Below are 72,089 nucleotides of genomic sequence, written 5' to 3'. Positions count from 1 at the left end.
GCGTAAATATCATTTTAATTCGTCAATGAAAAAGTTTCACTTCATGTAAGAAAGGAGCCACTTAGGCTACAGTTTGATTACTACATTAAAAAGATAAGAAAAATCATATCATGTTAACTCATTCTATTTTTTGTCATTAACGTGTAGGCTACTAACAAGAAAAAAAATAGTAGGGTATACCCAGCAGTGCCGGTCTTAGGGTATTTCGGGTCCTGTGCGGAATATGCTTTGCGGGCCCCAATGACAGGTATTCAGTACCTTGGCATCCAATTCAGTAGCGTAGCTAGGTATTTTGAATGGGGAGGGGGATTTTGACGGCCGGAGGGCGAAGCCTGACGGCGTGTTCGTCGAAAGTGACACCCAGTGGCAGGGGTTTGGGGGCTCCTCTAGAAAAATTTGAAAAATTGCTTTGAATTTGGTGCATTCTAATTGGATGTTCAACAAAAATACCGGTAGCTTACTTGCTTGTGAATCGAATTGAAGTTTTTTCATTGGAAATGACAAAAACTACTGCATTTTCTGATAGGAACCGTAGGCTACATCACAGTACACTACAATCGCTAATTTTCTGAGTAAATTGCGGGCCCCTTAACTTGCGGGCCCTGTGCAATCGCACGATTTGCACACCCCAAAAACCGGCACTGTACCCAGTAAACAATTTTCCTTGGCCCAACGTTGGCTGACGGTTGTTCGGGTGGCTGAGGTAGTGTATAGTTTTGCCAACTTTTGAAATATCTTAATTGAAGATATCTTCGAAGAATTGTTTAAGTTTGCTTCATGGTATTCCCTTTACAATTGTAATGTGACAATGAAAATGCAAAAAAACTTAGAATTAGGAAGTCGTTCTTTCCAATGTTGGTGTGCAGTTGAACAGAACGTTGGGCAACGTCATTAGTTGCGGGCGAGCTACGGTAACCTCTCAATTTTTTTACGTTGGCCCAAAGATTTTAAAATAAGTTGGCCCAGCTGCGACGAATGGTGCAAGATACGTTGGGTCAACAGAGGAGCACTATTTTACCAACTGTCACACTCCGTTGGGCCGCGGTACAATGTTTGCTGGGTAGGCTATACTAGCTACAATAAGCAATATCGCCTTGCAACTCGTCAGTGAAAGGGAGAAGGTGGAAAAATCTCGAGTTGTTTCAACTTTAGTTTGTTTTTATTTCGGACCATCACATCAAAAATACAGCACATGCCAAATATAGCACAAGCCCAGAATAAATCAGAAGCGATGAACACACCTGAATAGTTGTCCGTGTAGTTGGCTACATGTCTGCAGCTAGCACGGCCACAAAACATGATAGGATTTCATTGCTAAGTTTACTATTGTCACCAATTGTATGAGAGGTAAGTATTGATCTCTAGTTGTTGGATTTCGAAATATACAAAACAAAGATCATTGCGAGTTGCTTCAAGGAAGAGCCTATGACAATATGACATGCACCCACTATTGGCATCATATTATATCAACCAGCATTATGTCATTTCCATCACTCATCGAGTTACCTTCTTATCAGGGTAATCCGCTCTTATTTCACCTGCAGTCTCTACAGCAAATTGGTTGCCTCCCAAGAATACGATCTCTGGTGCTTTCTTCATCTGAAACGTTTGATCAGCTGCTTTATTGTGTCACAACGACCACAAACTTAAAAGCTAATGTGTTCAATGATCAAGGTAAATGTATGACAAAGTCCAAGCAAAAAATAATCGTGTTGGATCTACATAGGCTACTGTAATTTGTTAACACGATAATTTGTTACTTCATCGTACATTTACCTTGAACATTGAATTTCTAGGGTTTGGTTCGTTGATTGGGTTTCTCTCTTGCATCGGCTTGGCTGGGCGTGAAGTTGTGCTCAAATACGTTAAATTGCTTACCCCATTGTTTTTGTATACCACTGTGTTCAATTTATAAGTGGAGACGATAAATTCCTATTTTCATAAAAAAGACTCATCACTTGACAGCAAGGCCGTTGAGGATAATTTGGGCCCGGTAACAATGAGATTCTCGGGTCCCAAATCAAGACAATTTTAAGGAAAATGCATTATATCCAAAAAAATACTCGGTGTTGCCGTTTGGAAAGGTTACGGCCCCTAAAATCATCTCGGGCCTGTCCAAAAGTAAGCCACCTCCCTGCTGACTTCTTGGCAGTAGCTGTCTCGACAACTTTTTACATCGAAATAGCGATGACTCCTGCGATGTGGTTATTTGTTACTTGCAATTGGTTTATTGGCAAATCGCGGAAGCTCTTCACAAAAGCACATTGATGACGTAACTTACCGTACGGTAGCCTACTTATACTCTCTTACAGTTTTTTTTTAAGGTTTGGTTTGGGTGACCGCTAAGTAGTTTTAAGAGACCGCAAGTGTTTCATTTAAATACCAAAAAATAGCCATATTTGCTTAAACGAATTAATTATTTATTAGCCTATTGGCAGTGCACACTGCACAATCACAGAACAAATTTTTCAGGTTCTATCTCATGCAACAAAACAATCAAACAAAGTGTGCTTGTTGGCTTCTGCTTGTTATGTTTCCACACGTAAAAACTGATCATTATGCGCCATAAATCAGAAATAAACATTGACGAGTATCGAAGGTGCACTTCTTTTGTGAATAACTCTTTGATTCAGCTGTTAGCTGTACCTCCACTTATTCTTTTTTCTGGACGTGAACTATTGATCGTAGGCTATATTCGTATTATCGACAAGACATAGCGAGAAACAACCATTACTTTTCTACTGTAGTTGCAGGTCCAAATTTTGGGAAACCGCTGGAGAAATTTGGGGAACCGTTTCGGTCCCCCAAAACACCTTAAAAAAAACACTGATCTCTTATACAGGGTGGTCCACAAAAATGTAACATATTTTGTTTATCTGTCATTTCCATAAAAATTAATTCTACCTCTTGATTTTCAGGTTAGTTATAGAGTACAGCTATAAGTTTTATGTGTAGCAGCAGCCTATGGAGTCGGGATATCAATTTTCAGTGGCTAAGCAGACAAAAATCACTGAACATTTTCGTCGACTTTCCTGGAAGGAAAACACCGTCTCGGAATACAATCAAACGCTTGTGGGAGAAGTTCAGAGACACTGGCAGTGTGACTAACAACAATAAAAACCATAGTGGTCCACCTTCCATCGCAAGAACCCCCGAAAAAGTTCACAATGTTCGAACTCGTGTGGAGAAGTCTCCATGGAAATCCACCAGAAGACTTTCTCAGGAAGTGGGGATTTCAAGATCTTCTGTCAATAGAATTATTTATGCTGACTTGCAACTTTTCCCATACAAAATTCAGCTTCTTCAGACTCAAAGTCAAGCCAACAAGGATGAACGATTTGAATTTGGTCATCAAATCAGTGAACGGATTGAGAACAATCCCGGTCTTTTGGATGTGCTTCTCTTTAACGACGAGGCCCACTTCCATTTGAGTGGCCATGTGAACAAACAAAATATGAGATTTTGGGCAGAAGCACAGCCTCATGCGCATGTGCAAGCACCCTTGAGTGTAACAAAAGTCACAGTTTGGTGTGCAATAGGACGTAATGGCATTTTTGGTCCCTACTTTTTTGAGGACGACGAGGGATGCCAGGTGACTGTTAACACTGAACGTTACATCAAATTGCTTAGACGACAATTCATTCCAGCAGTAAGGAGGAGAAGAGGGACCGACTTGAATACAGCTGTATTCCAGCAAGACGGTGCCCCACCGCATTGTTCCAATCGTACCCTTGAGTATCTGCATCAGTACTTTCCTGGGGATCGATTGATTTCAAGGAGGACCAACAACCCCTGGCCGCCATATTCACCTGATCTTAACCCTCCTGACTACTTCCTCTGGGGATATCTAAAGGATAGAGTCTACCAGGACAATCCTGATACCATTGACAGACTGAAGGAAAACATTAGAAGAGAAATTAGAAGAATTCCAAGGGACATGTTAGGGAGAAATGGACAATTTCAATGTGAGAGTGGCAGCGATGATTCAGCAGCGAGGAGCATGTGGATCGAACATATTATCAAATATTGACATAACTCAGAAACCGGTTTGTTTTTTCAAAAGTACTTTTGAGGGCAAAAACTTATAGCTATGAGCCTATGATCCATCTCCGGCTGAAAGGATTTTGAAAAATCTTCAGATTTGTAGAAATTATGAACAAACGAAATGTGTCACATTTTTGTTGACCACCCTGTATACTATCTCTGTATACTCTCTATACAACTATATATAAAGCTTTGGTAGAGAGTTTGCTTTGTTGAACCATAGAGAAATAAAACATAGTAACTTTAGCGGGTTTAGCATACTTCATTTCACACAAAATATAACATAATTAAATAAAATAAACTCAAACGTTTTCGACACGTACGTGACTTAATTTTGTATCTTACGCCTATCTTACGATTTTTCATTTTATGTATTGCAGGGTTAATTCCTGATGAGGACACACGTAGGCTACGTGTCAAAAACGTTTGAGTTTATTTTATTTAATTATGTTATATTTTGTGTGAAATAAAGTATGCTAAACCCGCTAAAGTTACTATGTTTTATTTCTCTATGGTTCAACAACTATAAATACTATACAACTCTCTATATACTTACAGTATATAGGCCTACTACTTGTAGCCTACTACCGGTACTTATACTCTCAGTTTGTTCAAAATTAAGTCGCATTTTGTTTTCATAATTGCTACTTCAACATTGAAGTTACCTCTTCAGTGAATGCTTTATACAAGCTCTCCGCCTCCAGTATGGACTTTCCCGGTTGCGCATGATTTAATCGTCGAGGAAAAGAGGTGGATTGATCAAGAGCAATGACCAGGTAGTCATAACGAACCTGCAAGGAAGCACAAAGCTTTTGATTACTTCACATAGTTTCATCTATTCCTTCACAAAGTGAATCCTTGCGTCTGACACGATGTCGCTCTTTCGAGTCTATACGTGGTTGACGCTTTCAAAGCTATTAAAGATGAGTTAGATTTTCAAACAGATATCGATTGCAATGGCGGGACAGCAAACAAGATCCTTTGTTTTTTTATTATAATGACGATTTAACGTCTACAGACATTTTATTAATAAAAGACGGATTTTTCCAATTAAGAAATACTTGCTAGCCTATAGCCTACACTTCAAAAAGCCGCAAACAATCAGAAACATGTTTTTAACAATTTGAAATCTCAAACCTTTTTTCCATTGTTCAAAACCACTGTTCTTTTCTTGGTGTTGATTTCTGTTGCAATTTCTCTGACGAAGTTTTTCACAAAATCTCCGTATGGAATAAATGTTTTCTTTAGAAACTCTACAAAAATAAAAATCAACGAACTGGCATTTTGCAAGCACACCATGAAGATATTAGATGTGTTGTGTTGGGCTGACCACTGCAGTTGGTTGAAAACATCATTTTTTATTTGTTAAATTAGCCATACCAGAAAATATTTGTTCATAGGACAAATAATATTAGGTCGTATTTTGTATTTTTGCTTCCTCACTCATAAGAAAAAATTTTGATAACAAAGAGGCATTTCGCTAGAAACTCACCATGCGTCAGGCCAAGTTGCTTTTTTCACACACAACTGAAACATAGCAGTAAATACTCGCGCATAGCGATGCAAATGATACGTGAAATTGTGACGGTTTGAAAGCTAAGTTCTGTAGCGAGCGAGTTGTTATGGTCGTTTACAAACGTACCTGGTTCAACAATGCATCTTGATATCGCTATATGATGAACCATCGATTCATCTGGCTCGATCAAAGTGACCTCACAGAAACCTTCCTTCTGTAGGAGATGGGTGAGGTAGGCACCCCCGTATCCTCCCCCGATAACAAGCACCCGACTAACTGTCGGCTTTGAAGCGCCACAACCCATAAATAACCTAATATCTATTCCCTGGCACCCAGATGACAACTAAACACCCATACCTGACCTAATGATATTGGTTGGAACTGGAAACCGCGAGACGTGTTTCCATTGTCAACTCGTTTCATTGTTATGAGATTACAATGATGACGTTACTACAATGCGTATTGTGAGGCAACAACGGGGTTAGGTTTCGTTGTTGTTTCAGTCGAGTTCTTGCGTCACTTAGGTGACGATCTTGAAGAAACCTCCTGCAGCCTGTTAATGTAAAGTAACAATAGAAACCCACACATTATTTCATCAGTGATTCCAAATCAAAGTAGCTACACTCATCGTGCTTTCTTGCACCAAATGTTAAATCTGATAGAAATAACTTTATTTGCCAATCAGATTCTGTTACAGTACAAACTAAAGAACAAGCTTGCAATATCATATAGCCTACCGGTAGCCTACAAATAATTTACAAATGTAGAGAAACACGTAAGTAGGCTACGCTCAGTGTTGAACGGTTCAATTGGCCAGGAGCAGCGAAAGACTTGGTGGCAATTGACTAGTAGACCGTATGGTCGTCTCCTTGTCTCCCTGTGGGTATGGGAACTTGTGTAACTTTTGCATTGTATATGTTACTTGCACATTTCAAACATATACCTATGTTCCTGTTACTGACAAATAAAACATTGATTGATTGAAACACCATTCGGTGGCTTAACTGGAATCAACCACTTGAATACTTTAATCATGGAAGCAATACAAATAGGCTACAAGTAGCTACAATAGTGTCCATATTCAGGGTGGAGTAAGGCTATTTTGCATCCCAGGTAAGCTTCAATAATTGTTTCGCTGCATTATGTGTGTTCATAGCGATAAGCTTATTAAAGGCAAAACTGAAAACTCTCGAATATTCGCACGGAATTTTATTAAAATTTTCTAAATATAAATCGAAACTTGATTGAGCTTGAGAACATACGGAGACTCTATTATTATAATTGAAGGGCCTAATGCAAAAGGGAGGTATGTCAACTTTTACCAAATTTGAGTTAAGCACGTCAGGAAGTTCATGAGCCTGCTGCGCGTCTTCTGCAAAAAGGCCGTATGTGTATCTGTTACGGCCAATCTCTGTACAAATCAAACGTCATATATAAACCGTTCAGGTCTACTGAATCTTACGCCATGGAAATTCCTAAAACATGAGCAGAGATTGCACCATCGTTCGTAAGACTTGTATCACACTTGTTGAGAATTACTTCACAATGCATATGGATTATTGCGTCACATAACTGCGTACGTGAGTTTGAGATATTGCCATGTATTCTGATCATTCGTAAAATTGTTGCTTGAAGTTAGTCGCAAATTTAACTGTTTCGCTTAGTGCTGCTAGCTGGACAAAATTTCCGTCTTTTATCTAAGTAGTTTGGATTGTAGTGACAAGTTTTTAGTGGCCTCATGAGAAATGTAGGAGATAGGCGAAGGAAAAAGGGGATATGTCACATAATTTTTTTTATCATCTTAGCGCAAAAAGGAGATATGTTTGACATATATCCTTACTGCAAGCAACAGATTGCAACAATTGTACATAAGTAACCAGTGTTGTACGCGTCATTGAAATAATTTGACGGCGTCAGCGTCAGCGCGAATTGCCTAAAAACTTTACGGCGTAAAGGACTGCGTAAGCTCTTAAAAAAATTGACGGCGTCAGCGCTAATTTCTAGCGCTATTTTTGCCAGCGTCTCATAAAACGCAAATATTTCAACCAAGTTCAGGCTAACAATAGCTATAAATAAAGAGCAGGTGTTATGTTTTGAGACTGTATTGTAAATAGCTGCTCAGCCTATTAGTTATTTCCTTGCAGAAAAACAAGCATTTCAAAACGTTTGTCTGACAATCTGCTGCGTTTGGGACGCTTATTCAGGGTAGGGATTGTAGATCACAGGGATGCGAAACTTCATCCGCTTTTGGCTTATCCGCAACACTAGAAGAGTTACGTTTTTTTGTAATTTACGAAATATTTTACTTTTTACGGGTTATATAAGAAGAGTGAAGTTGGTTTTAAAGTAATTTAAGGTTTTTAGTTGAAAGCAAGCCAGCAGTAAAGCGTAAAAAAAATGTCAAATTGGCAATTGACCCTTCTAATGTTGAAGGAACAACGGAGTTGCGCGTCCCGTAATGTACCGTCCCTAATTCAGGGGCGCCAAAGCGATTTTTGACTGGAGAGACAGGAGTATGAAATAAGGGCACTTTTGTTGTTGAAAGGCCAATTTTTTTTTAAGTTTTAAGATAAGATATATAGCGATAATGCTCATCTATCAGCTCATTATCGAGTAATGATACAAGTATCCGCTATACAAAGAACAATGGCACGGAAAGGCATCATGCTATTTTATAATCATGTAATATATAACTTACTGTGATGGAGAATTTTGTGTCGTGAATATTATTTTGAGACAAAAATAGAACATTATAATTAGGCTAAAAGCGAATAGCATAAATTGTTATATTGCAAAGTGTGCAGTAGCTTAGTATGACCTTAAAAGGGCACCATTGCCCCCTCTTCCCTCCCCATCCACAGAAATTTGAGGGCAGGGGGCATCCGCTCCCCCTGCTCCACCCCCGGTTCCGGCGCCCCTGCGCATATTGTCCTTTCCAAGTGAAAATACATACGTTCCACACAAGCGCTGGTTGGTATTGGTGTGTTGTATTTTAAAAACAAGTTGAAAACGTTTAGTCGGAAAGGTATCACTGTTCCAAGCGTGCTGTGATAGTTTAGCATGTAGGCTATAAATCTTTTAACGAGGTCCACTGCACCAATATCGCTCTTTTCAGGGGCATATAGCTCTTGAAATAAAGTATATTCAACGTCCGCGATGCCATTCATGGATTTTTCGCTTTCTGTCTCTGATCCCTCGTTCTCAATACATGGGTGATCACCATTTGGCGAACTTCTTCCGCATGTATTCCAGGGAGCCATTCCAACCAACGCAAAAACTGGTAATTCGGATGAGTCGCGCTGGCCAGAATACATTGTGAAACTCTTATTGTGAAACGAGATTTTCCATGAAAACAAAAAATGACGCTTAGCGCTTGACGCTTAAAATCGGCAAAATAGTTGACGGCGCTATCACTTCCGTCAACTGAAAAATAAATTGACGGCGCTAGCCTCAGCGTCAACAAAAAGTTGACGCCGTCAGTTTGACGGCGTCAACGTACAACAACCTGCAAACCTTAGCTTATCCAAGCAAAGCGTTCACGAAATGATTTGTTTTTTATTGGAAACACTATCTCGTGTTCAATGAAGTGTTGCAAGCAGCTCATTTTTCAGCACGTGAGTTTATAGGCTCTTGATAGAAGTGATTTCTGGAAACAAGATAGTCCAAGGGATTGTATGGAATGAATAGGGCATTTGGATATCTATACGCTTGACCAGGGGTCACCAACCTTTTTTGCATGCGGGCCACTTTGGCACTAAGGAGAGCTGTGGCGGGCCGCACTATTAAAATGTTAGGTAGGTTAACTCTTATGCTAAAAAAGAACGCATTTCGTACCCAGTATCCAGCGTTACATGTTGTTAATATTTATGTTAGAATACCGCATCAACAAAATTAATCGAACAATGCTACTGCCAGGCCAAGCTCCTTTTACAACACTTTTGACTTTTTTTTAACAATGCCTAATAAACGAGGCCACTTGTTTTGTGCACTTATAGCGAGGCGAGCGGTTTCATCAGAATATTCATCGCCAAGCAAGAGTGGTGTTGTCACTTCGCTTCACAAAAGATATCTTGCAATTACCAATTTTAGTAAACAAGGAAATGTTTGACACATTGCAATACAGGCAACAATAGTGACCTACAAACATATCAGCGAAAAATAGGCTCCAATAACAGGGAAAAAGAAACCAGGCACCATGAAACAAATGCTTGTAGAAATCACCGAAAAATCGTAATTCTATCGTAATTCATGAACAGTCTTCCCTTTAAAAAAGCAATGAGTTGGTTTTTCATTCTTTTTGTGAGAGTCTATAAAACCGTCTTTCTTTTGTTATAGACAACTGTCACTTGCGATGCTTATCAGCGTGGCAAGAATTTGTTGATTAAAAACATTTTGCAGCTACTGTACTTGCTTCGGCAGTAGATATACTAAAATTGGAACGATGCAGAAAAGATTAGCATGGCCTCTGCGCAAGGAAGACACGCGAAATCATGAAGCGTTCTATATTTCTTTAAAAAAAGAAAAAAAAACATTTTGCAGTACTAAGCTAAATAGTTCAGTTCAGTTCAGTTGTTTTTATTTCTGACCATCATATCAAAACAATACACGTCAACATAGCAAAGGTCGAGAGAAAGGTAGAAGCGACAAAACGCGAACGTTAAAAACGTGCTTGTGACCGAAGTAAGTTATTGAGTTGAAAAAAAAATTTGGCACGGTCGCAACACCTTCAGAAAAATTTAAGATATAAGAAAATAAAAAAAAGAAAATGTTAATAAACAAAAAAAAACAAATAAATTTAGGCTATAGCTTTATTAGCCCACATAACTTTAGCTGATATATTTAAGATTTGTATGGACAGTTGCTATGAAGATCGGCCATGGTGCGTTATCAAGAGTGCTGATGGTCTTAAGGGGAACACGTCTTGATGCGTTTAGCTCATAGCAAGAAGAGCAAGGCAGGCAAAGAAAACCCCACAAAGAAATCCTACCACGGGCAAAGCCATTTCAAGCGCAACGCACCATAGGCCTTGCACGACTCACAAAATAGATAGGCTATAACTTGACGACACTGAAAACAATGACGAAAACAAATAAAACAAACTAGCAAAAACAACATCATCATCTTTCGGAAATTCAATTATACCCAGGGAAGTTATGTCTTGAAGATATCAAGCGTGCTTTGATAAAAGTTGCGTTGATAAAGCGATAATTTTAAACCCCAGTCAGCTAAACTCGTCACTTCCACACTGATCCAACGTTAGCAAACGTTGAATTAATGCAAAAACGACAGGCATCGCTAGCTGGGAAGTAGTAGTGGCATGTCACAGTAATATGATAAATTTGGGTTACCGTGTATATGTTTTACACGTTAAACCATAACAAAAGTGATAAAGAAATCCAATTTGGCATGTTAGAAAAATAGATAAATAATCAGACAATAGCATGACGATCCAGTCCAAGATATTGATATAAAAAACAACTGGTTGGAGCACATGGCCACCGCTTCACCGAAAGATGGCGATTGGTCGAAGAGGATGGAGAAACTTCTGAAGACTCTGTAGAACTTCTGTGGACAAAAAACACAAGAACCAGAAGGCCAGTAGGAGTACTTACAACCTTACTATTTTGCTAATGAATCTACACACATTGGCCTATCATTTCTGGGCAAAAAAAATAATATTAGTATGTTTGGTGCATGTAATACTTAGATAGGATCATTTTAAGAAAGATTTAGCTTGTTCATTTTTAATTTAAAGCCTTTTACAGTTTTGCATTCATTTCTTATAGTAGGGGGAAGCTTGTTCCAAACTGTTGGCCCCATGTACCGTATTGATTGTTTGCAAGTGTTAATTCTACAATATAGGCTATCGGAATATAAGGAGAATTACTTCTTGTTGTTAGGCTACTTGATTGTTTACACATAATTATATCATTGAATGTTGTGGGAAGTAGCCTTTTTGAATATTTAAACATGAAAGTTGCAATCTCTGTAGTTTTCATGTGGTTAATTGATTTTAAATTGTTGAGTTCCATTACACCTTTTACGCTTTCTCTGCGGTCAATGTTAAATACAGTACGAAGAAAGTTATTGCATGTACGTTGTAGCTTTTGCAATGTAGTTTTGTTTTCATGACACCATGTTGAGATACAATATAATATCTGACTCTCAACTAGAGAATGGTAAATGGAGAGAAGTGTTTGTTTGTTTAGGAAAGGCTTAATTTTTTTTGTCACGCAAAGTGTTGATCTTATTTTTTGAAGCAAGATTTCCATATGAGATTTCCATGACAAATGCTCGTTTACAATTATTCCCAGAAACTTTATTGAGGCAACTTGTTCTATGTTGTTTTTTCGAATATTTAAGGGTGGGTGGCTTGATAGTGTCTTGCTTCCTTGACTTGAAAATAATACATGTTTGGTTTTGGTGACATTTAGAGACAATCGATTTGTTGATAGCCATTGATCTATGCATACAAGCTCTTGATTTGCAATATCATATACAGCAGAAACGGTTTTATTTTTATATATAATGGTGGTGTCATCTGCAAACATAATTGCAGTTCCGTGTTGAAGGCAGTTAGGAAAGTCATTTACATAAATCAGGAATAGAAGAGGGCCTAAGATAGACCCTTGTGGGACACCCAAAGATATGTTGTTAATGTTAGAAGATAGTGTGCCATTGAAAACAACTCTTTGTTTTCTATTACTCAGGTAACTCATGAACCAATCATAGGCCACGCCTCTTATTCCGAAATGATATAATTTAGCTAGCAATATTTTATGGTCGATGGTGTCAAATGCTTTAGATAAATCAAGAAAGATTCCTAATGCAAGATGGTTGTCGTTTAGTATACTGGTGATACTTTCGATTAGCATTGAAGCAGCATGGCTTGTGGAATGATTTTTTCTGAAACCGAATTGATTGTTATAGAAAAATTTATGTCTAATTAAAAACGAGTATAATCTGTTGTACATGATTCTTTCTAATATCTTTGAAAACACAGGTAGTAGGCTGACTGGTCTGTAGTTGTTTGAATCTTTGCAGCTACCCTTTTTAAAGATAGGTATCACCTTCCCCAACTTAAATGTATTTATGAATTTTCCACTCGTTAAGGATAAGTTAAATATATGAGTTAAAGCATGCAGTATATTGTTTGGGGTTGACTTTACAACTATGGATGGTATTTCATCGATGCCACTGCTAGTTTTTGCTGGCATAGCATGAATAATATTTTTAATTTCATTCAAAGTAGTTTGATAAATATAAATTGTCTCAGAGCATGGAGAATCGAGATATGTTGAAAATATTGTATTTGATTTGGGAATTTTTTTTGTAAGGGAATGGGCAGCACAGGAAAAGTGATCATTGAAGTGATTTGCAATAGTTAATCTGTCAATGACTGTACTATCATTTATTTTGATGCCATGGTTAGTCTTAGACTGGGATTTACCTAATAGATTGTTGATTGTTTGCCAAGTAGCTTTCAAATTAAACTTTTGCTTTTCAAATTTAGATTTATAAAATTCCTTCTTTTTTTGTTGAACTGTATGGAAGTATAAGTTTCTTGCAGAGGTGTAGTTCTTTTTGGAGTGAATAGTTTTATTTGCTATGTACTTTTTAAACAAACGCTCTTTTCTTCGTAATAGATGTAGTAGTTCTCTATCAAACCAAGAATTATTCTTTTTTAAAGGTGTTTTTTGTAAAGGAAAATGCTTATTAAATTGACTAGTATATTCTCCTATGAATGACTCATAAGCTTCATCAGCATCAGTTTGATTTAAGCAACAAGTGATGTCCATATTTTCCAGAGCATTTGAGAAATTTTGTATGTTTGAGAGATTAAATGATCTGGTATATTGATGACATGTAACTGAGGGTTTTCCAATATTTGTACAATGCATAACTGGAAAGTGGTCCGAGATGGCATTAATTAGAATTCCACACCGACTTTCATTACCTGTTTGCACATTGGACCATATTTGATCTAAGACTGTTGCACTGGTGTCAGTTATTCTAGTAGGTTTATTAATTAGTGGGTAAAAAGAATTTGAGAACATCAAGTCTGTAAAATTGCCTACATTGATGTTTTCATAATCCAATAAATTATAATTAAAATCTCCCATTATGTAGCATTGTTTTGATGTACCTATGTTATTCATGCACTCACTAAGCAGATCAAGAAATTCCAAATTTGACTTAGCATCCAATGCAGGTGCTCGATAGATGCTACCACAGGTCACTTGTTTACCACCAACAAAAATATCAATAAAAATAGACTCAAATACTTTTTCTTTCATAATGGTTAGGTCATCACGCTTGGTATACATAATATCACTTTTTAAGTATATTCCTACTCCTCCACCGCGACTGTTAATTCGAGCATTTGATATGAATGTATAGCCCGGTAGGTTTAAGTAAGGACCTTTTGAATTAGGCTGAACCCATGTTTCAACTACAGAAATTAAATCAGGACTGATATTTATAGACATCAACAGGGCCTCAAGTTTGGTGAAATTTTTTACATTAACAATAGACCGAGCATTGATACATAATGAAGTGAACACTGGCCCCAGTGAGCAGTCCATTTTTAGTTTATTGACAGTTGTTGAGTCCACATATGTTTCAGATATATTAGGCATAAGAAGGTCATCTATGTCATTGTTGCTTGTGTAAGATGTGCTAGCAAACATATCATTCAGATAGTCAGGCTTGAAGGTAAGATTTGATACACTGTGGCTTCCAACCAGTGTAGCTAATTCGGTGTTAGATAGATGGACAAAAGGGGGAATCCAGTCACTGCACAAGGTACATGTCCAATTTTGTGTGTCATGATAATTTGCACTTTTTTTACAACATTTAACATGAACTTCAATGGGACAAGTTAAACATTTAATAAATTTTTGATTTTTTCTGATTGTTTTCATGCAATAGTTACATTTTGGTTTTAATAACATGTATTATATAAACGTAGAATTGAAAAACAAAAAGGTAGGCTATGTATGAAATAGGGTTGGTTAAAAGCTAAGCTAAGGTTTAAGAGAATGGATAAAGTAAAAAGGTTCCTGAGTTTTTTTTTTTTGTTGTCGGTAATAATATATCATGTGATATGGTTTGTTTAGCTTCAAAAGGATAAATGAAAACTGCATAATGTTACAGCCTAACAAAATAAGTTAAGCTGTTAGGTTTAAAATTTTTATGCCTTATGGTTTAAAATTTTTGGAATATCTGAAAAATCATCTATCACTTGCCTTTTGTTATTCCAGAAGCACCACACTATTCCTTTGGATGTCCAGACGTCCTTGAAACCAAAAGCATCTCTCGCTTGACGAAGTAATGACAGACATCGTTTGGTCAAGGACTCTGTAATCGATAGTTTAGGACCATCATCAGTTTTTAACTTGCTTTTTGAATAAAAAATTTCATCCCTTGTCATCCCTCTAACAAATTTAATAATTATTGGTTTGTTTAGTTTTTTAGATGGCAGGGGGTGGCATGCATCTATGTCCCTCAAAGTAAGGCAGTTAGTTGGTTTAACTACTTGATTAATTTTGTTTACCACATATTCAGAGTAATCAACATTACTTCCCTTGTTTGGGCTGTCAGTACATCCATGAAGTATGAGGCAATTGCTTCGCCCATACTGCTCCAAGTCATCCAGCTTGCGCTCTGTCCTGTATACAGAGTATACAGACTTAAATATTTTCATAATAGGCTACAATCAGAAAAAGTCTTTAAATTTATATATAATATTTTGCCAATTTATTATAAATTGAGTTGGGACACCGACCTATTTTGCCAACAAAAACTTGCATAAAGAGAACACTGATCGTGAAACACAATAACGGTGAAGCGCACACTAGTGTTATTTACATGACATTTGCAAACTTAAAATAAGCAACCCTATGCTCGACATTTTCGAAATCCGAAAACAGACGTTTTAATCAACCACTGGGACAGTGTGGCTGGACATCGCATTGGAATAGCTTTAAGCAACCCCCACCTAGAACTATAATTTGCTTGGTCGGTCGGTGGAATCGTATGCAAAGCGAAAATATGCTTCCCGAAAAGTATTTTTTGCCTTCGTGCTCTTTAACTCCTCAAGAAAAGTATTTTTGGTTATACTTGTAGCCTACGCTGATACCTTTCGCGGGCCGCAGCTATACAGCGTGGCGGGCCGCATCCGCCCCCCCATTTGGTGACCCCTGCCCTAGACTTACGCCCCATTTTATAAATGTACTCCATCAGAAAATGCAAAAGCAAAAAAAAAACACGAAGGCGGAAAAGAAACCCAGTGTCATGGATTAGAAACATCAAAAAGAGGGGCACAATGCTGGGGAGGGGAAGCAAAAGTGTGAAGATCAGCCTTGCCATGAAAAATGTACGTTGAAGTGCTCCTCAAAGATCGATTCTCAGGCAAGGCACCATCTTTTCACAGACTTTTATTCAAAAAGTTATGATGCACAGCAGCACATTCTATTTGGATGCATGGAAAACTTCGTTCCTCGACATAAAAAAGGAGAAGTAAAGCATCATGCGATGTCATTCCGATACAAGGTTAAAGTAGCTACGAATGAAAATAACCATATGAAAGAAGCATACGTGTGCAAAAGAACCTTGACTAAAATTTATGTGCTTAACGATAGGAGAATAGATTTTATCAATGCTCAAATAAAAAAAGGGAAGTGTAAGTCCGAAACCTGATGGAAGAGGAAAGCATGCACACAGATGAAATAGAATCCCAGAAGCAGTAGAGGATAATGTTAAAAATCATATAGCATCATTTCCAACTGACGAATCACACTACAGTCGAATGCAAAACCCATTTCGAAAATATTTACCGCTTCATTTGAACATAACCAGGATGTTCCAGGAATACCTTGATAACTTACCGAAAAAAGAAAACGATGGCATGTTCGTTAAAGAAGGATATTACAGGCATATCTTCAATGCAGAATTTAATCTAGGCTTCGGATCTCCAAAATCAGATAGCCTACCTACAGCACCTGTGATAATTTTGATGGAAAAGATCTGGAACAACAAAAAGTGCGTGTAAAAAATGCAGCAGAAGAAATGAAAACGGACAGAGAGGAAGCAAGAACCAATCCCGAAATCGTTTCTATAAGTTTTGACCTACAACAAGCAATGCCTCTCCCAAAAATATCTATATCTGTTGCATTTTATTTGAGACAACTTTGGATGTAATACAATTTTGGTAAAGAGGTCACTTTGTTCAACCACAGACATATACAACCAAGCAACCACACGGCATTTAACATAATCCATTAAAATTGAACATAAACTATAAGCTACAAACGTTTTCGGCCATACACACGTTAGCCCTTATCAAGTAACAAAAAAATAACTGCTTATCATATCTACAATGAAAATGAATAACTGATCTAAACACTGAAATTGAAAAATGAAATGCATAAAATGAAACGGCAGAGCATAAGAGAAAGGCACATCACATGGCGTTTAAATTACGCGAGGCAAAGACGCATCAAGAAAAGACGTTGCGTAAATAAGAAGCGCCTGAGGCAAACAACTGTGTATTGAGTGCTGACAAACAACTGCTAACAAACTGCTAATAAAATCATACAATCCTCGCCTCAATACACAGTTGTTGTCTTTGCCTCGCGTAATTTAAACGCCATGTGATGTGCCTTTCTCTTATGCTCTGCCGTTTCATTTTGCATTTCATTTTTCAATTTCAGTGTTTAGATCAGTTATTCATTTTCATTGTAGATATGATAAGCAGTTATTTTTTTGTTACTTGATAAGGGCTAACGTGTGTATGGCCGAAAACGTTTGTAGCTTATAGTTTATGTTCAATTTTAATGGATTATGTTAAATGCCGTGTGGTTGCTTGGTTGTATATGACCTTGGATGTATAACTTCGGAGTTCATTTGATCCAAAAAATGATGATTCGAGTAATGTGGAAGAAAACGGATTCGTGCACTCTTGGGTAGAGAATGAAGGAGGCAGAGGGTCAAACGAGATCATCTCATCTCTCTATGCTTTTATGTTAGAAGCTGAGGTACACGGTGACACGCTAATAGCTTGGTCGGACTCCTGTGGAGGTCAGAACAAAAACAATGTGATGGTTTTCTGGCACTTTCTTGTTCAAACGGGGAGATTCAAAAAAGTTTTTCAAAAATTTCCGATTGTTGGGCTTAGCTACATGGACTGCGACAGAGACTTTGGTCTCATTGAGAAGCAGCTAAGAAAAGATCAGCACATGTAATTGCCAGAGCATTATGGAACTGCCAAACGGGACACAAAACATCAAAACAAATTATGTGTCTATGACATGGCAAACAGTTTTTATGACATTAAACTTCTGCTTGAACAACTTGGACTACTTAAAAGGAGCAATAACACCTGTAAGGAAGAATTCTCCATTCAGAAAGTTAGTGTGATGTTTATCAAGGAATTCGGCACAACTTGCTGTAAAAACAATTTTGAGGATGAAGAATGGAAAGCTCTGGATATTAAGCATAAATAAGAAATAGCTAATTTCAACATTGATTCCCTTAGGTTGCACCAAAGCTACTCACGTAGAACTTCCAGTAAAAAGTTTGCAGATATCCAGAAGCAAATGCCTTTTGTTCTTCACCAACATCATTGGTTTTACCAGCGTCTCGTACAACGTGATGCAGAAAAACATGAAGAGTAGGATGGCCGTAAAAGATCCAAACAACTCAAACGAACTTTTCTAAAACAGCCTGGGCAAGAAATATATTGTCTCTTTGCTCTGTTCTTGAGTGTGACATATCTCCTCTTAATGTGAATAAATTGTTGTGCAAAAAGGTGGTATGTCATTTCTTGCGCAAAATAAACACACTTAACTTGTTTTCAAACAACAATAAACTGTACTGGCACACTTCAACGACCATTAGGGACTGACACATAACCATGAAATTTGGTATAATGCCAAGAAACAAGCAAGGTAGGCTACAACGATATACTTTAACCTTCATTTTCTCAAAAGTGCGATATTTGACATAGGCTATCTCGTTTCTGCTCTAGGCCTTTCAGTTGTAAAATAGTGCAACCGTAAGCTCTGCACTTTACGTTGACTCTGTATTTTATATAGCAGGCTACTTTGTAACTTTTCTAACTTATTTGAATAAAAACTTTTCAAAAACCCAGGGAGGGTGAAACAGCCCGTTGCTAATAGATATATTAAAATATCTTTATTTTCTAATGGGATTGGCACCGATCTAATTTTCGCGTCGATGTGATCGGTAGGACAGTGGTACAACTAAACGGAAGGGAAAAGGTTCAAATCTACCATTCAAGTTTTGTATCGTAGTTATGATAGGAGTTTTATTTGGCGCAACAAAACATGACATCGTAGCTCTAGAGGCGATGACGACAACATATTCACACTTCTTCGCCATGCAGTTAAGCACAAAGATCATAAACAGTTTTTCGATAATTTCTTACATCACTTCCGGTGTGACGACAGAAGCTATAAAACATTAAAACAAAACGAACACAAAGTTCTCAAACATAGAGTGTTGTTGGAGAAAGATTTACAGGAAAAGCAAACAGGTGGAAGATTCGACGATGTAAACGTGTGAACCAAATAAACAACAAAACGCCACTGATTTCAGTTGAACGGATCGTACATGAAGACTGAAGAGGAGATTTTTGATACAAAAGCAGGGGAAGGTAAACGAACATATACAGAATCAAATGGAGTAACATGTGGCGACCTCTGATAGGAAAAAAGTCAAAGGAGAAGAAAACTACCGGTAACATATAAATGGTATTAAAGTCGCACAAACCGAACAAAAATAATCACAAAGCAAAACAATATTGTCCGGACTTCTCCAACTTCGCTCGTAATGAAATGACAAACCAGATCATTTAACTTTGATGCGTCTTGATGGTTTGTCGGGCTATTCAACGCGAGTCCAAACAACTGCGGGTCATGAGATCAGCACTGGAAGCTTCTCTTCGTCTGGATGTCATCGAGGACTTGTTGCAGCTCTTCATCTTCGAACCTTCCATCCAAACTAGGAACAAGAGCTTTCGCTTCCTCCGCAGTTTCCGGACACAAGTTGGCGAGAGAGGCTAGTTCAAATTTGTGGAGTTTCTTCTGTATGAGCGTACTTCGGACGCTGGTAATCGTCTCACGGTTCTTGAAACGGCTGAAGCGTTGTGTGTAGTTGAGCGTCTTCATGAAAACCTAAACAAGCAAGCAGTAAAGTAAAAACGATGGCTCTACACATTACGTTTATAGCATAAAGCTAAACAGTCTATGGTCACATAACAAGAATGAAGATTGAAGTCACGGCGTGTGGTCAGCTTGGGAAGGTCACGCTAGGGGGCGCTACATACGACTTCTACGTGTACACAACACAATCGGATCAGGCTGGATTAGGAGACAAAGTGCTCACAATTTCTTTTTCGGTACCCAACACTTGCATTTAACACAGTGAATGAAACTTCTCTTCACTGATTGAACTCTCACTTACTGAACATTGACGTCAATGCTTTATTTGGAGATTTTATTCTAGTTCTCATCACCTTAGTTTTATTTACAATTACCTTTGTTTTCTACTGCAACTTTGATATCCAAAATAATAGTTAATGGCTTGATTCATAATAATGCGATAACGTTTAGCCATAAAGCAAGTTAACAAACCTGTTGCAATTTCAAATTTACAGCCTTTACACAGGTGGTTCCCAAACTTTCTGAGTGCAACCCAATTATTTGAGTTTGGTAAAACTCACAACACAAACACAGCACTCATTCACAACACGCAGACAAGAGACGAGACAGACAAGAGACATGTAATGACATTTACTCAGTATATTTTATAGACAATAAAAAATTTTCAACCTATGGCTGGCATGGACAAAATACAGACAACCAAATGTTGTTGAGTTTAGTACGAAACAATGTAATTCTGGCTTTTAAAAACACTCAGTCATCAGTCAAAATACTTGGAAATTTGTTATTGTTATCAGTAATAATCATATATGCATTTTGCAATGTAGATTTTGTTTGTTTTTGGTAAATTTAGTCAGTTTTTGACATTACACTATTACAGTGGCTTATTGGCTTTTACTCCACAGATCTATTTTCTAAACAATTCAGCTCCAAAACAGTTACAAATCAAGTTATATTGACTGGCGAGTGGCAACCTTACAATGACCAACTGAAAAAGATGACTTAAACTCATGATGAAATAATTCAATTTAATAAACCAATACAAGCATGAAAACCCAGTATTCTTTTAAATTCATAAAAAAAGAACACAAAACACAGAGAAATGCAGTCTTTTCACCTGCAACGTCACAGGAACATTGAAACTTACAAAACTCAGGCTACACATTAACTGAGCCACACAAACCTCTGACAATTCTTGTTCATCGTCAGCATTTTCGTTTTGTGATTTGCGATGTTCAAGCAACATGTGAACTTCAGAATTGAGTAAAGTTTCTGCATTTTCAAACTCCAATGGAAATTGCAGTTGAGAAGTATCTTCTTCCTGTTCATTTAAAACAGCAGACAAAGCTTTTGTGGAACTAGCACTCATTATAAAACTTTAGTATGTATGCTGAAAAATAAGACCAGATCAACTAAATTATTCATTAGCCTACTATACAAATATCAATTCTTTGTCATTATTATTTAAAGCTGGATGTCAACATTAAGAATTGAATTGTTTTCAAATGATTAAATCATCGACAAATTCAATGCCATATTATTTATTTTGTTTGATTCTGAGTGGGTATGTAACTCAGCCATCACAGCTAGCTGGAGTTTTGCTTGTATTGTTACCGTACCACCTGGTCTCGAACTAGCACTGACAGAATGATGTCTCACCCGTCGTTTTGTTCAGTCACATGCAAGTGCCTGGCACTCAGGGTTGGCCAAGGAGGTTTCCCCCACTTTAGTTTTACCCGGGTAAAACCCTGGGGGAAACTGGGAAAAGCCTTTTGGGGGAAACTGGGAAAAACTTGAGTTGTTAAAATTTGCAAATGTGAATGAAATAATGATTAATCCTCATAGTTAATGTTTATTACCATCATATTTTAAATGAACCTATAAGATTTCCTGTGTTCATCCTAAAAAAAAAGAAAAATACTGTGATTTACTAATATCTAATAATAGATAGGTCCAATCATTAGTTTACATAGATGAACAATGAACATACCAGTATGTTATCAAGTCAGATGCTCCCCTGTGCCTAACGTGCAGTCAGCGACCAAAATTGTAAACATTGAACAACAAAAGCCAAAGAAAGAAAAGATTAAGAGCCGGTATAATCTTAGTCATTGATAACATGTCAACAGTCTTCATTCTCCACATTGAACAGCTCTTCATCTGGGGTTTCAGATTCTTTCCATCCAAAGTGTTTATAAACATGCACTAATTTGGCAACCCTCTCATTGCCCAGTCTATTTCTTTGCTTTGTGTGGATTAAAGCCATGCTACTGAACAAGGGTTCTATTCCAGCACTGGATGGTAGACATGATGATATTGCCATCATCAATAAACAAAACTTCTATACTGGCTCATTGTTTGCAACTTTTCTTATGTGTTGCCAATATTTAAGTGGTGACAATTTTTTCATTGATTTGATAAAAAAGATGTTTGGAAAAATAGATGTACCGGTATCCTTAGTTTCATATCCTGCCAGTACGAGAATGAAATTGTCATCTTTTTCAAAAACAAAGTTGCGTGCAGTTTCTTGTTCATCTGCAGACAAAGTCATATATTTTTGAAACTGATCAACATTTTCTCCTTCATTTTTCTTCTCACTTTTCTCCTTCCATGAGAGTAGCACACTAGACATGATTTTTGAGGCTTTTCTTTTTTTTCTGTGAGAGGAAGCCTTTTAGGAAAGTGTTTACCACTGAGGGACTCGGACTGGGAAGGCTATGTGGACGACATCTACTGCTTTCCGACAAGTGCTCGAAGATATCAGTTGGTTTGCAAGCTGCAATTTAAACTGAAGCACTTAGTCACAACACTGACTGGCATGGTCTTTGGGCTGGAGGTAGACCATCTGAATTCAATAAGAAATTACAATTGGTAGCTTCGTACTGCCAGCAGACAGTGAGTCAGTACGCATTGAGAGAGTGTCAAAAGAAAAACCTGAAATATCACTCTTTGATGATCCGGAGCTTTATCTATTTTATCTAAGTATTGATGCAATTCAGATGGAAAATGTCATGAGATAACAGATAAACAGCTGGCTAGTCATTATATTGCATACGAAACTCCACAAACAACACATTTAGAAGTCTTGAGGGTTTCCCCCAGTTTTACCTGGTTTCCCCCAGGGGAAACTGGGAAAAACCTCCCAGAGGTTTTACCCAACCAACCCTGCTGGCACTGCATGTGACTCCACTGGAGAGAAAAGTTATATAGCAAACAACTCTGTCAGAAGAAGTTTTATCTTCAAGTTATAAAATGACAGTTTTTGCAATAAATAACACATGGTATGTATCTAAGAACAGTATTTCTTTTCCGTATGTCACTTGACCATAGCCATAGCATCACGCACACTCTTGCTCTATCGTTGAACTTGGTCAAGTCTTGTGTTGAGTATTTTACTTTTAGATCAGGGTATGTAAGCGAATGCAGCTTTGGTTCAGCATGAGGTCAATCCTCTTGGCATGTGCCAAGCATTCTTATACCGGGCAGTCATATTGCGTAACCGAATAGTTTAAGGCTACAGCAGTCAACTTTATTGAAGCTGAAAAGACACCCCATCAGAGTTTCTGTAAAATATTATTTCGAGCAGCCCCCTTAGCTTTTTTGATGTGGAATTTATACAGTGAAGAATACTTGGTTCACAACATAAAGTTCTACCACAGCAATCTGCTAAAGGAAAAATACCGATTTCAGATAAAGCTTATTGAATACAAAACTAACCACCCTTATAATAAATTCAAAACAATTTAGCCTATATGCACAGCCTGTTTCAACCTTTTTAGATCTCTCCCGCATGATAGTGGCCTTAGAGTAGAGAAGCTAAATCAGGGGTGCACAACCTTTTTGCTATTGCCGGCCGCATTCCGATTAATTCTATAAAGCACGGCCGCCAGTGAGTTTTAAATGATTTTTTTTTTCAATTTGCGTTATCTAAGAGAAGAATTTATTCGTTAATATTTACTAAACTTATCATACTTAGGCTATACCTAATAGTACCATGAAATATCAAACATTTTGAAATGAATTTATTCAATAAAAGTCTGCGACATTGCAACTCCCTTGATTTTGCATACGAGCACCGGTTAAGACACCAGTCTCAGTTAGCCTGATTTGTTCGGTACTCGTTTTTGTAGGTACTTCATTCGTGAAAAGGCAGACTCACACTTTTCTTCAAATTTTCGACACAGATTTTCCTCGACTCGCCTTCCAAGTTTGCATAATGGTGTGACATATGACGACAAAAATGCTGTTTTGCATTATTTCGTTTAACAGTTTTAACCACTTGACTGCGTATTAGACACATCATAGTATGCGCTGCCGTCTCCATCATGAAATAACCCAACTCCCATTTGGAATTGAATACCCTTTTCTCCTCTGCTAGTGTTGTTTTTCTTTTTAAGGACATAATGCAATGTAGGCAGTGCCGGTCTTAGGGTAATTCGGGCCCTGTGCGGAATATGCTTTGCGGGCCCTAATGACAATGATCCAATTCAGTAGCGTAGCTAGGTATTTGAAAGGGAAGGGGTTTTGACGGCGTGTTCGCCGAAGGCGACACCCAGCGTCTGGACTGGAATGTCTCAGAAATATTTGAAAAATTACTTTGAATTTAGTGCATTCTGAAAGCATGTTCAACTAAAATTTGGGTATGAATATTACTGTAAAATGGTGCTTGCCTCACCCTCACCCTCAGCACTTGCCTCACCCTCAGCACTTGCCTCACCCTAAAGCCGCAACTATGACTTCAAGGAATGGGCTACCGGTACTTGCTTGTGAATCGAATTGAAATTTTTTCCATTGGAAATGACAAAAATTACTGCATTTTTTGAGTAGCCTAAATTGCGGGGCCCCCTAATTTTCGGGCACTGTGCGATCGCACGATTTGCACACCCCAAAGACCAGCACTGAATGTAGGCTACCGTTACAATGAAATTAGGTTGAGGTAAAAGTTTTGTCTCAAAACGATTTTAACAATATAGCCTAGCCTACAAAAACTTATGATGAAAATGTTTTTCAAGTTTTAAAACTTGAAATATTATATATAATTACAAGCTACAAGGGTATCCAGTGGTTCTAGATATCCCTGTATAATATTTAAAATACATTTCATTTTTATTAATGAAATAATTTTTTTATTTCAAAAACAGGGCACGGCCGCCAACACATGCTTATTAAATTACGTGTTAACGGCCGCATAATTATTTATCGACGGCCGCAGGTTGAACACCGTTGAGCTAAATGAAAGACTTTACAAAGCAAGGCAATCGCTAGTATAGCAGCGTGTTTTTCCCTAATACCGTACCCGGTACCCATCTTGACTGAATGTTCTTTATTAACAGTTTAACACTCGAACTCGGAGGACCAGTGGTCACTGGCTCATCAGTTCACGGTAGCCACTTTAACAAGTGGAAATTCTGCCACTAAACTTGACTAGAATGAAACCGCCAACCAATCATAAGCTACGGTTTAAGTGACGTAAAAAATGGCGAAAAGAAGATGATAGAAAGCAAATTAAGTGATGGATTTTTCGTCAGCTGGTTGGCTTAGGGGTTAGGGCTAGAGAGTAGTCATTTCATTGACGCGAGTTCGATTCCCATCACTGCTATTGCTCTTTTTCTTATGTAATTACCAAATAAAGTTCAAAACAAGCATTAACTCTCTGGATGAGTGCAAGAAGGGTCACGATTGGACGGTAGCCTCTTATAACATGTTCTGATTGGTTGGCGGTTGCATTCTAGTCAAGTTTAGTGGCAGAATTTCGACTTGTTAAAGTGGCTATAGTAGGACCTCAGTTCACACTAGTCAGGGTTGCCAGACTGAAATTTGCAAAAAAGGCCAAACTCACCAAAAAGATAGGCCAACTTGAGGCCAAATAGGTAAAAAAAGGGCCAAAAATAAGCCAAACTCAAACAAGATAGAATAAGCATGGCAATTGGCAAGTCGTGACTCAATGTGGCAGAATCCGAGCTTGGATTTGTTCTTGTTGAATATCAGAATTCAGCAGCAGAGTTGCCAGACTATGAAAAGGTCTTTAAGCCAAAATAATACAAAAAAGGGCCAAACAAGGAAAATATTACGGTAGGTGGTAGTGATGGCGCGGGCAGGAAAAATCTGCCCGCTACCCGCACTGCACTGCAAATGTCTGCCCGCACACTGCACCGCACCGCAAAAATTCTGAAAATGTCACACTGCGCCCGCACCGCACCGCAAAATCTGAAAGTATCATAGCATGCTTCTTCGTCGTATGAGCTGTTCTTCCGGACTATATGTTTGGGCATGATGTCATCAGCCACTCGACAGTTTCGTCATCCAGGGCCTTCAGTCCAAGCGTTCCATGTGGTGGTTGATGGATTGGGCAGTCATGGACGACATGATCTACTGTTTGGTCTGTGGCGCCACACTCGCATCGCGGTGAGGGAGCCAGACCCCATCTGCACATGTCTGAACGAAAGCGACCGACGCCGGTTCGTAGGCGGTTAAGCCGGACCCACGCAAGTCTTGCGAGGGACATTCCCGGAGGGTGGGGATCGACGTCGGGTAGGAAATCACGGAGTCGGGAGGTGTTATTTTGCCACTCCATGTTCCATGTGTAGTTCGTCCAGTGTGCCGCACTTATTCCAAGATCTTCAACGTTGTTCAGAAGCTGTCGTGCGGCGGGCACAAATGGGCGTCTTGATTTCAGTCGCTGCTGTCTTCCAGGTAGGCGCTGGAGTGTACTGTGGAGGAGGTGGTCGGGGTCCAGTGCGCGACGAGCAAGGGAAATCATGGCTCCTTTACGGCGAAGCTCAGCAGGTTGGATGCCTGCAAGGATGGGAAGGCAGTCCGTTGGAGTGGGACGCAGGCATCCAGTCACAGTGCGTAGTGCGTCATTGATGGCGGTGTCAATGTGGCGGGTGTGAGAGCTGCGGCACCACACTGGTGCGCAGTACTCAGCGGTAGAATGGACGAGGGCCAAGGTAGCTGTGCGAAGGGTTTTCGCATCAGCTCCCCAGCCGGAACCCGCCAGCCGCCTCAAAAGTGCAACGCGCGCAGATAGTTTTTTGCGCAGTGACTCCAGGTGTCGTCGGTACGTGAGTGACCTGTCCAGGGTTACGCCGAGGTAGGTAGGTTCGGCGCAGTAGGGGAGGTGTTCGTCATCGGTGGTAACTATAGCATGCTGTAAGAGAGCAATACAGTAAGAGAGTACATTTAAGACCAAATACTTTTGTAACAGCATTGTTACTGACTGACCATATCAAACAGATCATTTCAATTAAACATTTCACAGCCACAGAAGTTGGATTAGTTGTTCTCACCCTTAAATGAATAACTTTTTACTGCTAAGTATTCAAATAGCACAGATAAAATCGGTTAATTGCATAAACTGTGATACCCAATGAGAAAAGCTCCTACATTCTCATAGACCTCCTTTTTTCTAGACTTCTGCTACGTATTGTTGTCATTGTGATGGTCAAAAAAAATCTGAACTAAATACTGACAGGTAACAACATGCAACAGCCTTTTTGCTGACTGGGTTGACAAGAATTCAAGTCACTCAGCATTGCATTGAACAGTGTTGCCACTTGCCAGCAACCAGATTCTCATAAATGAATTTCCCTGTAATTCTCCAAAAGTTTAATTCCCCTTGTAATTCTCCAAAAGTTTGGATCTTGCAAATTTCCACAACCTGTTATAAACTCGCTAGAACAGTTATCCCACTGTAATGTTCAACGATACAGTGAGCTCAAGCTTGAAAAGTTTGTTTAACCATGCTACCGACAAATTTTTTTTTCAGTTTTCTTTTTTCTTCATTATTTTTCCGCGCGGTGCCCGCGCGGCGAGGTTGGCACAGTCAACATTTCTACGCGGTGCCCGCGCGGCGCGGCCACGTCACCGCGCACGCGGCCGCGTACGCGGCGCGGTTGACAACACTAGTAGGTGGTTGCCTGGTTGGTTTTGAATCTTTATCTTTGGATTGACAAAGCCTTGATTGGTTATTCCTGGTAGTTTCGCATACTTGTAGAGGCTTTTGACATAGGGCCGGTTATCGAGATTGGTAGAGTGAAGTTTTCCCATCGATGAAGTGTTGTTGCTGGGGAATTATTTTATTCACTAGGTGCCGCTGAATGGAGATCAGTTCTGAAGTGCGCTGCTCAAGAGCACACCCCGAGAGTCGAACCAGCGCAGCATGACCTTAAGTCGGGCGCGTAGCTACTGAGGTAACGGGGCGGATTGATCTGGACATCTTGGTTGAAACCAAAGACTGGCTCACTGGCTGCTCTCTAGAAGCCATCCTGTGTAGTCCAGGAACATCGTGAGTAGGAGGTGATAAAAGGATAGACCAGGCATAGCCAAATGGAGGATCGCGATCCGGTTCCGGATCTTTTCAATTTTTTTTGTGGATCTTTCAAGTTGGCTTTGAAAAAAATTTCAAAGTAGCCTAGGCCTATTTATTTTAAAATTTGCTTAATTTCTTTTTTTAGTCTTTAAGGCCTATATATATATTTTAAAGCTTTTATCAGGGATTCATAGTACTGTATACAGTGCTCTTCAACCGGGTATACTGTATACCCAAGTGTATACCAGATCAAAATTAGGGTATAGGGCAAAGTGGGGCGTGTTGTCACAATTTTTACAAATCAGCATATATCTCGTTCTGTACCAATGGTATCGAAATGCTAGATAGTGCAATTGAAAGAGGTATCATTCGGCTTCTTTCAGCTACAGTTAAAGTTTTTCTGGATTATTTCGTTTTTACATAAATGCATGTTTAATGCAAGTGAATGGACTGTGACAACACGCCCCACCCCGGGGCGTGTTGTCACAGAGCATGGGGCGTGTTGTCACAAAATTTCTGCACATGCTTTATGACTAAAATATGACAGAAACCAACAAAAAATTGTTTTAATAGAGGCTGAACGAATACAAAATATGCGAAATGCAAAAAAATTTAATGTACAACATATTGGTAAAAATTTTATGCCCATTATCAAAAACAATAAAAATGTCATCTTGAGAATTATGTATCACTATCTAATGTATGTGTGTATCATTATCTAATATTAATTTTTATTTCCTAAAAAAGCGTTGTATTTTAACAAATACGCATATTACCTCGTAGCATAAGCATAAATAATTTTTTATGTTTCTTAATATTAAAAATGCACACCTCGGGGCGTGTAGTCACAGCTGTGACAACACGCCCCGTGGTATGAAATCAGGTGGTTTCAACAACCATGTGTACATCTCTACTTACATGTCTTATCTGTTTGGTATGATGAAAAGAGCAGGCTTAACCCTTTGCTTTTCAACCTTTTTCTGGAAGTTAACTGCTCAAGGGGGGGCCGTTTTTGGATCAAATTCAATCAGTTGTTACGTCTTATCCGCTGGTGCTATTTCAACAGAAGTTGCTCTGGCGCGAAAAAAAATCATTTGTCTATAAGTTTGAAAAATCTTTATTTCAAAATTTTATATGTTAAACTTGATATTTCAATTTTTGCAAAGGTACCCAAAAACGACAATTTTGATTTATCTTGCCGCTGCTTAATTACCATGCTAATCCGATTTCATGCAAAGTTCTGAATAACAAAGAGCTCGATCAACCGCACGAAGTGTGTGTGCGGTGTGCCGAATCATTGCATTGATAAAGATTTACGCCTTGCAAGCAAATCTTATTGTAGGCTACTCATTGATTCTAAAATAGTTACAATCAGAGTAATATTGTTACACGAATTTGAAAAAAAAAACTGCGTTTGTTCTTTTACATTTTTGTCCTAAACTAATGCTTTCCAAAACTCATGGCTAGCTTCTAGTTTTAGGGAACAAAACTTCTCATAAGTAACACCTTAGCCTGCTTGAATAGCTGTTTACATCTTCGTTTGTGTATTTTAGGTCTACAATTGAGTTTGTGGTATGAATATTTTTAGTAGAGAGAAGACAATTGAACAAGTTGTTGACCTTATCTGAAATTTCTAAGTTCAAATTAGGTGCTTTTGAAATTGTGGATTTGTGTCAAGTCGCATCACAAATATCATGCAGGCTGCATCATAAGTCATTTCGCTTACGGTTGTTTACAAACATGACTCATAAATTACATCCACAAAAAATACAGCATTTACATCAACAAAGCTAAGTTCGAAGCTCACTTTTTATTGAAGATTCTGTCAATCAATTTGAAAATACATTTTTAGTCCGCCAACGTCGAAACAATGCAACAGCGAATTGAGGATCATGCGTAAACAAAAGAAATGTGAAATAACCCACAGTCAGCAAATCTACATAAATTTAACGTTTACAAATATTGAATCAATGTAAAAGGACTGGATTGCTGACTGGGTCCTTATTGTTTGAAGCACAAAAAATACGCCTAAAGCCGACAACATCAGCAAGGCAGCGAATATGTTTCTGGCCAAAAAAAAATTAACTTTTGACTTCAAAGATAAAAATGATTATAACGAAGCTTCAAAGTTTGTCGTAAAAAATATTGCAGAGATACAATAAACATAATCATTTTGTGCCAGATTGTGAGAAGACTTCCTAGATTCTTTCCAAACATTTGCATGATTGCAAATTATTTTCTATAACTTTATATTTCCAAAAAATGGCTTCTCTGTTGAAACAACGTGGCTACAATTCTATAAAAAATTCATAGGCCTACTACATTGAAGTAATGAAATGTTTTATAGTGATTTTGCTGATGACGTTTTACAACATTCGAGAAGTCAAAAATAATAATAATGAATTATTTTACAAAACCGTGGTTTGCAAGCGCTTCACAAAAATTTTTGGGGAAAAATTATTATTAGACGTAAAACGTTTGTAAAAGAAATTGTCGGTCTATGTATTTATAATGTTTATTACGCTGTTATCGAATTATAAACTGCCTGTATTGTCTACCTTTGTAGTCACCGGCCAGCTTAGAGCAGCATGCAAACTACGCGTTTATGGTATTGGCATCGTGTTATGATTCTCGAAAATTTCCCACAAGGTCTTTATTTTTATCGTGATATTTTTGTGCTTTTTCTGTCCTAAACTTGAAGTCGTTGTGCAGCACAATCCACATCTGTTTTTAGACTCAGTCTTCATTGAAAATCTTTTGTGTGGTGCATCATTTCAAGTAGTGTCTTCCCCTAAACTGTTACACAAACCGCCCAGAACCAGGTTGATTATGTATCTTACAGCCGTTGAGAGCCCGTTATTGTATGTGTGGAATTATTAGATGTCTGACTAAATTCATGCCAAAGTCGAGCAAATTCTGCTTTCGGGTCCTTGCCGTTATTTACTGTATTTTTTGTTGATAAGTTTAGGCAGCATTTTTCCAAGATAAATGAAGACATCGGTATTGTTCGTCACTTAGATTTAGTTTTCTCAGCATTATTTATTCATTCTTTGATCCACTAGTTTGTCTCACTTTTGGTATAATCGGATCGTTTATAAATGACGGGTTTTCACAATAGCCGGCCTCTTATACATTGGCGTAACGTATTCAGATGTTGAATCAATGATCAAGAAAGCTGATTCGTTGTTTGTCTTATGTGACGCCTAGCTTTATGCCTCGTCCACATTACAAAATATTTTGTAATGTATATTTTGTAATGTAAGACAAGGCATTATCATGTTTATTTTGCGCTCTTTGGAACAACACACAGTGCACTGTGAAACAAAAATGCAAGACATAACAACAAGTAGGCAACATAAAGCAGGGAAGGGACATGTAGCCATCGAGTTAGCTGCTACGTGTAGCCTAAATGGAGCCTATCTCATAATTTTGAGTATATCTTACAATTACTGTTTGCGAAAACGCTATTTCTCCGGCTTCTCCCAAAAGCATTTGCAGTGATACATTTCCTCAATTGCAAATTTTGCCAATGAGAGCATTTCCATAGAACGTTTATTTCGAAACCAGGTTTTTCGTGTCTTTACCCAAGGGAAGATTTCTTATTGCAACGTTTTTTATTCGTCAATGAATATTATCTGCTTGAAACATCTGTTTTGAATAGTTTGTGGCCTACATTGCCTACTATTTTGATCATGGATTGCTATTGTTCGTAGAGCTGATAACGCAAAAAAACGTTTGCTATTATTGTTTCTAATTAACAGCTTTGTGATCACTGGCTTTTCTTTTGTGGCATAAGAAATAACGCGCTTTGTATTATTGAGGTCAAACCAAACAAAGGAAAACAAGAAGATGTTTCTCTCTGCTCGCGCATATCGATGCACGAAGCAATTATGAGCTTATGGCTTGTAATCGCAATGTAATCCATTTCACGCTTTGCTGGAAGTTAGCTAGAAATAGCAAAAATTCACCAAAATCTTGAATTTACAAGAAAACTACACAACTTTTAGCATCAAATTTAATATCATCAGATCCGCCTGGCGATTTTAGGAAAAGTCAAGAAAAACCAAGTGCATGGCGTTACTGTGCTTCAAGCAATCAAAGGAAATATGAGGGGGGGGCCAAATCTGGCCTCCCTTTGAGGAGCAAAGTGTTAAAGCTAACGAATGGTATCTTTCCTGATCAGTTATGATCATACCTTAGTTTGCCAGACCATTTTTTAGTTTAGTTATAAACCTGATTTTGCCCAAAATTCAATGGCACTCCTTATAATTTCTGCTGTGGTGACAAATTTATTAATCTTCACTGCTTGTAAGAAAGAGAACTGAAAACTATGCCTTCCATTGAAAACTCGTGGTTATACGCTTGGGTTATCACATGGAAATCGTGCTGTGACAACACGCCCCTGTGACAACACGCCCCGCTTTGCCCTACAGCTGGAGAAGGGTACAGGCTACGAAGGGTACCGTATACACGATAGCCTACAGCTTAGATCTGTGATAGTGGAAGTCACAACAGAGGTACGGTGGCTATCGCGAGGGAAAGTTCTTTCATGTGTGTTTGAACTTCGCGAACAATTAGAGGCATTTTACACCGAACACGGAGACCCAAGGGCTTTCAAGTTTCGTGACATATTCTGGATTGCAAAATTGGCATAGCATAAGCTACTTGGCGTCGATGTTTGATCGTTTGAACCAAGTGAACATCAGTCTTCAAGGGAGAGGGAGTGATACATTTCCTTCAACTAGCAAGATCAATGCGCTGAAAATGAAAATTGCACTCTGGAAAGAGAATGCTTTGTCGAGGAACTTCAATGACTTTTCTGTATTAAGTCAATACATGAAAGAGTCTAGCTGGGTGTTTGAGAACGTTTCAACTGAAGATAACTTGTCTGCCCTTATTGTTGGTCACCTGAAATTACTTGCCGACAATTTGACTACCTACGTATTTTCCTGAAGAGAACGAACAATGTCTGGAAGCAAACTTGTGGATTATCCAACCATTTAATGACGAACCAACTGAGGATGAGGAACTTTTGGAACTACGGGCTGGTTTAAATTAAAAATACTCATTCCGAGAAGTGGACTACACAGAATGTTGGGTTTCTCTTCTTGAATTTTCCGAATACAAAAATCTCGCGCAAAAAGCCATTGATGTCTTGGTGCAGATGCCTACCACTTATTTGTGTGAAGAATGAGTTTCCAGTCTTGTTGAGATCAAGTCAAACAAATGAAACTCGATACTTGACATTGATTGTTTAATGCGGGGAGGAATAGAGAAAGAGCTAAACCACGTTATGTCCAACTTTCCGAAACAATGTAACAACAAGCTAGCCATTAAATCAACTTCAATTTTGACGTTTTTTGGACTTTTTTATGCGTAGTTTCTTGTGCCCAGTTCAAGACTACTATAATCATTTTAACAAACAATCAATTAATTATTAGTTTTTTTTACTTCCTGTGCACAATTAAACATTGCCATTTGTGAGGTATACGAAGTTATTAAAAATTGAAAAAAGGTGTAGCCTACCACGGACAAAAAGGTTGAAGAGCACTGGAAGGATCGCCAACTCGGCTGGATATCTGACAAGCGTAGTGTAGAAGTGTTACCAGATATTTTTAAATTTTTTAGAAAAACTATTTAGAAAATTTTTTCATCAGCTCATTGTGGATCTCTAAGTTGTCAGATTTGGCGGTAGTGGATCATGGCTAAAATTAGTTGGCCATCCCTGGGATAGACCCTCAGCCCCAAAGGCTCAACTGATGAAGAAAAAAATTCTCTCTACTAAGTACTAGGTGCCGCTGAATGGAAAGCTGAAGATGGTTAGTTTGTTTTGAATCTTTATCCTAGGACTGACAAAGCCTTGATAAGTTATTATTCCTGGTAATATTGCATACTTGTGGAGGCCTTTGACGCAGGACCGCTTACTAAGATTGGCAGAGTGAAGTATTCACTGTTGCTGCTGGGGTTTTATTCCATCCATTAGGTGCCCCTGAATGGAGAGCAGTCCTCAAAATGCTTTGCTCAAGCGCACACCCCGAGAGTCGAACCAGCGCCGCTTGATTTTGAAGCTTCTTCGTTCACAAAGTCACGCGCTAACCAACTGAGCTATCGGGGCAGACAAATCAAATCAATCAATCAGTAACACAGCTAGAAAGTGAATTTTAGGAGGTAAAAAACAATGTGAGTGGATTACGCCTTCAACATAAATTACAATGATTTTAAAGGGTTGCATGAATATTCAAACACGTGTTTTTGAAGGGCAAGATAGTTTTTTTGGGTAAAGTTTTCTCCCCAAGCCTCCGTTGTTACGTCCCTGGCTTGCATTAGTCGCTCAAACTTGCTGTAAGTATACAAAACTTCTAGGATCAATCTTGCAAAGAAGTTTTCCTGGTCCGAGTATAAAAATTCACACAATCAATCAACCAAAGTAATTTAAGTAACATGTCTTTTTTCTTAGTTTCTGATATGGAAACTCTGTTACACCGGTAAATTTGATTTTTGTTCATTTTATTTGTTTTGGTCTCTCAACATTGACAGTATCACTATCATGAGCTATGCATATACTGCAATTACATTATAGTAAGGAGATTTGTAATAGTGATAAAGTAAGAAAGAATTATAGTAAGAAAGAATTTGTTGTAGCTTCTTCTTCGTCGTATGAGCTGTTCTTCTGGACTATATGTTTGGGCATGATGTCATCAGCCACTCGACAGTCTCGTCATCCAGGGCCCTCAGTCCAAGCGCTCCATGTGGTGGTTGATGGATTGGGCAGTCATGGACGACATGATCTACTGTCTGGTCTGTGGCGCCACACTCGCATCCCGGTGAGGGAGCCAGGCCCCATTTGCACATGTCTGAACGAAAGCGACCGACGCCGGTTCGTAGGCGGTTAAGCCGGACCCACGCAAGTCTTGCGAGGGACATTCCCGGAGGGTGGGGATCGACGTCGGGTAGGAAATCACGGAGTCGGGAAGTGTTGTTTTGCCACTCCATGTTTCATGTGTAGTTCGTCCAGTGTGCCGCACTTATTCCAAGATCTTCAACGTTGTTCAGAAGCTGTCGTGCGGCGGCACAAATGGGCGTCTTGATTTCAGTCGCTGCTGTCCTCCAGGTAGGCGCTGAAGTGTACTGTGGAGGAGGTGGTCGGGGTCCAGTGCGCGACGAGCAAGGGAAATCATGGCTCCTTTACGGCGAAGCTCAGCAGGTTGGATGCCTGCAAGGATGGGAAGGCAGTCCGTTGGAGTGGGACGCATGCATCCAGTCACAGTGCGTAGTGCGTCATTGATGGCGGTGTCAATGTGGCGGGTGTGAGAGCTGCGGCACCACATTGGTGCGCAGTACTCAGCGGTAGAATGGACGAGGGCCAAGGTAGCTGTGCGAAGGGTTTTCGCATCAGCTCCCCAGCCGGAACCCGCCAGCCGCCTCAAAAGTGCAACGCGCGCAGATAGTTTTTTGCGCAGTGACTCCAGGTGTCGTCGGTACGTGAGTGACCTGTCCAGGGTTACGCCGAGGTAGGTTGTAGCTCATAGTGACAATTCAATGATCGATTTCCAACTTGTATACATAAATGAAATTCCAAACACCTCCCCACTTTTGTGTAAAAGCAGGATGGTTATCAACACTACAAGACAGTAAAATAATGCAAAAAAAAAGGAGTTCAGAGGAAGTTCATCTTTTAATAGGATGAAATAAAAACCTAAAAATATTCAGTTACTAGTCACTCACTGAATTAATATTCTGCACGTGGATTGATTGAAAATCGCAGAAGTTGTTCCAACAAACACTAAAGTGGTAAAATGGAATTTTCATGAAACATATTCTTATGCGCTGTGTGTCGGCAAAGCAGGAACTCTACTTGCTGCATTTAATACTTTAAGAAGTATATAGATTCACAACAAGTGTTCAGGGGTTGGAGGCTATTTCAGTGAAAATGCTAACTGCTCATTCAAAGAGTGCTACTGTGAAACAACAGTAGGCTAGTTTTGAAGGCAACTGCTAACAATTGGTGATGCAGAATAGGTAATGAATTTGACGTCCTGTCCGCCTTTTGCTATCTTGTTAAAATGATTGGGCCCCTGGGGTGCAACCTAATTCGTACCATGAACAATTCGTACCGTCAGTTCGTACCTTGAAAAGATTGAGAGAAAAAAAACCGAAATCGCTGATTGCAGTTTCCACAAACATTTTAAAAGGGTTAGGGTATCGGTTAGGTATCGATATCTGAAATTGCTGATTGCAGTTTCCGTTTTTCCGCAGTTTCCACAAACATTTTCAAATTTTCGGTAATGATCCTAAGAGTTTGCCGAAGTTGCTGATTGCAGTTTCCGCAAACATTTTAAAAGGGTTAGGGTGTTTCCGCAAACAAACAAACAGTTCATTTATTTATTTGTCACAAACACAAACATGAAAAGAATACAAAGTATACAATAATAAACTAAAAAAATTGAGAGAAAATAATAGAACAAAGTCGCAGATTGCAGTTTCCGCAAGCATTTTAAAATTTCCGGTAATGATCCTAAGAGTTTGCCGAAGTCGCTGATCGCAGTTTCCGCTAACATTTTAAAAGGGTTAGGGTTGATCGGAGTTTCCGCAAACATTTAAAAATTTTTGGTAATGATGCTAAGAGTTTTTGTTTGTTTGCGGAAAATTTTTAAATGTTTGCGGAAACTGCGATCAGCAACTTCGGCTTTTTTAATATTTTCTATCGATCTTTTCAAGGTACGAATTGTTCGTGGTACGAATTAGGTTGCATCCGGGCCCCTGACTGTATGGATGCCATCATATTGAAGGTGTTAACTGTTAAGAGTTGGTGGCGGATGAAAGCCTAATTCGTACCATGAACAATTTGTACCGTCAGTTTGTACCTTGAAAAGATCGAGAGAAAAAATTAAAAAAAGTCGCTGATTGCAGTTTCCGCAAACATTTTAAAATAGACTGCAACAAACAAAAACTCTTAGGATCATTACCAGAAGTTTTAAAATGTTTGCGGAAACTCCAATCAGCCCTAATCCTTTTGAAATGTTTGCGCAAACTTCGATTAACCCTAATATATAACCCTTTTAAAATGTTTGCGGAAACTGCGGTCAGCGACTTCGGCAAACTCTTAGGATCATTACCGGAAATTTTAAAATATTTGCGGAAACTGCGGAAAAACGGAAACTGTAATCAGCGACTTCAGCTTTGTTCTATTTTTTTCTCTTGATCTTTTCAGTTAGTTTGTTTGCGGAAACACCCTAACCCTTTTAAAATGTTTGCGGAAACTCCGATCAACCTTAACCCTTTTGAAATGTTTGCAGAAACTGCGATCAGCGACTTTGGCAAAATCTTAGGATCAGTAGTCATTACTGGAAATTTTAAAATGTTTGTGGAAAAACGGAAACTGCGATCAGCGTTGTTCTATTTTTTTCTCTCAATCTTTTCAGTTTGTTTGTTTGCGGATACTGATACTCCGATTCCCTAACCATAGGTGCCGACTTTTATTTTTGCACGGGTAGCGGATAGCACTATATGGCAACCTAAAAACTTTCAAACTGCATGTTTTTGTTTGATTTTTACTAAGCGTGTTTCGTAGATGCAATTGTCTTTTCACACCTGATTTGTAGCTCGATAATTTACAAAGCAACTTTAAAACAAAGCACAGGAGGTATGTCGTGAATTTTATTGTTACGTTGCTGCTCTGACACTTAACATTTGGCAAAAGTATTTTGCGAACAGCAGCTCTGTCAATCCAACTGTTAATCAACTGGTCAAGTTGTAACCGTGAAGCTTCAGCTTGATAAACATTTAAAATTAGGACGTGGTTCAATCGCTGTTGCATCATGGTAGATCGCAAGTAGGTTTTTATGCGCCTGATTGCACTAAACGATCGCTCCACCTTGCAGGTGGTGGAAGGCAACGATAAGTATATTTTCACACTGTAGACCACGTTTGGATGCATTAATGGAATTGTGTCATTGCTTGCAAATAGATCAAGCAGTTGCGACAATCATATAGACTCTATGCTGTAGAGGCAATAAAAAGATCGTATTTTATTGATTAATAAATCCCATTGTAAACCTAACAAATGTAACAATCACTTATGACAAGTAACAAATAAAGCGATCGCAACAGCAACAAGGAAAGAACTTGTAGCCACGCGTTACGTAATCTTCACGTAGCTTGCTTGATGTTACGCGAGTATCATGCTTGTGACAAAAATAATCATTTTCTTTGCAATACTGTATTGGTTCACCTCTTGCTTTACGTTAACTTGAAGCGAAAACCAATGATCAAAAAAAGATTTAAACATCCATTCAAATTACATTTATTTGCAATAAGTAATGTAACCTAAACGGGGTGGCTGCACAGCGGTTACGGGGTGGCGTGGCCACCCCGTAAGTTGGCGCCAGTTACCCTAACCCTTTTAAAATGTTTGCGGAAACTGAGATCAGTGACTTAAGCTTTTTTTTATTTTTTCTCTTGATCTTTTTAAGGTACAAACTGACGGTACGAATTAAGTTGCACCCGTTGGTGGCTATTGGTGTTTAAAGTTGAGTTATGGGTAAGGATCAGTCTTAAAAGGTTGATCAAGCATGCAATTCAATTACGATACAAATATAAATACATATCACAACAATAGGAACTGGGGTACAAGCAGGGTTGGAAAAAATCATAATTTTTTTAAAAAAATCAAAAAAATCGGATTTTTTTGATTTAAATCGAATTTTTTGATTTAAATCAGATTTTTTTTATATAAAAAAGCGTCGAGTCTACTTGGGGGAAGAGATCATTTTAGTAAGATAGCAGAGTTATTTTTAACCCCTTGATTGATTGAAAGGCTTTAATCATTTTTATTATCATATTGTAGGCTAGCCTGTCTAGTGTCTATTGCACGGTACTACGACAGTTTATCAAATGACAGTTTATCGAAACGACAGTTTATCGAAACGACAGTTTATCGAAACGACAGTTTATCGAACGACAGTTAATCGAACGACAGTTTATCGAAACGACAGTTAATCGAACAACAGTTTATCGAACGACAATTTATCGAACAACAATTTATCGATTGACAGTTAATCGAAAACCTAACCCCTAACCTTTACCCTAACCACTAACCAGTAACCCCTAATTCCTAACGATTATCCCCTAGCCCCTAACCCCTGAGTATTCCATTGCATATGTGCTTCGTCGTTCGATAAACTGTCGTTTCGATAAACAGTCGTTTGATGAACTGTCTGTTAGATCATGAAGCGTAAGCTGTCAACGCGGATCAAACACGATGGGTTGGCAATCAAAAGCGCACACCTTTTATTGAGTACGGTAAAAAGCTCGCAGGCTATGGTTTTCGAATAATTTTACCACAGCTTGGCAGACAGGCGGGTCTGGTACACAACATTATACGATCCTAACTTACGGTAGCAGTATACATTACATTCATTACAACTTATTACTTTCAAAGAATAGAATCCAGTCAGTTTCTGTAATATACAGACATCCAAGCCTAAAAAACAGTAGCACAAAACGACTGCTGCAGCTGCGAAATGCCGCAAGAAAGACAGAAAGCCCGCGAAAAATAACTGCAGCCAGCCAAAGCATATTTATGACGTTACAAAGCCTTACGTATTACGTAATACCCTAATACGATGTAACACTGTCGTTTCGATAAACAGTCGTTTCGATAAACAGTCGTTTCGATAAACTGTCGTTTCAATGCACTGTCGTTCGATGAACTGTCGTTCGATAAATTGTCTTTCAATAAATTGTCGCATCACACTATTGCACATATTTTTAAGTAGGTGTGATATGTTGCTTTATACTAAATCATAATGTGCATATCAAGATTGAGGTACGTCTCAGACTGTCATCTCACTACACTAAAATCTTTCCTTACGTTTGAGCACACATTACTTTGCTGTTTTGCTCAACTGATGCATAGCCTACAACCAGACTTTTTGCAAAGAAAGTTTAACTGTGTAATATAATTATGTTACTGACGTACCATACCAAAACAATAAAAGTTCAGATGACACAAAATTGCAGTTTATTTTGCATTGAAAAGTTTGTACATAAATACAAGCTCGCCAGCTTTTGCAGTGCCCAATCGATTTCGAACTTCTGATTGAACCAGACCAAAAGTGGAAAAAACTTGCTCAAAAACTATGTTTAGTGAACAACACTGTTTGTGAACTGCCAAGTAAACTAAGTTGCCTTTCAAAACATGCATAGCCTATAGCCTTAAGTATTTATATATAAATATAACTTTTGTATTACAGAGAAGCAGTGAAACGTTTGTTGATGTATTTATTTTTATTTTAGCAAATAAAAAATCATTTTTTTAATTGATTTTTTTTTTTTTTTTTTTAATTGATTTTTTTGATTTTTATTGTTTGATTTAAATCATGATTTAAATCAATGATTTAAATCATTTGATTTAAATCAGCCAACCCTGGGTACAAGTCTCTCCCTGGTCAAAAACGCTATGACAGTCACATCATAGATTGGAATCAACTAAAAAGATATGGTGTAGTAGCTGTTTTGCCTACTCTACTTTTGCTTTACTATTTTCTAACCCCAATCAAAACCCTCACTTAGCACTGAAGGTTAGGGTTGGAAAATAATTAAGTAAAGAGTAGGCCTACTAATTAAGTAAAACAAAATAATTAAGTATTATAAAGAGTTTGTACTCAAACTGCCGTGAGCTATTTGCAATGCAACAACAAAATGTCTGCTAGCAAAGTGCTCAATTGGTGAATCAAGAACATTAGCTTGCAACTTTGATTTTTATAATTTATATACCTTAATTTTGTTTGATACTGGCATATATTTATTTATTTTCGTTTGTTTCTGATGTACGGTAGCCTATGTATTTTTCAGAATGAATGTGATAGTATAGTGTAAGACCATGGATTCACTTTCACCCGCGTTTCCATCTCTGGATGGATGTGATGCGTATGCCAAACATTTGAAGAATTTAAATCTTTCTGATTCATTGGAACAGGTGAGGAAAATATTGTCGGCAGTCTTCAACAAGATAAACGAGTCTGGGTTGTGTATGTTATAGCCCGTGTATAATCATTAAATATTAGAGTCACTGTATAAAAAAGGCAGTTGCTACCTGGAATGGCTGTGTCTCCTGCGATCTTTCAAGCCACCTTATGTCAGAAGACAGTGAAATGTCTTACAGGTAACTCACACCTGTGACCAGAATGTTGAGCTACGTAGCTTGCCATGATAAGTGGACTTCTATGTTTAGTAAAAATTAATATTGTCAGACTTTTTCGTGAGTGGTTCAGATGTATTGAGAATGTTTTTTAACTGATCGATTTATTTATTTTATTGTCGTTCCTCCACAGATCTGCTCACCATCTTCCTCTTTGACTGTGAGTGAAAAGCAACATTACAAGCGAGCTATGGCAGAACTTAAAGATCTCCTTCGGATCGGCGAAAGCCAACTTGAAAAGTCGGTGTCCGAGTATCATTCAGCACGTCATCAGGTCAATTACTGCCATGATTTTTCAGCTCACTGCGTTATGCATACGTTCTCCATGTAGAGTATTTATGAAAGAAAATGTATGAAAAAAAATCTTTGATAATTCTGGATAATGTTTAGATTCTTGCTGGCAAATGATTGGTGATGATACTTATCAAATTGACCTGGTACCATTTTTTACATTCCTTAATTTAGATTGACGAAGCATTGTCACCACTTTGTTCCTAATATCAATAGATCAAGAAAATTCATTCTGCTGCTGGATGTTTCTTTTGCTAAAACTGCCATCCAAACAGCGAATCTGTGTAGTGCTTATGTTGCAGCGTGATCAATGCAAATGGCATGTTGTGTGTCTGTTCAATGCTTTTATGAAATACTAAACTTTGAACGTTTTCTATCATCAGAATAAATATGATGCAACGATTTTGAAGGATTGCACAGAGGACAGAAGTGAAACAAAACCCAGTGATTTAGAAAATAGCGGTGAGTGGGAAGTCTACATTTGTTGCATTTAATAGCACACCTTTCTCCTGACTGTTGAATTCTTGTGAATGTGAACGCAATGCTTTAAGTACCAAATGCAAACCATGCTTTGAGTGTCATGCATGGGGGTGAGAATAAAGCTACTTAGCACTAGCATGGCTGATTGGCTGTGTTGCCTGCGTGAGCTACCTGGTGATGCAAACATTTGACGAAACTACTGAGTTTATTAATTTCTTTTCTGTTGTATATTTTCAGAAACAACGCTTCAACATTCGATGACATTGCCAACACTGGCTTCTGAGTTCAGCAGCAGCGCATCCGAAAAGCCACGCAAGTCTGTCAGGATCTCAACTGAACCAACGACGTTCTTTGAATCAGACAATGCTTCCAGCTTTCAGAATAGGTGGTCGGGTCCAGGAATCCTTCGGATGTCCGATCCATCTGTGAAGTTTGAAAGCACAGACATCCGTGTGATCCACGAAGAGCTGATGCACATTCACAGGTTGAAAGCTTTGTATTATTCGGCCAACTACTGAAGCATTCCTGCAAACCTGCCCACGGTTTCATTGTTCTTGAATCTTGTTTTGAATTTTTTTTTGTCTTATGATTAAATAAAATTATTTAAATCGTTAAAAGTAAAGTTTTAATCCAAGCACCCTGTTTACAGTATATTTCGTTGACTTGAATAAATTTTATTTAGAAAATTAAATGAGAAGAGCCGATCCCTTGCAATGATGCAAGATGAGCTGATGGAGGAGAGGCGAGATGTTGATCTCTGCATGGAACGACTTGCTGACAAGGAGGAGTTGTTGTCACTGAACGAAGCCAGCGCCAATCGAGCCTATGACGTCATGACGCGTCTGCAAGGCGTCGAATCGGAAGTACAGGAAAAGATACATTTGCTACAAGAAGTAAGCTTCGTTTGTGTCGGTGATAAGTGCATGCTGTTCCTTCTACTGTCGTTCCATTCAAGTCGGCAAATCATTCCTTTTTTGCATTGACTCAACGTCTGCTACCGTCAGCAGAGGTTGAATCATTCCAAAAAAAAAACCCATTTTCTGTCTGGGAGTGGAATAATCAAAGTCCAAAACGTTGACTTATGTTACAATCCCTCCCCATTCTCAGTGTCATGCGGAAGAGATCAACCAACTGAATGCGGCCTTGTGTGGGAAGGTCAAGGAAATCAAGCGGCTGAAGAAATCCTTTGATGTTTTAAAGAAACAGAATGAAGAGTTGAAGATGCAGGTGCGGAGAGCATATGGAGTAAATCGCATCAGCCAGGTTGATGTTCACTCCTAACTTGTTGATATATTTAATGAAGTTTGCATGTTGTGATACACTATTCTATGCATCGGACATCTCCCCCGTGGCAGATTGCCATATTGGGTGCGTAAAACTTTGCTAGCGTCGTTGACCCGTAGCTGGGTAAAGTTAATCACAGATCTTACGCAAAGCTTCAACGCAGGATTCGGAAATACGAGAAGAGAATCAGAAGATGCGTTTGCAGAATCACAAATTGAAGAAGCGACTTGAGAACTTACAGCGGAAGCAAGAATACAATTCCAACCAAACCTCTGCTAACCAGGTGGCGCTATGCTGCGGTTTGAAGCTTTCGATTTCTACCCATTTTCCACTTTCGTTGGTGTTGATTGCGCTGTTATAGGGTTTCTATTGGATATGAAGTGACACTTGACTTTTTTCTTGGTCCAGTTATTTTCTATAGCCTATGTACACGTGTGACTGCCTAGCATGTACAATTGTACAGTTGTACACGTGTGACTGCACGACTTATGCTCGACCATGTGATCTATCGTAGATACTAATCGGCCAAGTCAACAAGAAGCAACAGGCGACAGAGCGACCGAGCCAAGTGGATAGCGACAAAGGGATTGATAAATCATCCAAGGTTTGTTGAAACCGAATCAACGTTTTCACTTGATAGTGTTTACTACAATCTACAATACATGTCGTTGACAGCACCTTGGTAGCTTCAGTCCTTCAAAGACCTTCACCACTTGTCAATGTTGGAGATGCATTTTTACATAAAAGGATCTTTTGTTAAGTTCAATAGTTTTTCTTCAACGTTGCAATCTCACAATCCCATGTTGCCAACCGTGGCATCACCATTATCCCTTGTTCGCTGCTGCTTCAAGATGTTTATTATGATTTCGCTTTTCCATGTGACGTGCAGACGTACTTCGGTCGGATATCCTTCAATGCCACGAGATATATCGTAGACTCGGCTATGACAATCCTGGCTTCTTTTCAACAAAATCCCCTTAAATTGTGTTTCCAGCAGTGTCGTACATGACGAAAATACTCACAAAGTTTTTTGTTTTAAACAAATTTTGTTCACTTGATTTATAGGTTTGGAACAACTCGTTAGAGGCGCTATCAGCCTTGCTTGATTGGGTGAGTGATGCACATCTCCATCCTTCCAGTCGCAGGGACGGCAACGGCCGAGTCTGCAAGGAACAGACTGTCGACAGCTGCATTAAGGTGAGTCCTTGTGGCACTGCTGACAATTTTAATTCTTGAAACCAGATTTCTTTCATGGACGGCTTGTGCATGTGACACCCAACCGCCGTTGCCTGATGCTGATAGATCGTTGAGTGGTGTCGTTCAATGCTAGATTTGTTGGGAAATATTAATAGCGTTTTCTTTCTCCTGCTGCTTCACCCGGTTAGGTATGTTCATTGTTCATAGCAAAATGAAGGACATTTGTATTAAAACTCGTCAGAGTCTCATGGTTATTGTGGCGCTATCACCAAGGAAATATCTAAATATTTCCAGGAAATATCATTGAATGGCATCAAACATCACAAAATGGACAAAGTTTAATTATCAAAATCTAATCAAGAGAGCTAGCCTTTGATCTTGAACAATTGCATCCAGCCTTCGAACGAGAAACATAATGATATGATAAAGTGATGATAATGTTGATAAGATTTCACTCGGCAACAGGTGCTTCCCCTCCTGGTTGAGGTTTTGCGGTACCTCCCCATGTGTTCCAGCCAGCCAAAGCATCAACTTCCTTACCTCCGCTTCATCCACTGGTCTCTGCATCACATCGAAGACACTGCCTTGCTGTCATCTACCGCCCGCAGGTGTGTATTGCATGCTTCCTTGCCGCCAGGGGGCGATGTTGACAAACGTTATACAAAGCAGGGCTATGGAGTCGGAGGGTTTTTGGCATGTCCGGAGTCGTTTAAAAAAGGCCGACTCCAGCTTGATACAAACCGATAAATAATACAAAATTTATTTGCATGTTTTTTTTTCAAAATATTGTTTCTTGTATTCCGTATTGAACCCTAAGACTTTACCAGAAAATAGAAGTACTTGTTCTTGTCAGTTTTTGTGAAAGTCGCCAATTGAACACAGGTAAAGTGAAATTAAATAAAAAAAACAAATTAAACAAAACCTGGCAACACTGAAGTCGGAGTCTGCTAATAAATAGAGGAATCGGAGTCGTATATTTTTCGCCGGACTCTATAGCCGTGATAAAAATCGGTTTTGGCAAGTTACAATGTTGCCTATGTGTTTGTCGGTGTGGGATTCAGACAGGGTTGTCGATATTTTACCCGACCCAAAAAAACCCGGGTGGGTTTTTCTCAACCCTGGATTCACATGTGATTCGAACCGCAGGTAAATGACGAAGGCAGTTACTATCGCTTGATAGCACATTTACTACGTACTACGCTAACATAGATGAGTCTCTGGCGCGATAACGTGCTTGTGTCTCAGCCATCCACAGGCAGTTTGTTTTTTGAGTGTACTGTAAATATCGATGGCATATAATGTTGTTGTGCGTTTGGTACAAATAGGTAGAGTGGCACGCGATGGGTCCATACCAGTGATTGCAACTTCTTCATTCTATATTCTTCCCTATGTGTTTCCATGTGTCTTCTTCCAGGATTGGTGAGGAGCTATTTAAACCGACTTCACTTCGCAACATCAGTGACATGAGCGCCCTGTCGATATCCTCCAACAAGACCCTCCCATACTCAGTTGGCGGAACGGATGGCCGATCGAAAATGTTCTTCCGCAGCAGCAACCCTGAAGTTCGCCTCATCAGTTCCTTCATCATTCTTCGGACCTTGCATCAAGGTATCCTTACCGAGTTACTTTCTGATGAACCAACATTCTTGGTGACCATATTTTTAACACTGTTTGGTTTTTGGACTCTTTGGTTGTTTTAGTCTGAAAACACTGAAATGATATGAAGTACTGCGTTGCTAGCTTGTGTCTTTGCCAACTTTTCAATATCTGAGCTTCCTCGTTTGCGAGCAAGTTGTTCAAATGTCATTGTCTGTATGGTTGTAAGTTTTTCTTGTCATCTTTGTTCGTTTGTTGTTCCTGCTTGCTCCAATGTTGCATTGCAGCTGACGTTCTGGCTCAAGTTTTCGATCGACTGAAGAAGGATCTCAAGGAAGAAATTAATCGGAACTTTTTCCTGGAATACTTCGCCACATTCTCCATCCTCCCATTCCTGACTTACAAATCCAACAAATCGATGATGGGATGCGCTGTTGATGTCATGCTGCATATGTCCGTTGAATCAGGTAGTTTTACATGAAGTTGTTTGATAACGTTGTCTTGGATTCTGAAGATGGTATGCATCACATGCAATCACCAGTTAAGACAAAGCCGCCATCCCGTCCATAGATACATCGCACCAACGCAGAAGTCTCTTGTTGGTTGTAAGGAGTCGAAACTCTCCATCCTTTATAAAGGAGCTCGTGCTCGTTGTTTGGCACATGTGCTATTGCATTGGCTACATGCCCTGTGGTGATGCCAGTAACGCGTCATGCGGTGGCTCAAGGTTCGAATCCTACACGCGCTTGTCTGCTGTTGGTGAATAAAATTCTTTATGGAAGTTGACATCTTGTTAATTGTCGCATCCTCCCAGGTTCGCTTCCCGGCTTCCTGGAGCTGTGTAGCTGCGAGGAGTGGTTTCGCGCCATCACGTCCGCCATGAGAGCTGCCGTGCAGGCATCCGACAGTGCATCGTTGGAGAAGATGAGCATCGTGCTGCAGAAACTGTCCAAGATCAAGTCAGTCCGATGCTTATCATGTCTTTGCTGCCACAACTGAATACCATGTCGCAAATAGTTGCAATTTATCATTTATCTTAGTTGTATCTAACCTTACACGGTAAAAACGATGCCAAATTGAAAATTAGGCCTTTTAGCTACTTCAAAATTGTGCTTTGGTGAAGTGATTAAGAATCAACGACATCCTCCTATTTTTCGGCCTTGGTCTAACAATCCATCGTTGGTGATTGTATCATTCAATGCAGTCCGTTGTGTTCATTGCAACTTTAACTTGTTTCCTGGCTTTTAGGTCAAACAAGAAATACTTCGATTCGCTGTCACTAGGCGTCGCCCTTCAAGAGGTGTACCGTGATTGTGATCCCGCCTCCTCCTTCCTTTCTCTCAATCTCCGATCCATCCTCTTCAACCTCAACATGATGAAGGTTTAGTCATCTTATCCTACAGGTAGCCGCGGCAGGTTCCAAACCAAGTTCATGGAAACATTTCAATTGATCCTCCGACGTCCGCGGTTTCTCATCGTCCGTGTAGTGACGTCATTCGCACTTTGATTCCTCTCGAGTTGGATCGCCACCTGGTGCCGTCAGTGGGAGGAGTTAACTTGGAATTTAATTTTGTTCTTCATCAAACAATTGCATGAAGTTTTTCGTTACAAACAGAGCTTGAAGTGCATTTGTTGTTGGTTTGAATGAAACGTTATCGAACTTTTGTGCCTACCAACGATGGGGAGGTTTTGGCAGTGGCGTATCCTGGTGGGTTCAGCAAGGAAAGCAATAAAACTCGTGGGGGGTAAGAACGTGCCGAAGGCACGCGTATTCTAGGGGGTTCGGGGACGTGCCCCCCCGAAGTTTTTTGGCAAAATTACACTCAAATAATAGATTAGCCTACAGTGCTTTCTGGAAACACTTTTAGGGTAATATTTGTATGAAATTTATTAGCAGATAAACAGCTATTAACTTATTAAAGGTAGCTCTTACACGAACGAGCAAAATCTTCGGCTCAACTTAGAGAACACCAAAAATCCAGCTTAACTTCTCAGTCACAGCGACCTACTGCTGGAGCAGCCAGGATAACAGTTTAAATCTAACATTAGGCTCAAATTTTTCCTTACGAGGCAGATATAACCCTAAAGCCTTAGATTTTTTCAATACGCACCGTTTCAATATCCAACAGTAAGCATTACTAAGCAATTCTGAAATTGCTTCCACAGATTAGTTAAAAGAAACGTAAATCGCGTAAACTTTGCGCTGCTTTTTCCCTTTGTTTCTCCTATAACAAAAACGAGAGCAATGGATGCGGCACGAATCTCTGCTTCCAACTTTTTAAAAATTAAAACCTAACTGAAATCATACGGAGACATGAGTTAGAAACTGTTCTAATTCGTATTCAGGTAAAGAAATTATATACGAGATCGTTTTACTGAAAAATATTATCTCTTCAATTTTGACAGGGGAAGCAATGCTTCCTTTGGGGGTACGCCCCTGGGTTTCGGAAACAACCTTAAATGGCCATGACAACCATGTTGAGCGCATCCGCAACAAATCTCCTCGCCCAGCATGGTTGCTGCGATACGTCCTTCATTATGGCGTGTTGAATTACCGTACTGTGTTTCGTAGATTGTTGTTTCCTATATTGTTGTTCCCTTCGTCTAGCATTCATTATATTTTAGTAAACATATAGTTTCAAGCGACGAATTTGATAGGAAATTAGGCAGCAAGAGTTGTGGCACCGTCGCCTGCTTGAGAGAACATCTAGTGTCCCAACCTCAGGCGTAAGTGAGAAATATTACCGAAAAGAAGCGAAAGATTCTTTCAAGCAAGTAAATTTTAGTTGTTTTGAGGTTAGATTTTCACCTGGCGATTGTGGTTCCTCGTCCGATCGCGTCATTGTCCAGTCCTCATGACATAATTTATCTTTAACACATAATGCCTTGCACGTGTTGCTAGTGATTGGGTGCGAAGCTTTCGGCTTAGGAAGCGGGGCAAAACAGACATAAACTTCAAGGCACTGTATTTGAAACTGTAAGAATGGTCAGAAAAACACAAGCAAGGTGTGAGCGGAAGCAGCTCGTGATATCAAATATATATGAAGGAATGCACCAATCAACGACAAGGCATTGAATGCGAGAACTTGTCTTTCCGCCAGGTTGTTTGCTTTGATTGGACTAAGGGAACGTTCAAATATTACGTAACGCTTTTTTTCCGAATTTTTGACCCCCCCCTCCCCCATGTAACGCCAACGTAACGCTTTTTTCAATCCCCCCCTCCCCCATGTAACGCTTTTTCACTACGAATTCAGCACAAAAAACTACCATTCCGTAATCGACAGCGTTACGTAACGTTTTGCTTGAACCCCCTCCCCCCGATGTGACGCTAACGTAACGCTTTACATAAACCCCTCCCTCCCCCTCGAAGGCGTTACGTAATATTTGAACGTTCCCTAAAAGAAGATACAGTGGGCGAAAGACATTATTGTAAAAAAAATAAATCTACAAGAATATAAAATATAAGCTGACACTGTGGCAACAATATTTTGAATACGATTCCGTCAGTAAAACAACCTAACACACCAGTTAAATGATAGATTATACGGTTAAAGTATCGGTCTTGCAACTGGTTGCATGTGTTCAACAAGTTGGAGGACGTCGGTGATTCGTATGCAAAGTACATATCAATTCGACAAACATCACCTTCCCGGTTGCTCTGTTTATTTAAATAGCGCGCGTGGATGTGATCCCCACTAGTCAGGAATACTTGCTTGACATATAGCAGCACGCTCTGTTCGGCAAAGTTATAATATTTTAAAACTTCGTTCATTCGAACAAACCGATATAAACACAATGCGAGAATAATAATTCAACAAACTGGTGGTAAAAGTGGTATTCCACTGTCCCTAATATAAACACCTGAAAATCTTTAACGTCTATCTACCAGGCACCTCGAGTCGCTGCCACGGTTCAGCTAGAACACGTTAACTTTTTGATTTCTCACAGATGTTGGTGTGACACAAAAGAGCTATTTTTGCTTGCTTGGTTTAACCCCAAACATAGGCAGTTCTTGAAAGGTTGTGCAAATAATTCTAAAACTACGTCACTAATAGAAATAATAAGATTAATATTTTGTAACATCAAAGAAATCACTTGTCTAGAATAGATTCGATTTCATCCCTCGTCTCTTTCTTCATAACTCCGGGAAGGAAGCGTAGGGACGATAGGTTTTCATACAATTGTTCATTTGATGATGCTCCTATCAACACACCACTATTAGTTTCATAGCGCAGGCACCAGGCAATTGCCAGCTGAGCGAGTGTGCAACCCAGACGATCAGCCACTATTTGCAGTTCCATCAATTTCGCTTGTTGCCTCCGACAAGATTCGGATACAATCTTCTCTTTCAACCACGAGAAACCTTTTAATTCTGCTCGGGATTCGAAGGGGATTCTTTCAGCATACTTTCCGCTGATGATCCCACAAGCAAGAGGAGACCAGGACAACGAACCTAATCCTATCTTGTGGTAAAGGTCAGGTATTCTGTTTTCTACCATCTCTCGTTGAAAGAAGTTGTACTCTGCCTGCTCTACAACAGGAGGAATAAGGTTGTAATGACGAGCAATGTAGTGAGCTTCCAACACTTCACCCTCTGACCAGCGTGATGTCCCCCAGTACATGGCAAGGCCTTGATTGATGAGGAAAGTGAAAGCTCGAACAGTTTCTTCAATAGGAGTGGATGGATCAGAACGATTTGCAAATATAATGTCAACATAGGAGAGTTGCAGCCGCTTCAAAGAGCCATTTAAGCCTTCAATGATGTGTTTCCGAGATAAGCCTTTCTCAGTTTCCGCAACTCCTCCCCAAAACACTTTTGTCATCACAATATAAGATGATCGCCGCCATTTTTTCTTTTTCAAAATATTTCCCAACAAAACTTCAGCTTTACCACCAGCATAAACTTCCGCTGTATCAAATAAATTGACACCATTCTCATAAGCGATTGTGACCAGTTCTTCTGCACATTCATCACTTATCTGGTTGGCAAACGTTGCCCAGGTTCCAAGACCAATGCATGAAACCCGTAAGCCAGTTTTCCCTAAATTCCTATATATCATATTCTAAAATATATTTAAAGTAAACAATAATTAACTGTGGCTGGATCCATTGCAATCAATAGAGAGAAGCAATTTCAGAGTGGTTGTATAACACCATGTAACAAATTTTCAAAATTTTTTTGTTTATCTTTATATGTTTATTGTGTCTGGATGACTGCGACAAGCTGATTACAAAAATATAATTAGTTTTTTTTCTATCACCGATCGTTAACTGACAGTAGGCCAATTTGCAGAAAAAGGGTTATATATGATATGTGCTCAGCGAACCCGTTTAAAAAGGTGCTTCACAATAACAGCAAAATGACATTGAATGTTGTCTCAACATTAGAAAAACGATTAATAAATTGAGGTTTACTTAATATATTTCAAAGAAAATGTGTCAAACAAATTTGATAAATTGAAAAGGATCGAAAACAAAACTTTTAGAACCCTTGGTATAGGCTATCATAGCATCGCTACTGCCTTGTGATAATGGTAACTTATGTATTTTTTTCTGATATAGAAGTCACAATAGTTAGCAGACATTGCAAAAATTCACCTGATTGTTTTGTTTGTGAGTAAGTTGGTGGAAAGCACACTTCACAAAAAAATATTGAAAAAAGGCAAGTAGGACTACTAGCCTAGACAGCATATAAACTGCATTTTGGGATGTCCATTGGGGGACAATGCTTGGGCTCCCCATGTATTTTGTCACAGGTGTAGTAGATCTAATCTTAAAAGTTGGTGAAGAGTTTTAAAAACGCTCCAAGAGTTTTGAGAAACCCACAAAAAAATCATACAGACTGTTTCTTCTACATGATAAATATTTTGAAGTATCGCAAGATCAAGGAAAAAAGAGCACTGACTTTATCTGACCTTCACCTATTGTATGCAGAGGTGGGCACCCGCTACTTTTAAAGTAGCGCGCTACCCGCTACCGCTACTTTAGCCAAAGTAGCGCGCGCTACCGCTACCCGCTACCAATTTACAAAAGTAGCGCGCTACCCGCTACTCGGGCTAAAGTAGCGCGCGCTACCGCTACTTCTTCCGCTACTTTTGTCTAAAATGACACTAGGAAACACTCAAGTCTCTAGTGACGCAAAAATGACCTTGAAAACGAATGTTATCATTCGTTTACGTTGTCATTTTGACGTCGTTATAGAAAACACATTCTAAGGGAAATTTTTTGTTACGCATCTTTCAAAAATGCGAGCATTTCAAAATGAGAGTCACTAAGTCCTACCCGCACTTTCGCTTAAGCACATCTTTTCCAACAGAGAAAAGTCTCTCCACCGCAGCACTGGAAGGAATGGGGGTGTTGTATTTAATGAACAGATGTTTTAACTCGGTATTCGAAAAGCTCAAGGACTTGCTCTTGTCCGAAAAAAAAGCGTCCACAATTATTGTTGCTTCCTTCTGCACCGACGTTTCACGGGATGGCGCAAACACTCCAAAAAATACATTCTCGAGTCATGACTGGTGTTGGTGTCACTCTTCTCGGTATCAACCTGGCTTGATGTCTCCCGCAAGAGTCGAATTGCATCTGTCTTGACTTTTTTTCGCAGTGCGTCAGCATCATCCGTGGAAACGTAGTGCAGAAATTGTAGCCACGACGTCTTGAAGGAGGGATGAAAACATGATGCCATAACGCATTTCATGTTGTTGAAGCACTTATTGAATCGTTTCTTCACCCCTTCAAGGACTTTCACTTTCAACTCCTCACAGGTCACAAGATCACTGATCTCGGTCAACTTCTACGCGCAAATTGGAATGGTTGGAAGCAAGACTCCGTCATACGCCTTGGACTCGCCCTAGAGAACGTCTAAAGCCTGGCAGATAGGCTTCATCACACAGAGATATTCCCCGAAGAAATTGACGTCAGCCAGAAAAGACCGAAACTTTGCAACCAAGCCGATTTGCAACCAAGCCTGCTTGACCACCCCAGTATTGCAAAAAAATCAAGCATTTTTTTCAATTTAAATTAAAAAGTAGCGGTAGCGGGAGTGCGACTGAAAAAAAGTAGCGCCTCTCCCGCTACCGCTGCTTTGGAATAAAAATAGCGCCGCTACTGCAGCCGCTACTCCAACTACAAAGTAGCGCCGCTACCGCTACTTTTACTAAAAAAGTAGCGCCGCTACAAAAGTAGCGCGCTACTGCCCACCTCTGATTGTATGTACAGTATTCCTAACAGTAAAACTTTAATAGTTCCAATACCACAACCAAACGAAAGTAGTTTTTTGTTTACAACATAAAAGTAGCTTATGCCGCTGTAAAATTTTGATCCTTTTATTTTACATCTTATATTTTTATTCTCGTTGGAACTTGATGTTGAATGTGAAGACTCGACATCAAACAAAACTTTAGATATTTATGTGGAACATACATAAGTAACATGTTCACAGAGCCTCAGTTTCCATCTAAAAGCAAATTAAATGATTCAATACGGTACGCGACCTCAAGCGAAGAAAATTTGCAGCACCATTATTAATATCAAGATTAAACGACTGAAATTTGCTAGGTGATGATTGCAAAATAACAAGAGCAGAGGTGGGCACCCGCTACTTTTAAAGTAGCGCGCTACGCGCTACCTCTACTTGGGCCAAAGTAGCGCACGCTACCCGCTACCAATTTACAAAAGTAGCGCGCTACCCGCTACTCGGGCCAAAGTAGCGAGCGCTACCGCTACTTCTTCCGCTACTTTTGTCTAAAATGACACTAGGAAACACTCAAGTCCTAGTGACGCAAAATGACCTTGAAAACGAATGTTATCATTCGTTTACGCTGTCATTTTAACGTTGTTACAAAAAACACATTCTAAGGGAATTTTATTGTTACGCATCTTTCAAAAACACGAGCATTTCAAAATGAGGGTCACCAAGTCCTGCCCGCTTAAGCACATCTTTTCCAACAGAGAAAAGTCTCTCCACCGCAGCACTGGAAGGAATGGGGTTGTTGTATTTAATGAACAAGTATGTTTTAACTCGGTATTCAAAAAGCTAAAGGACTTGCTCTTGTCCGAAAAAAAGGCGTCCACAATTGCTGCTTCCTTCTGCACCGACGTTTCACGGGATAGCGCAAACACTCCAAAAAATACATTCTCGGAGTCATGACTGGTGTTAGTGTCACTCTTCTCGGTATCAACCTGGCTTGATGTCTCCCGCAACAGTCGAATTACATCTGTCTTGACTTTTTCTCGCAGTGCGTCAGCATCATCCGTGGAAACGTAGTGCAGAAATTGTAGCCACGACGTCTTGAAGGAGGGATGAAGACATGATGCCATAACGCATTTCATGTTGTTGAAGCACTTGTTGAATCGTTTCTTCACCCCTTCAAGAACTTTCACTTTCAACTCATCACAGGTCACAAGATCACTGATCTCGGTCAACTTCTCGCAAATTGTGATGGTTGGAAGCAAGACTCCGTAATATGCCTTGGACTCGCCCTGAAGAATGTCTAAAGCCTGGCAGATAGGCTTCATCACACGGAGATATTCGCCGAAGAAGTTGACATCAGCTAGAAAAGACCGAAACTTTGCAACCAAGCCGATTATATAGCTGCTTGACCACGCCAGTATTGCAAAAAAAACAAGCATTTTTTTCAATTTAAATTAAAAAGTAGCGGGTAGCGGGAGTGCGACTGAAAAAAAGTAGCGCCTCTCCCGCTACCTTGGAAAAAAATAGCGCCGCTACTGCAGCCGCTATTCCAGCTAAAAAGTAGCGCCGCTACTTTTACCAAAAAAGTAGCGCCGTTAGTAGCGCGCTACTGCCCACCTCTGCAATAGAGGAATAGGCAGATGGACTTTTGTGTTTACTTCAACCTAGCTCTGGACTCTTTCTATTGCAAAGATGCGAATGATTTGATTCAGTTTGTTGGAAAAGAATATGACCCAACTCAGTGGTAACTTTTTATTGACAGTTTCAACAAAACCTTAAAAACAATTGGATGCAATTGCAACCTATTTCGTCCCCTAAAAAAGATCGAGAGAGATTTTAAAAGGTTTGCTGCAACTCCGATCAGCAACTTCAGCTCTGTTCTACTTTTTTTCTCATTTTTTTCAGGGGACGAAATCGGGGTACAAAGTGTTCAGGGGACGAAATAGGTTGCACCCATTTTTCATAACGTTGATGGCAAACACCCTCCATTACTTCGTTCACAACTGTTTTTTTAAATTCCCAGGTATGACAGATTTTCTCCGCTCTTTTCATGACCTGTTTTGCCATCAACAAATTTTCCACAAAACTAGCAATTGAACCAAAACTAGTGGTACCGTCAACCAGGGCGGATGCAACCTAGTTCGTACCGTGAACAGTTCGTACCCTCAGTTCGTACCCTGAAAAGATCGAGAGAAAAAATTTAAAAAAGCCGAAGTCGCTGATTGCAGTTTCCGCAAAGAAACAAAAACTCTCAGTCCTGATCATTACCGGAAATTTTAAAATGTTTGCGGAAACTGCGATCTCAACCCTAACCCTAAACCACAACCATTTTAAAATGTTTGCGGAAAATGCGATCAGCGACTTCGGCAAACTCTTGGGATCATTACTGAAAATTTTAAAATATTTGCGGATACTGCGGAAAAACAGAAACTGCCATCAGCGACTTAGGCTTTGTTCTACTTTTTTCTATCGATCTTTTCAGTTAGTTTGTTTGCGGAAACTCCGATCAGCGACTTCGGTTTTTTTGAATTTTTTCTCTCGATCTTTTCCAAACCCTAACCCTTTTAAAATGTTTGCGGAAACTGCAATCAGCGACTTCGGCTTTTTTCAATTTTTTCTCTCAATCTTTTCCTAACCCTAAACCTTTTAAAATGTTTGCGGAAAATGCGATCAGCGACTTCGGCAAACCCTTAGGATCATTACCGGAAATTTTAAAATGTTTGCGGAAACTGCGGAAAAAACAGAAACTGCGATGAGCGACTTCGGCTTTGTTCTATTTTTTTCTATCGATCTTTTCAGTTTGCTTGTTTGCGGAAACTCCGAACAGCGACTTCGGCTTTTTTGAATTTTTTCTCTCGATCTTTTCAGGGTACGAACTGAGGGTACGAACTGTTCAGGGTACGAACTAGGTTGCACCCAACCAGGGCTACTTTGAACAGTGAGCTAACTTTGAACACTAATTTAAAAATCCGACTACCCCTTGTATTAAGGCCTGTAAAAGAAACACTTTAAATTGCATTTCGCGGAAAACTTCATCAAATGATCGTTATTAATTGTCCTTTCCGAAAATGGCAAAATAATGATATTGTTGATAATAAAAACTGCTTTGAGAGTATTTTTTGGAAATTTTAATTTTTTGCCCCCAGATAACAGTTTTAAGTAGGCTGGAAACTTTTATGCCGATCTTGGAAAGTAAAAGAGCTTTTGATCCAGTTTTTTTAGAAAAAGGTTTCAATTTCATTAGCATGTCGAGTAGGGTGGCTCTTATTTGGCAAAAAATGAAAAAAATTTGAATTTTGTGTGGGACACCCTTTGAAAAGGTGAGGTTGTCAGAAAAAATAACTCCTGCAAAAAAATTTTTGACTTTGAAATTGATTTAGAGGTGGCCCTCCCCCCCTAAAGTTTTGCGCCCTCCTCCCAAATACCAAATCTGCATATCTCAAAAACTGTTTGAGCTAAAGATACGGTTTTTGTGTCAAAAGATGCAGAAAGCATGATTTCCTATCTGCTTTAGAAAAGCAGTTATTTAGAAAAAACCTGTTTTCGGTATTCTAGCACAAAACAGTGCTAAACAAGTATTGTGGCCCAAGCTATTCAATAAACAAAGTTCATAAACTAACCTGTAAAACTGGTAAAGTAATAAACGAAATAAGTATTCCTAAACTTTTATGCATTCATGAATAGCTAAAATGCCCGTTTTTTGTCATATTCCTTGAAGAAACTCCTGAGTGTGGAATCTGCTTTCAAGCTTCAGGTGCTATGCATTGCACTTGTTGGAAGGCGAAGGCGATTTATGCAAAAGCTTGGTCTGCATTTATGGTATCTGTCTGAAGAAATGGTTGAACTAGCCTTGTTTGACTCTCGATTGTCTGTGGAAAGTAACAAGGTAATGGTGGCAACCATGTTAAATGAAACAGCAGAACGTCCACCAAGGAGACGAAGCATCAAAGTAGATGCGTTTCTTAGCAATAAGGGTCTAGAACAGTATTGCACCTCTAATTCAAAATGGCTTCAGCTGTTGGGTGAAGATGAAGCAATAATTAGACTTTCAAAGGATCCTGCTCATTGGACTGAAGATGGTGCATTTATTCAAGCTTTACACATGGCGAAGGGACTTTCAGTAGTCAATGACAGAGCAGAGAGAGGAGTTGCTCTCAGTCTAATCCCGGATTTTAACAAACTCTCAACTGAAGATGAGTACCAACTTCAGTTTCTTTTGCAAGTTGTTACTGAACACAGGAAACTGTTGAATCCAAATTCCAACAAGAACAATATTGTCGATTCTTCTTTGTTTAAACCTTCTTTGTTACTCCAGGGGTCAAGGGGCTCTATCTTTTACCACCCTTGGGCAGTGCCGATGTGGTTTAGATGCTTGAGCAGGTGTCGAGTAGCAATTGCATTGATTCGTCATCCAGTTCAAGCAGACCACGCACACCATTTGGCGCAGTTACAGATGGTGTGGTCTGTGGTTTGTTCCTCTATGCCACACTCACAGATTGCGGATGGAGCCATCCCCAATTTGTGCATGTTTGAGCGGAATAGTCTGACTCCAGTAGCCCAGCACGCAGGCGGTTGTGCCACACCCAGGCCTTCCTTGGCAAATTATGCATTCTGGTTGGATGGGGGCTGGTGTCGGAGATAAAACTTTAGAGCCTTGAGGAGTTCTTCTTCCTCTCTGAGCTCTATTTGTTGTCCTCCCAGGTAGCCGCGCTGATGGATTGGTTTTCAGCGGTTTTCATCAGGAGTTGTGCGTCACATACAAATGGGTGTCTCGATTTCAGTTGGCGAGGATGCTCGATTGCTCGCTCACAGACTTGTAGAGACTTGAGTGGAGCAAGTGGTTGGGGTTCGTAATGCCGAGAAAGAGACAGGATGGCTTCTTCGCGACAAAACTCAGCTGGTTGGTTGCCTGCAAGGACAGGGAAATTGTCCGATTGTGTACAATGTGTAGGTCGCAGACATCCTGTCACGATACGCAAGGCAATATGTAAAATATTGTCGATAATATCGCTTCTTGCAGTACTGACCAGAATTACATTTTGAAATGAATATCGTTACCAGTGTTCCCTCTAAGGTGCAAAAATTAAGAAAAAAAAACGAAATTTTGTAGACGGTTTCGTGGTCACAAAAAAGGTTGTAAAATCAAGATTTGGTCAAATGCGTTTTTTCTAAATAACTGCTTTTCTACTCAAGATAGATGCATTCAATGTTCAGAAAGCAGATAGAAAACCATGTTTTCTGCATCTTTTAACACAAAAACCGTATCTCTAGCTCAAGTGGTTTTCGAGATACGCAGATTTGGTATTTCGAGAGAGGGCACAGAACTTTAGGGGGGGAGGGCCACCTCTAAATCAACTTCAAATTTAAAAAAAATTTGCAAGAGTTATTTTTTCTGACAACCTCACCATTTGAAAGGGTGTCCCATGCAAAATTCAAAAACTCAATTTTAAGAGGGCAGTGGCTATTTGACCGGCGCCGGTCTTTGAATCTGAAACACTATTTGACCGGTCATGACGTCACAATACAGTCACTTTTTTTCTTTTTCTCTTTCAAAGCAAAAGACGAGAAGCACGTATATAACTTCTAATTCGATCATTTTATTCAACTCGTTACGTGGCGCGTGCGTTACGTCGCAGGCTCATATACTAGAGGGACTGAGTTCGATACTACCCGGAAGCGTTCCTTATTCCATTATTTTTTTTTTTTAACTAAATTTTGACCCGAAGTGCATTTTTGTAGTTAATTTTTAATTTGAGTTGTCTACAGCCCAATTTTTTATGTCTGTTCAAATGTGAGTAATAAAGTTAGAGTTTTTTTAATTTGCTGGAATTTGAGAATTTCTCTGGGTAATTTTCCGTTTGGGGCCGTGCTAACGATAGCCTACTACATAATTTTTCATTCAGGCACGTTTTAAACCTTTCAAGGTTTTGCCACCTTTTCCCGTTCATTAACGTGCTGGTAGGTCTATATCGATTTTTGTAGTTAGTATCTTTTTCGTCCCGGACGCGTAAATGACGAAAAATAAAATGTTTGATTGATTGATGTGACCGTGTTTGCCGAACGAAGCATTACATTTTTGCTCTCAACAACAAGTAGTCATATACAATGTTTCTTTTAAAAAAATGGTAATGGCATGTAAATGTAATGCAACTCAAATTAAAAATTGACTACAAAAGTGCACTTCGGGTCAAAATGTAGTTAAAAAATAAAAATAAATAAAAAAAAGGAACCCTGCCGGGTAGTATCGAACTCAGTCCCTCTAGTATAGGAGCCTGCGACGTAACGCACGCGCCACGTAACGAGTTGTATAAAATGATCGAATTAGAAGTTATATACGCGCTTCTCGTCTTTTGCTTTGAAAGAGAAAAAGAAAAAAAGTGACTGTATAATGACGTCATGACGGTCAAATAGTGTTTCAGATTCAAAGACCGGCGCCGGTCAAATAGCCACTGCCTTTTAAGAGCCACCCTAATGTCGAGGATAATTGAAAACTGGATTTGTGTTGAGCATATCGCTTGTAATTATGAAAGTTCTGGATCGCATCACTGTTTTAGTTTAGGTTGCCTAACTTTGAACAGTGTTCAAAGTAGCCCGAACATTTTCTTTGGACTACACCACTGTGATTTAGCGATGTTCAAAGTAGCCGTAACATGTGGCTGTAATGAGGTTGTTTGTTTGCGCCATGTTTCTCATGCACATGGCATGAACTGTTGTGTTTGTTGTCATTTCAGTGTTGTGATCGCTGTATACAACTGCTTTTTCACGTGATTAAATTTAATACTATTTACTCCGTCATTTATTTAACCTTGCAAGAAAAGTAGCAATTATTGCTTCATGATTACATTACGTGCAGTTTTGCTTCATGATCCAGGGCAGTATAATATTCATCAATATTACGAGACTCGTCCTGGAGAAATTTTGCTGGGGGGGGGGGGGGGCGTAGGGGGCTTGTTATTGACTTTTTTAGAAGTTATTTCATCATGAAACTTTTTCAAATGGCAAAACTTGTTCAAAGTAATGCTACGTGACATATAAGATTGAACAAACTGCTCAATTAGGGCCTAAAATATGCATAATAAGTGAGTGTTCAAAGATAGAATACCCCAACCCTAACTTTGAACACCCACAAATTTGGCGGGAAAAGCCCCAAATTTTTACTTGTTTAAAAATTGCTTACACCTCCTTGAGCGTTTACATACAGCCCCAATTTTGGCTGAATCTGAGCTTCCTAGCATAAAAATGCGTGAAAATAAAAGCAAATAAGTGAAAAAAGTGTTCAAAGTAGCCCTGGTTGACGGTACGGTACTCACTTAGTAGAGCAGCCTGGTAAAACTACAATTGAACTTGACTGAAAGACGGTTACCGGTACTCAAACTGGAAACTGAATGCTTTATTTGAGATCAGGAAGGGGAGCTTGCCGAGAGGTTTCAAATCAGACAGATTTTATTTTAAATAGGCGATATTTTGCAGTGAAATAATTACTTAGATTGGTTTGTTCAGCTCGCGATTCCTATAATTTTATGCAAAATCTATAGATATTCAAGAAAAGGTAAAAATGCAGAAACAAACAAATATCAACATTTTATTAAAAAAAAACTTAAAAACCCAGAGTCCCAGTCCCAGACGGGTAGCAAAAACCCAGATCTGGGTTTCAAACAGGGTTGCCAGATTGATAAAACAAAAAAGGCCAAATGCATCCCCAAAAAAGGCCAAATTATAGAAAAAAAGGCCAAATTTGAGGTTTTATTCTCTTTGTTGAAATCAGTGGTGTTTTTGCACTTACTTTCAACAACAAATTATATAATATTTACCCAGTTTCTATTGTTTTACATGTTATCTGTTAAAGAAGAATCGCTTAGTAAAATTCCTGAAAAAATGCAATCCATAAAATACAAACAGATAGGTATGGAAACAATTACAATACAACTGAAATATGCATACAACATTAGGCTAAGCATCATCCTGTTGACTAAAAAGCCATTAACGTCCACCAGTGAGACCCTGGTGACTAGTGAGAAGGAGTTAATATTGGCATATCACTTAATGCAATATGAAATAGTATATATATATATACAATATTTATACCCAATACAATTACTTGTAGGCTACATTAAACACCCAACATTGCAAAATCAGAGAAATCAATTGCATTTATGTCCAACATCCTTCCACAATGAACACTCCTTACTATTCTAGGAATGCTAGCGCCTCTGCCATTTCGTTACTGCTAGTTTTACCATAAACAATATCAGATGTGAAACGCCTTATCATTATGGCACTGGCATCAAAGTTGTGCAAAGTTGTGCAACATTTTCCATTCAGCAGCATGTCCATTTGTATTCGCAAAATCGTTTCCAAAAGCTCAGTCTGCATTTTGTTTCGTGTTTTTTTTCACTGCAGTAAGTAATGAAAAATCTTCTCTACTACTGCATTACTGACAGGGATGTAGAGACATGTTAAAGCATAGCTAGCAAGGTCTTTGAAATGAGCATGATGTAAAACGCTACACCAAAACTTTTCACTGTTGCTAGAGATAACCAAAAGAACTATGTAAACCAAAAGAAAAAAAGGCCAAACAAATGCCAATCGGGAAACTAAAAAAGGCCAAAAAAAGGCCAAGCGGCCAAACAAAAATTGTCCAGCCAAACACTTTTCAAAAAGGCCAAATTTCTGACATTTGGCCGTAAAAAGGCCAATCTGGCAACCCTGGTTTCAAAACCCAGGAACGGGAGCCCGAGCCCTGATGGAATTAGTTTAAAATTCTCAAAACAAGCAACAACCTGAATAAGACACGCTTGACTGATTCTGTGTTCAAATAATATTATTCATGAAGGTTTTCAATTCAATTTTATTTTTGATTACTGGCACAAACATGCAGAGAACGATAAGTACACACGAATTTGGTACCAACATGAAAAAACCAAAAGGTTTAAATTTTAAATTATTTTTCAAACACTGTTTTATCGATGCATATTTTAAACTTTAAAATTTCCTTTTAATTCGCCTTTGATTATTATTAGTTTTTCCATCAATTCTTTGACGTAGCAAGAGTAAAACGTTTTTCATTCCTTCGCACTTTCATGATTTGACTTTTTGTGCTGTTTGCTTTTAGCTTAACTGAAGATGATCTAGCTCTGGGGTGGGCAAAGTTGTTCCAAGAAAGAGCCGCTTGCGGATAAACCATAAACACCGGCGAGCTGCAAAATCAGTTGACACAAAATAACAAAACAGCAATAAAAACACAATGATTGTTTATCCATATCAGTTTTGTGCTTGACTCGCTAATCTCTGAAAATTTGGACGATAAGTTGTTAATGCTGTGCGAATTAATTCTTCCAAGAGTGCATTTGTCAAGGTTGCACGATGTTTTGATTTTACAAAGTTATAAATTCTTATAAAAATGAATAAGTAAATTCTGGTGCCTACTTCTAAGCTTCAACTAATCGCTGCTTAGCGACTTTATGAAACTTCCAATTGTTGCTGACTGAACGCAAAATGAGCCAGGAGAGGCACAATTTTGCTTTTGCAACGTCACAATTCCATTGTTTAACAATGGCTACATAGTAACCTAATAGAGAGACTCCTTTTTGATCTTGTATTGTAGGCCTATTGGGGGCAAATTAAATTTTGAAGAAAGTGTAGGCTAAGTAACAAATTTTAATTCTTACCAAATGATTTTCGCGCCCCTGTCAATGTGGCGCCCATGGCTCGAGCCATGCCTGCCATACCCTAGGTACGCCATTGCTTGGTTGACAGCTCGAGATATTAATAATACATATTTATAAAGTAAATAAGTCAAATATAGTTATTACTATCTGAAGCCTTTACAATTTGTTTCACCTAACGGATCATCAGAAGGTCTTATTCAAATAGAATGATTCAAATAGAAAGATTCTATTTGAATAAGACCTTCTGATGATCCGTTAGGTGAAACAATTTGTAAAGGCTTCAGATAGTAATAACTATATTTGATTTAATTCGCTCTGCTTTGTCTTTTTGCTTAGCATTGAGCACTTTTTTGTAGTACCGTACCGGTATTAATAGTTTTCATTGTTTTTATAAAGTAAATATGTATTATTATTTGGATGTATTATTATTTCTATTTGGATTCTATTTGAATAAGACCTTCTGATGATACGTTAGGTGAAACAGTCTGTAAAAGCTTCAGATAGTAATAACTATATTTGATTTAATTCGCTCTGCTTTGCCTTTAGCTTAGCATTGAGCACTTTTTGTAGTATTAATAGTTTTCATTGTTTTATTTCTAAAGTATAATCTTAATTTTTTTGTAATATTACGATTCAATACAAGAGCCACAAAATTTATGCTGACGAGCCACATGTGGCTCGCGAGCCGCAATTTGCCCACCGTTGATCTAGCTACTAGCTGATCGAAATCGATTTTTAGCTATTTATGATTGAACTGACTCGTGTGAGAATAAATTCCTTTGCAAATAAATAAACGCAATTATTATTTTACCAAAAGATTTACAAAGTAATAAAATGTGACAACATTTGTATTTAAAAGCAAATTAAAGAGATAAATTATCTCTGTAACAATTTGTGCAGAAAATTTAAGCTACAGAAGTAACATAGTTTAGACCAGTGGTTCTTAACCTTTACTAACCTGCCGAACCCTTACGCTAATCTGCGAGCTTTCGTTGAACCCCAAATTTTCGCTAACTTACAAAAACAAAAATCTACCATATTTAATAGTAATACATTACTGTAACAATGAGACTTCTGTTGTGGTTTTTCCGAGACCAATAGTGAGATTCGAGGCTTTGTCTCGAAAACAGCAATTCTCATGCCATTTTCGCAACCAAGCCGGTTTCGTTTTTTTGCTTTAATACCTACCACAATAGAAAATACATGCTGGCATAAATAAGTGGTTACGAATGGCATGAGAACTGGAAGGGCTATTCTTGTAATAAGAGGATAACTTTCCATTTGTTGGCACCAATACGTTTGAAAATTTGTTGTATTGAAGTTTCTTTTTCTGCACCTCGCTTTCTTGAAGCTCGATAATGTCACCCAAGTACGAACTGTTTATTTATATCTGCTGCTGTAGGCTAGTATCATAAGCAAATGGTTGACGTATCCATTCTGGATATTGCGTTTGTTCAGGAAAGTAGTTTTGAAATGAATTTTACAACTTCTATAAATGCTCAGTAAATACTGGCGCCTCTGAACTTCTGCAACTTCGCCATTAATTGCTGTATCGGAACTACTTACTACCTCATCCAGACGTGTAAAGTTAACGAAGTTGTTATTTTCCAATCGCTGCCATCACAACTGCAATTTCCTCTGAAAAACACTCATTTGTTCTTCAGCTTCTATTACATTTTACCACCTCCTTAATTGCATTTCGTAATTCAGCTGATTGAAAGCACCAAAGATGTCAGCCAAATAAACCAAAGTAAGGATAAAACTTGTCCTCAAAGTGTTTTGAATGCCGATGGTTGAGACTTTTCAAGAACTTCAATAATTCTGTGCGCAAAGCAAAAACGGGATTCAACACTTCCCCCTCGATAGCCATCGTAGCCTACTTCAGTGTGGTTCAAAAATGTTTCCAAAAGTTCAGGCGTTCGCGCCGAACCCCTGAAACAGCTTCGTCGAACCCCAGGGATACGATCGAACCCGGGTTAAGAACCACTGGTTTAGACTTTAGATGATACAAATTTTAGCACAAATAATGTAAAAACAATTTTGTACAAAAAGGGATAGCCTACTGTGTAAACAAATTACTGTGACTTTGCTTTCACCTTTTCCTCTGCTCAGAGCTTTTTCACAATCGTTGTAATTGCTAATTCCATTACTCTCTTGTCTCATATTATTTCAACGTTTCTTGAAGTTGGTCTCAAAGAGATAGCCTAGATAAATTTACACTGCCGGATAGTAGCCTATATGTTTTTAGGCATCACTGCGTTATCAATTAACTGAGCGGTAGCCTAATCTTGTTGCATTGTTTTTTAAACTCTCATTCTTGCAACTTTATTTATTTCGTTAGTATGTTTTTATGTTGTGATATTTGTTGTTGAAAAGATTGTGTTTATAGCTGTTTCAGCCCCCTTGATTAAAGCGGCCGTGCTGACTGACGAAACGTCAGTAATAAATCATCCTTAAGCTTGAAAAGGACTAGGCCTACCGTAAAATGGGGATAGGCCTACTTTGAAACCGGGGTAAACTTTGAAAAGTTCCCCAAAATTAGTTGACATGGTAAAAGTCTTGTTAATAACTCTCTAATAATGCGGAATTTTGGGTTAAAAGTCACTTTTTCGTAGTCCATGGTAAAATTACTTTCGATTAAGTGTGGAAGTTTGGTTCAAGACTTAATTTACCTTTCGCTCCAGTGCACAATTTCATGAATGAGTGATTCTAGCAAAACAGTAGGCTATGGTGAAGTGTTGTGTTCCAACTTCTATCTGGTTCTCAGCCGTTTGATGGTATTTCAGCTCAGTTTTTTAACCAGACGTTGAAAATATCATCAAGATCTTAGATCTAAAAGCATTTTTTTGTATTATTCCCAGTTTTTCCGAAAATCAGGGTTTTCTGGCTAGCTAAGCTTTTATTTTACTGATGAGGTTACTTTGAACGGTATTTTTTAACAAGAAAAATGGCTGTGAAACCGGGTAAAAGCATTCGCAATGAACATACGTGATCCAGAAGTAAGTGTTCTAAGCAGTAAGAAAAAATGTGTGCCAAGAGATGAGGATTCAATCGTAAGTGAGGAAAGAAACGAAGATGATGAAGAGATAATGAATGATGCAAGTCTATCCAACTGCGATGAAAATGATCTGGAAGTTGGAGCAAGTTTGACTTCAACAATCGGAAAACTTCACTCTGCCAATTTCGGTAAACGGCCCTGTGTCTAGAGCCTCCACAAGTATGCAAAACTACTAGGAATCAGTGGCGTAACTACCCATTGGATCTTGTGGATAAATCCAGGGGCGGCACGTCGCTGGAGGGCGGCAAAATGTGATAACGTTTTAAACGAACAAAGACAGTCACATTAGTTTATTCTCAAACAACTGACAAAGAAATCCAAAATCTTATGAATAAGGAAAAAAATAGATGGAGAGAAATCTTGCAGAGCGTAATCGCAGTCGTGAAGTGTCTTAGTAAATAAAATCTTCCTTTTCGTGGTGATCTGGAAGATTCTAATTCAAGGAACCAGGGAAATTTTCTTGAAATTTTAAAACTCCTTGCAAATTACAGTAGGCTACAATCATTTACAAGCACATTTTTGTACCAAACTCGCCAAAAAGAGCATGACAACATAGCCTACCTTTCACCACCTATCTAAAATGAATTAATTGAGCTTTTTGGTAAAAAGGTAAAAGATCTCATGCTGGAGGAGATAGACAGCAAAGTATTTCTCAATTTTACTTGGCAGTAGGCCTACTCCTGACGACTCTCATATCGATGAAATGGCTTTTATTGTTAGATACCTCAAAACCGACAGCAATCTCAATGAGCTTCAACAAATGGCTTAGATATAATGATGTGTAGAGGCCAAGCATACGACAATGCTTCCACCATGGCAGGACTCCGTACTAGAGTAGGCTACAATGCAGAAGAAAAAAAATATTAGTTCTGAGGCCTTGTTTATCCCATGTGGAAACCACTCACTTAACCTTGCAGGAGTTCACGCAGTGGGATCGTCGGAAGTTTCTGAACCATTTTTTGCTGTTGTGAAAAGGATTTATTTCTTCTTTTTCTGCTTCTACTCACAGTCACAGATGGGAGATGTTGCTTAAGTATGTGCCAAATGTGGTGAAACGAGTGACGGACACACGATGAAGTGCGCACTATGAAGCTGCGAAAGCGCTTCAGCAATATTTCATTGATGTGGTGGGTGCATTAAACAAACTTTGTGATCAAAATGTAAATATTGATACACGATGACAAGCGGGTGGAATCTTTGATGCAAAACACCGTTTACGTGAATTCAACACCGTATTTACTTAGGAGTCACAAGCTTTGCCTCTGTTGCCGTTTTTATCGCAAGCTGTGAAGGAAGTTTTTTCAAAACTTAAGTTGATAAAATCTTACTTGAGATCGACTATGGGAGAAAGCAGGCGGTCTGCGCTAGCAATAGCCTACAGTTCATTGAAAGTGATTTATTCGATACATTATCTTTTGATGATTTAATTGCTGAATTTGCTTCAATGAAAGCTGGACGCATTGAATTTCCAACTTTCAATAAAAACTAAACAAACACTGCTTTAATTCTGTTGTGTGGAATTTTAATCAGCTTTTACGACGGTGTTAAAGGGGGCGGCATTTCGTGCAAAAATCCAAGGGTGGCATTTTGCGTTGCTACGCCACTGCTAGGAATAACCTTTAAGGCTTTGTCAGTCTGAAGATAAAGGTTCAAAAACCAACCATTCATATTAAGGAATTGTAAAAACGTAGGATGAAATTGGCCTACTTTCAAAGATGAAATCGATTATGAATTAGGCCTACCATATTTTCATCGCCTAAAAAGAGGACACGTTTCGCCAACAAGTAAAATATTACGCTTGAATCTTTTACATGTTTTTAGATCATTACGATATAGGCTTACCCACAGGCCCGGATTTAGAGGGAGTACAGAGGGTGCAGGTGCCCCGACCTTTGAAGGGCCCCTTTAAGTGGAAAAAATATGATTTAGTGTTATTTTTTTTTCTTACAGCCTTTAAAGTTTCTGCAAAATGCTGTGCAGTACTGGATTAATGCTACTGTAGACGTAGAGGCAGTTTTTCGCGCCTACGGCGCGAAAATTTTTTTTGCACGGGGGCCCCCCGATCTAAAAGTGCCCCGGGCCCCCCATCAGCTAAATCCGGCCCTGCCTACACAGCAAAAGTTACCATAAGAAAGCAGATTGACTGAACGTTTAACCTATTTTTTTTTCTCATTTCTAATGCTTCATTAAGACAAGAAATGATTTTTTATTTTTAAGAGTCAGCTTCTTCTTCTATCGAGTCTTCTAAAGTTCGTTGATACACCACAGATTGACACATTCTTCCGTAACGGAGTTATACACTGACAGGTCCCACCTAGTGACCTACTGCACCGGGTGGCAAGCCGAGGGCAAACAAGAACGTGGTCCGCTGTTTGGGGCTCGGTGCCACAGATAGGCTACATGCAACTGGGCCCGTGTCGTAGCCCCGCTCTACCATTGCAGATTTAGTGCGTCCAACACCGGTTCGGAGTTGATTTATTGTTTTCCACTTTGCCCAAGAGTCAGCAAACTGTGAAAAAATACCTAATTTTTAGACAGTTTCAGTCAGACAACAATGATCGCAAAAATCTGCAAGATGTGACAAGTTCAGTTCACAAATCAGGATCAGGCACTACCTCCAGGTCAAGCCTTAACTTTTTTCAACTAAGGAATGGTCCGCCTTAATGAAGTTGTTAAATTATTTGCTAGAAACAGAGCCTACGAGAGGGGGGTACGGAGGGTACGGCGTACCCTTGAGGGCCCAGGCCTGTGGTTGTTGGGGGGCCCGAAATTGTGATTTTATAGTTTACGCGAAAAAATGTTTGGTTAAAACCATCCTAAACGACTAAATTCAAGCATAAATGTTGTTATTCGTTAGTCCTTGGGGGGCCCGTAATGTAGCAAAAGAGCCCAGAAAGAAATTAGGTGTCTAAAGTGGTGACTTAATGCCTTTACGTGCAAACATGTTCTGTTAAAAGCACCCTAAATTAAATCACAAAAGTTGGTTATTCTCCTGTCCTGGGGGGGAGGGGCATAGTGTAGCAAAAGCAGGGTTGAGAAAAACCCGGGATTTTTTTTAAATCCCAAACCGCTATAGTTTTTTTTAATAGGCTACCCGGGTGTTTTTGGGCTTTTTTGTGTTTTTTAAAAACTATTTGAAAAAGGAGGCAAACTGTTGGTTTTGAATCTTTATCCTCGTACTAACAAAACCTTGATAGGCTATTCCTGGTTGTTTCGCATAGCCTACTTGTAGAGGCTCTTGAAGCAAGGCCGGTTACGGAGATTGGCAGAGTGAAATTTCCGATTGTTGAAGTCTTGTTACCTGGGAATCATTACATCCATTAAGTGCCACTGAATGGAGAGCAGTCCTTAGAATGCGTTGCTCAAGCGCACACCCCGAAAGTCGAGCCAGCACCGCTTGATCTTGAAGCTTCTTCGTTCACGAAGTCACGCGCTAACCAACTGAGCTATCGGGGCGACTTAAACCTTACATTATGTCATTATTCAGATGCATGGGATAGAATTTAATCTAGGGTAGGCCAATGCCATTCTCTGTTATTACAAACTTGTATTTTATGATGCTCAGTCTTATCTGGCAGCAGTGCAGGGTAGGCCGGTACCCGGTCATTTGGTCGACAGGATGTTAGGTCGACAGAACGACTCATTTTAGGGTTAGTTAACTAACCTTAACCCTAACCCAAATGTCCTGTCGACCAAACGACCGGCTACGGGGTAGGCCTATATCATATGAGGGAAATGACATATTTATCCTCTTTCATATTCAGTATTAGCCTATTGTGCATAGCCTATTAAAATTAAAGAATAGTTTTATTGCAGGTTGATAGGCTATTATTATTGCGCACAAATGCCCAATTCTGCAGTAAAATGTTGTATGGTGTGCAATACGCCTAAGCAAACATCACACGTTTTGCCCAAGACAAAGGGGGCCCGGAATGACTCTTCGTACCCCTAGTGAAAATTTCTCTCAGAGGCCCTGGCTAGAAATATGACTAAAACGGTAGGCTGCACATTAGCCTACTGTTAAGATGTTAAAAACGGCGTGAACTAAAAATCTGTTTCTTTCCTTGCAAAGCTGTAGGCCTATCCATGCCACGATTTCTTTTGCTGTAGCTTAGGTGTTATACACAACTACACATTGCATTTTTAGACATTTGTTTCAAGTAACAAACAAACCAAACTGAGTTGGTAATCAACAACGTCTACAAGCGTTGTATCAATACAGTGGCGTAGCCAGAAAAAAATTTTGGGGGGGGCCAAATATTTGATGAATTGAAGAGAACGACAAAATGTTTGATTTAGGACATCGCCACCTGATGTGCAGTGGCGCATCCTGGTGGGTTAAACAAGAGAAGCAATAAAGCTGGTGGGGGTTAGAGCGTGCCGAAGGCACGCGTATTCTAGGGAGGTCCGGGGGCATGCTCCCCCGGAAAATTTTTGCAAAATTACACTCAAATAATGGATTATAACGCTTTCTGGAAACACTTTCAGGGTAATATTTGTATGAAACTTATTAGCAGATAAACAGCTATTAACTTATTAAAGGTAGCTCTTATCTACACACAAACGGGCAAAAACTGCGGCTAAAATTAGAGAACACAAAAAACTTAGCTACACAAAAACCCTAGAGAGTAAACGATTCTGAAATTGCTTCCACAGATTAGTTAAAAGAAGCGTAAATCGCGTAAACTTTGCACGATTTACGATTTGCAAAATTTATTGGTGTCTTTCTGTGTGTCTAAAACAAGTCCTGGGGGGTGTTAATAGCCAGATGTCTTGGAAAACAATATAAATTTATACAAATTATATTATATTTTCAACAAAGGGTTCAACTTCGGAATCCAAACTTTGAAAATTTGGGGGGGGCCATGGCCCCGTTCGCCCCCCCCTGGCTACGCCTATGTATCAATATAAAACGTAGTCTATGTAGGTAAAAGAATATTTTTTTGTGAAAGTGTGAGCATGGCCTTTAAAATGTCGTCATCTTACAGTGAACCAGGCAATGAGTGTTCAACAACAGTTCCATGAAATGCGTCAATTTCTTGTAGAATTTATAAATCAGTATGTTACATTGGTAGGCTATACAAAATGTTTAGAAAACAAATAGCCTACAAGCCGTCGCTGAAACGTCATCAAGCAATGAAAATATAATCATTACAACCCAAACTGTGAAAAAAGAGGACATGTGAGCATTTTTTAGTGTCCTCGGAGGACAATTCATTTTTCTTGAAAAAAGAGGACAAATCCTCTTAAAAGAGGACGTAGGCCTAGCCCTATTATGACTGGAAAGACGTTTTGAAACGTAGCTTTGAGGCTATTCCTGTTAACAATCGTGGCCTGTTCCGATTTTCTGACCTTGAAAAAGAATGGAGACAATAAACCTTGAACACTATTTGGAGGAATCCTTCCTCTTGTTTCAAATACCCCCCAGATAAGGTTAAATATCATGAACTGACTGTTGTGTGTACATATTCGTTGACTTGTGTGTTTAAAATACAATTTTCTGTTCAAAGCAGTGTGATACGCAAAACAATATTGAACACGGAAAGGAATTTAGTGCCCGTTCAAAGTAACCCCAAAACCTCGTGAAACTGTACCGACTGCTGTCTTATATTCGTCACTAGCCATTATTCTGCGGTGCAGTCCAACGTTCTCATAATTCTGTACTGTTTAGCCTACTTTCAAGTTTTAATATTTTTAGCATTGCGTCTGGCAGCACTCGCCAAGGGTGACTGATTTCGCCTATAAAACAGACTGGTGTGGTAATCAGCGCTTCCACTTTTGTGGTAATTACCACAATTGTGGAATTTTCATCATGCTTGTGGTAAAAATGTGGTAATGAAAAATTTGTGGTAAAAATGTGGTAATATGGAAATTTTGTGTGGAAATGTTGCCAAAATGTGAAAATTATAAATTTTGAAAATTTGACATAAAATACTATCAATAAATAAAGAGCATTTAAACTGTTGTCCTCCAAAATCGAACAGATATGCAAAAAACTACTTATAACAGCATGTGACTATAGCATGTTCCGCTGTTTTCGGTTTGATTTTGGAATGCGTCCTGAC

At 39.0% G+C, this 72,089-nt stretch overlaps 4 protein-coding genes and 1 non-coding gene across 5 annotated transcripts in view; 2 read left to right on the top strand and 3 right to left on the bottom strand.

The window, feature by feature from the left end:
* Positions 1-6,047, bottom strand: part of LOC145779557 (ferroptosis suppressor protein 1-like) — a 9,994-nt gene extending 3,947 nt beyond the window's left edge. Inside the window, exons 1-4 of the mRNA XM_082591173.1 lie at positions 5,687-6,047; positions 5,182-5,297; positions 4,710-4,835; positions 1,507-1,599 (exon numbers count right to left, since the gene is read on the bottom strand). Coding sequence (XP_082447299.1) covers positions 1,507-1,599; positions 4,710-4,835; positions 5,182-5,297; positions 5,687-5,864 — 513 coding nt within the window. The 5' untranslated portion in view covers positions 5,865-6,047. The remainder of the gene's footprint in view (positions 1-1,506; positions 1,600-4,709; positions 4,836-5,181; positions 5,298-5,686) is intronic.
* Positions 6,048-9,958: 3,911 nt separating this feature from the next.
* LOC145780413 (U6 spliceosomal RNA) lies at positions 9,959-10,070 on the top strand. Its single transcript, XR_014290643.1, has one exon. It is a non-coding gene; the product is annotated as a U6 spliceosomal RNA (small nuclear RNA).
* An 8,799-nt stretch (positions 10,071-18,869) lies between these two features.
* On the bottom strand, positions 18,870-21,132 carry LOC145779551 (DNA-directed RNA polymerase II subunit RPB4-like). The gene is made up of 2 exons (XM_082591162.1): positions 20,930-21,132; positions 18,870-19,758 (listed from the first exon to the last, which is right to left on the bottom strand). The coding sequence occupies exons 1-2, from the start codon at positions 21,113-21,115 to the stop codon at positions 19,507-19,509; spliced, it is 438 nt and encodes a 145-aa protein (XP_082447288.1). The 5' UTR covers positions 21,116-21,132; the 3' UTR covers positions 18,870-19,506.
* A 19,771-nt stretch (positions 21,133-40,903) lies between these two features.
* On the top strand, positions 40,904-48,733 carry LOC145779818 (coiled-coil domain-containing protein 138-like). The gene is made up of 14 exons (XM_082591468.1): positions 40,904-41,036; positions 41,392-41,532; positions 41,933-42,011; positions 42,267-42,513; positions 42,712-42,922; positions 43,137-43,256; positions 43,477-43,596; positions 43,828-43,917; positions 44,379-44,510; positions 44,976-45,118; positions 45,925-46,118; positions 46,394-46,573; positions 46,921-47,065; positions 47,355-48,733. Exons 1-14 carry the CDS (start codon positions 40,941-40,943, stop codon positions 47,491-47,493), a joined length of 2,037 nt encoding a protein of 678 aa, XP_082447594.1. The 5' UTR covers positions 40,904-40,940; the 3' UTR covers positions 47,494-48,733.
* Positions 48,734-49,480: 747 nt separating this feature from the next.
* LOC145779335 (voltage-gated potassium channel subunit beta-2-like) lies at positions 49,481-51,166 on the bottom strand. The gene has a single exon (XM_082590897.1). The coding sequence runs from the start codon at positions 51,164-51,166 to the stop codon at positions 50,198-50,200; it is 969 nt and encodes a 322-aa protein (XP_082447023.1). The 3' UTR covers positions 49,481-50,197.
* Positions 51,167-72,089: the final 20,923 nt, after the last annotated feature.

The sequence above is a fragment of the Aplidium turbinatum genome, chromosome 11 (assembly GCF_918807975.1).
Source record: "Aplidium turbinatum chromosome 11, kaAplTurb1.1, whole genome shotgun sequence".
Taxonomy (NCBI): Eukaryota; Metazoa; Chordata; class Ascidiacea; order Aplousobranchia; family Polyclinidae; genus Aplidium; species Aplidium turbinatum.
Note: the sequence above shows the minus strand (reverse complement) of the source record. Positions and strands in the feature narration are given on the sequence as shown.

Bases quoted from the DNA above. Each gene is read 5' to 3' on its own strand.
- LOC145779551 (XM_082591162.1), bottom strand. From the start codon at position 21,115: ATGAGTGCTAGTTCCACAAAAGCTTTGTCTGCTGTTTTAAATGAACAG. The intron at 19,759-20,929 runs GTTTGTGTGGCT...TTGCTTGTTTAG, and splicing joins ATGAACAAGAATTGTCAGAG to GTTTTCATGAAGACGCTCAA.
- LOC145779335 (XM_082590897.1), bottom strand. From the start codon at position 51,166: ATGATATATAGGAATTTAGGGAAAACTGGCTTACGGGTTTCATGCATT.
- LOC145779818 (XM_082591468.1), top strand. From the start codon at position 40,941: ATGGATTCACTTTCACCCGCGTTTCCATCTCTGGATGGATGTGATGCG. The intron at 45,119-45,924 runs GTGTGTATTGCA...GTCTTCTTCCAG, and splicing joins CTGTCATCTACCGCCCGCAG to GATTGGTGAGGAGCTATTTA. The intron at 46,574-46,920 runs GTAGTTTTACAT...GCATCCTCCCAG, and splicing joins GCATATGTCCGTTGAATCAG to GTTCGCTTCCCGGCTTCCTG.